This window comes from Leiobunum rupestre, chromosome 6 (genome assembly GCF_980474605.1).
Source record: "Leiobunum rupestre chromosome 6, qqLeiRupe1.1.hap1, whole genome shotgun sequence".
Taxonomy (NCBI): Eukaryota; Metazoa; Arthropoda; class Arachnida; order Opiliones; family Sclerosomatidae; genus Leiobunum; species Leiobunum rupestre.
In genome coordinates this window covers 66,635,007-66,707,095 of record NC_143389.1, presented here as the reverse complement: position 1 = coordinate 66,707,095, position 72,089 = coordinate 66,635,007, and the positions used below count along the sequence as shown (strand labels likewise).

At 36.8% G+C, this 72,089-nt stretch overlaps 3 protein-coding genes across 5 annotated transcripts; 2 read left to right on the top strand and 1 right to left on the bottom strand.

The window, feature by feature from the left end:
* Positions 1-8,115: 8,115 nt before the first annotated feature.
* LOC149943216 (uncharacterized) lies at positions 8,116-10,434 on the bottom strand. The gene has a single exon (XM_090179590.1). The coding sequence runs from the start codon at positions 10,432-10,434 to the stop codon at positions 8,116-8,118; it is 2,319 nt and encodes a 772-aa protein (XP_090035716.1).
* Positions 10,435-17,343: 6,909 nt separating this feature from the next.
* On the top strand, positions 17,344-42,632 carry LOC149943215 (small glutamine-rich tetratricopeptide repeat-containing protein beta-like). Of its 3 annotated transcripts, none has more exons than XM_090178581.1 (10): positions 17,345-17,506; positions 19,520-19,635; positions 20,673-20,782; positions 21,490-21,553; positions 32,819-32,918; positions 33,744-33,984; positions 34,888-34,977; positions 38,466-38,503; positions 39,690-39,764; positions 42,418-42,632. In XM_090178581.1, exons 2-10 carry the CDS (start codon positions 19,533-19,535, stop codon positions 42,554-42,556), a joined length of 960 nt encoding a protein of 319 aa, XP_090034707.1. In that variant the 5' UTR covers positions 17,345-17,506; positions 19,520-19,532; the 3' UTR covers positions 42,557-42,632. The 3 variants fall into 3 exon arrangements, with proteins under 3 accessions (XP_090034709.1, XP_090034707.1, XP_090034708.1); XM_090178582.1 differs by lacking the exon at positions 17,345-17,506 and adding an exon at positions 17,640-17,726; XM_090178583.1 differs by lacking the exon at positions 39,690-39,764 and having other exon boundaries at positions 17,344-17,506.
* A 15,509-nt stretch (positions 42,633-58,141) lies between these two features.
* LOC149943214 (uncharacterized) lies at positions 58,142-60,333 on the top strand. Its single transcript, XM_090179589.1, has 8 exons — positions 58,142-58,164; positions 58,233-58,268; positions 58,319-58,397; positions 58,934-59,041; positions 59,564-59,632; positions 59,768-59,847; positions 59,904-60,022; positions 60,202-60,333. The coding sequence occupies exons 1-7, from the start codon at positions 58,142-58,144 to the stop codon at positions 60,019-60,021; spliced, it is 513 nt and encodes a 170-aa protein (XP_090035715.1). The 3' UTR covers position 60,022; positions 60,202-60,333.
* Positions 60,334-72,089: the final 11,756 nt, after the last annotated feature.

Here is a 72,089-nt window from a genome sequence, read left to right as displayed (position 1 = left end):
TTGCCCGGTTTTTGGTTTTTTTGTTTGTTTTTTTGTGTTTCCATTTTGGTCCCACGAGAAAAGAGGAAAGTAAAAAGTCACCGCCTGGTGCCCCGAGGGGATCGTTCACGATACCGTATTTACGCTTCCCCGGTACCACTCAGCCCTCAGCACGATACCTCACACTTTAGCTTAAGGAAGAAGCAGAGCCTTAGTTGGCCAGCATGACGGGTTTCCTCTCCACCTGTTACTCCCTTCCACCACGAAGAGGTACAAGGTTGCAGTTTATGGAAGGGCAAAACTACGTAACTTTAATTATAATTAGTATAAAGTTACGTGGTTTTTGCATTCAGGCAACGATTTTATGTATAGCAGAGAGTGTAGATAGCGAAGCGACTTTATACTCTGTGTATAGTTAATAAAATTTGAGAAGTTGGCGAAATAGTTCCAAAGACAACTTATGAAGCTTTCCACTATTTTACACGTTTGGACTAGAAGTCAACAGCGTAATGGAATATTTTAGTAGTAGAAATATAAAAATAGTACCATTATAGTACAGCAAGTTGTAAATATGGTACATTTGGGTACTATATAGTACGCTCTCAAAATAATAGTACCATTTATAATATGATGCAAAATTATTAGAGGCTCATTGACATAATCTTTCACTCGCAAATCCGATCAATGTTGTTCAGGACTTTAGGCGGTGATACACTCTTTCAAATCTTGATTAGGTTGATATTGGTCTTAGCAGGTGATGTTGATCGTAGTAGGTTGTGGTTGTCATACTCATAATCAATGGTATTTTGCATTTAACTAAAGGTAAAAATTATTCCATAATTTCACTGATAATTAAGTGATAAATAATTTATAGAAATTTCTTACCATTTGAGAAGTCGATGCAATATGAACTACACCTTGTGGACCTTCCAGGAAAGAGGTTTGGTGATAAGTTGTTTCACTAGCTCAAATCTGGCTGATATAATTTTTGTGATGTTGGTGTACATTGGTGGTACGACTTTCTTGCAAATTATTTCTGCGATTTGATTACAGTGTTCATCATCCAAATCACATTCGATGTATGGACAAGCAATTCTTGGAAATAAATGAGCTTCAATGATTTGACATTTTCCGGGCGATTCGGGTGAAGTGAACTACAGCAGCCTCATTGAATTTTATATTAATTTTCATTGCGCCTGATAGACCTTGTCACTTAGATGCCGAGGGTATTTTTTATTTTGGCCGCAAAAGATTATTTAATTTTTTTATTTTAAAAATTTCTCATTTTCATTGCATTTTATATTAATTTTGGTTGCGTCTGATAGACCTAGTCACGTAGATGCCGAGGGTATTTTTTATTTTGGCCGCAAATGATTATTTAATTTTTTAATGTACTTTTAAAAAAATCTCATTTTTGGGGATTAGTAACGTTTTTCTAAAAAATAATTCCGTCGTATATCCGTCGACACCACTTTTTTGACGCGCCCCAGCCCCATTCCGAGCATTGACGGTGGGCCTTCTGTAATCGTACCTAGTGGCATCGTAATTAGTGAAATGGTATCAACTTAAATAGTAACAAAAATGAGAACAGGTTTGCTTCCAAAACACGTAAAAGACGTTACTAAATTCCCCGTATTGGCGCCTGACGCACTTTGAGATTCTCCGTATTGGCGCCTGACGGCGCCGCACACTCACTTCGCTCAAGCGCTGGGGGCGCGTGGCGCCTCCCCAACCCCATACTAAAAAAAAGCGATGAGCCATCTATAACGCGACCTAGAGGACAGTACCAAGCGTTTGTGGCCCAAAGATACAAAACACCCAGAAAATGAACAAAACCTGTAATTGATTTTATTAAGTACGGGAATATCACTTACAAGGAGACGACCCGAGGTGGTTCTCACCGATTTTGTTCAAAGTTGGGGGATTGCTAGACCTAGATGTAACATGAAACCCGTTAAAGGGAAAAGTTACGCTGGGCTTCCGTTTTGCCATGGCAACCAAAAATGTTTTTGACAATATAAAATGAGAAAATGTCTACGTAAAATAACATGCGAAAACTCAGATAGTTAAAAAAAAATTAAAAAAATTGTAAATTTTACATTTTTGGATTACTTTGGACAAATAGGGGGAATAAAAACCATTTTGGGTGAACTCGAGCTAATTTGAATAAAAAGGTCGAAATTTTAGATATAATACAAAATATTTGTAAAACTTATGCCGTGATAACTGCCATATATTTTCGCAGATAAATCTTAAAATTTCTACATTACATTATCTGAACGATGCAAACAGATTTTTAGATTTCGATAGAAAAACGACGTCATTTTATAAAATGGCGGATACAAATATAAATCATGGTGCAATAAGTTAGGTAATTTGTATCCGATTAACCTGAGATTTTCTACGTTACATTATCTGCCCGAATGAATTCGTACTATAGATTTGTATAGAAATCCGACACCATTTTGGAAAATGGCGGATATCAATAATACTTATCGTGCGATAAGTTCCGTAAATATTCGTCGATTAATCAGAAATTTTCTACGTTTCATTATATGCCCGAGTTAATTAGACCTATGGGTTTCCAATAATAATCCAACGCCATTTTGAAATATGGTGGATATAAATATAACTTATGCTGCGATAACTGCCGAAATTATTTGTCGATTTACGTGAAATTTTCTATCTATGGCTCGCTTCACATTCATTTTCTCAAAATTTGTTGGATAAATCGCCTTTCTTGTAAGGCAACGAACGGCTTTGATGTTTTCCTTCTTCTGTAGCTCGTAAAGCGGCCCTAAATGGGTTAGAGTGTGCAATAACTGGTGGTTTTACCGGGGAGTCGGGGTCCGGCTCTTGTAACCCATAAGGGCGGTGGCGCACTGGGAGATGTTAGCTCTGATCAAATGGTCCTATCTCCACCTCCGACTTCGGTCAGGTTTGGGCTGGATACTGAGCTTCGGTTCAGGCTAACGAAGAGGGTCCAGGAAAACTGGCCGCCTCGGCGGATTGGGTAGCCTGCTGTGGGGCGGCGGGCCTCCATATGCGGGCACGGCGGTACTGTTTCCCGGCCTTTTGGGGTCCACCGTGATCTCCGGTGCCAGCTGTGCCGGGTTACTTGGGCTGCTGTGTGCTCGTCGTTCCCCTTTAGGAGCTCTCTCCAAAGGGTTTGACTCCTTACCTACGTAGGTAGGGTGTCGGCTGGAGTTGCTATAGCATCCACTCTTAATCCCACTGCTGTGTGCGAAGTGGGGATTGGTCCACCCATTGCTGCACCTTCTGCTGGGTTGAGTGGCTTGCGTCTAAGGTGCGACCATCAGTAGTAGGGTTCTGCTACCCATGCTGGCTTTGTCACCTGTCCGGGCTTGGGGACGCTGGCTTAGGGCACTATGATGATAGGCCTCCGGTGGTATGGTTTTTGTTACTAGGTACACCGGGCTATAAATTCTGACACACTGTAGCTCGTAAAGCGCGATGACATACTTGCCTGACACATCTTCTGAACCGTCTTCACTGATAGTTTCGAGAAACTTTGTTTTGATGTTCTTGATGATCAAAACTGAGATGAAAAAGTCTTGATTCTCTGGCCTCAGGGTGTGGAACCATTGCACAATTGGTTTTGTGGTTATTTTTTGAATAACCGACAATGTTAACTTGTAAAGCTCTTCACCTGTGAGTTGTTTTGAGAAAAAGTACGCACCAGGGATGTTAAATGCGATGGAAATTCCACTGATCAAAAATCATAGAAGTTGATTGGCAACTACTGGATCCTGAGGTCTTGGAAGCTCAACTTGATCCGATGTCTCTGATATACTCGCTGTAGCTGAGGCACTTTTGATGTGTTTCGTAGTGTCTTTTAAGCCGAAGATTCGGTCTAACTTCTAATCGTAGATGGCTTGCGGTTTGATGGTCATTTCGTCAATAATTAGCGAGACTAACTATTTTTCTTATAGTTGCAAACTGTGTTCAACAAGGAAATAGCATCTTCATTTCCTTCGTGAGCGTCAGATCCAAGTTGTTGAACCTTTTTTACTGGAGGCGTATTGGTTTTGTTGAGTTGATCCCAGAGAGAGTCCTTTTCCTTTTGCAGATCCTGCAACTTCTGATTTTGTCTCCAAACTTTGCACCTTAAGTTGTTAATTGTTCTCTTCATTTGCTCGATGTTTTCGTGAGTTGGGTTATCAGGAAAAGTAAGAGGCATATGCAGCATATCAAGTTCATGTGTTGCAAATTGCTCTTCGATGCTAGAAGCGGGTTGATGAACTCTTGTTTCTTGAAAAGTTGAAGTTGATTCTCCTTTGGAAACTTTGGCAGGTGGACACTCTGGTAGAAACTGTTTCTTTTGGTTGTATGTCAGTTGGATACTGAGGGAACACAGATGGAATAGCTCCCTTTTTAAGTTGGCGTTTTTTGAGATCTTCACAGTAATCCGATCCTTTGAAATGTAAGCTACAAACCAGATTCCCTTTTGAACTGTAGGCTTCATTTACACCAAAATCCTTCCTTGAAATTTTTTCAATCCATAATTTTCAAAAATCTTTATTCAAGGGAAACTGATGAAATGCTACACTTTTGTCTTTAGGTGTTGATAAACAAAGTGGAACCTAGGAGCAACAAACACAAGGAGAACGCAGCTAGCCTTTAATCACGCTAACGAAGGGTTGTGTACGAATTTCATTGGACGAGCGCAGGAATTCATACCTCGAACTTGGAATGGTTATGCGGTCGTATTCCCTATGGTAAGATCTCGGGGACCGATTTCAGTGACGTGTATGAGGAAAAAAAATCGCCCCCTCGCACGCGTCTCCCCTCTTTAGGAGTTTTTACCCCGCGCAATCTCCCGGTTTTACAACTGAAGTTTTTTGTTGTTCGACTCCCCGGCCATTTCGAAATTTAGGGTTTGAAACCCCACCATTGATAGCGACGGGTCAGCTCGCTCTCCCGACCTCTCCATGTGGAAGGATTAAGTCCGGCATTGTTATAGCGCTGTCAAATTGGCAGCAGTTACAATGCCCTTGAGAACCGCGAAGTCCGAATGACGAGGTGACCGTCGCTATCAATAGAGCGATAGCGAAGGGAAAAGCAAAAAGATGTTTGAACCCTTTTTGGACACAGGGGGATGAAATCATCTGAAACTAGGATTTAATACCATTGAAAATCGTATGAGAAAACACGTATGCTCTGACGTCAAAATGATGAAACAAAAACGGTCCCCTAGATAGAGACGGAAATCGGGCGAGATAACCATTCCAAGTTCGATGTATGAATTCCTGACGAGCGTCACGAGCCTTTACGCTGAACGTTTTACGGGCGGGGGGACGACAATTTTCAAATTTTCCCCTTCCGCTTAAGCGTCTAGCCAATGAAAAACGTACACAAGAAAATCCACGACTTTTGACGGGACTTTCATATCAACCAGAACTTACGCCACCTTTACGTCGGATTGTGACGTACATGGGTCATGATGTACCAACTCTGGGAATGGCATACCTTTCATCTGCATCATCTATGACTTTGAAGTGTCTGCCGTTCTATATCACTCCTGCCTCCACCACACCTATCTTGGGAGCATATGCGTCGCAAGCTTTGGGCCTTATTACTCGGAACAGTCTGCCTGCTTTCCAACCTGTGATCCATTCTACTTGTGCCATTTCTACAGTACCAATAGTGGAGTCTGATCCTAAGGCAATTATTTGCAAATTTCCGGAGGTTATTGACAAGATCGGCAAGCTTTCCATTAAATATCACATCCAATTAAAACCAAATGCTACCCCATTTATTTCTACAGCTCATAAACTTCCGTATGCACTTCAACAACCTGTTTTTGATGAGCTACAACGTATGCTGAAAGACGGGATAATTACTACAGTACATGGCCCAACAGAGTGGGTCCATCCAATGGTCGTTGAGCGGAAACCTAAAGGGGGCCTGCGCATATGCCTAGACCCAAGGAAGCTAAATCCGGCTATCAAAAAACAACATTACCCTATGCCCACAGCGCAGCAAATATTTTCGGACCTCCACGGGAATACTGTTTTCACTGTTCTTGACGCAAAAAAAGTGCCTTCTGGCAAGTTGAGTTGACTACTGAGAGTTCGTATCTATGCACTTTTGCAACCCCTTTTGGAACATTTCGTTTCTTGCGCCTCCCGTCAGGGAATTTGTACGGCCTAGGAAGTCTTTCATCAAATTATGCATCAACTGTTTCCCCCGGGTAAATTTACAAACACTTATATCTCTACTGACGATTTCTTATTAACTGGTAGGACAATGGCCGACCACAATATACTACTTGCAAGAATTTTGTCCACAGCTTCGGAGAATCATCTGACTTTCAGTTCTGTGAAGACTCAGCTGGCCGTCTCACGTATAGTCTATCTTGGGCACATAATAACTCCGGAGCGCATCGAGATCGATCCAGACCGAGTAAAGGCCATAACAAACCTTCCACCTCCGGAAGACAAGCGAGCTTTGCAACGCTTTCTAGGGATGGTAAACTTCATAACATGATTCCTACCAGCACACTCCGAGATGGCTGCTCCTTTAAGGACACTACTGAAGAAAGATGCTGTCTTCGGATGGGACAAGAACATTCAGGTCGTATATGACTCCTTAAAACAACTAATAGCTTCAGCCCCAATACTAGCTGTCTTCAATCCCTCACGCTCCTGCCGCATTACCGTTGATGCTAGTTCCAAAGGGATTGGCGTGGCATTACTTCAAGATGATATGCCAGTTGAATACGCATCAACTACATTCAATACCAGCCAGAAGAACTATGCCCAGATAGAAAAGGAACTTTTGGGCATTCTATTCGCCTGCGAAAAGTTCCATTACTATATAGTGGGCACACATGTTCATATTGATACTGATCATAAACCATTAACTTCTATCGTACATAAACCGATGCATATGTTGTCACCACGACTCCAGCGAATGGTCCTTCGACTTTTACGCTATAACTTTACACTGACGTACGTACTGGTAATAAATTACAGATTCCTGACACTCTCTCCCGTTCACCACTAATCCAGACTGAACTTGACACAACCGAGATGGAAGGAAACCACGCTGCTATACATTCGATAACAGCACTTTCTGACTCTAAGCGTATAGAGGAGTTTCACGAGTCCGAGGGCCTCATCTATCGTGGAGACCGTCTAGTTGTCCCAGCAGCGCTGAGGGAAGAGGTAATAAAACAACTCCATGCAGTACATCAGGGCATCACAGCGTGTTTAGCGAAAGCCAAGATGCATGTTTACTGGCCGCAAATGACTCTTGATATAACCAATTTCATCAAAACCTGCCCAATATGCCGAAAAAGGGACAGAGCAAATAACATTATACCGATGCAACCTCATCCGGTGCCAGATCTCCCTTGGGAGGCAGTAGCAACTGATATATTCCAAGTAGAGAATAAGAAACTAATAATATTGGTTGACTACTTTTCAAAGTTATTAGAGGCTCAGGAGTTGAAATCAACTACGGCAGAAACAATCATTAATTTTTTTGGCACCACACTTTTCAAGGCATGGCGCACCGCAACGTTTGGTGTCCGATAACGGACCGCCATTTTTATCATACAAATTTAAGGAGTTCCTTCAGCAATGGGGAGTTTGTCATATAACAAGCAGCCCGCACTATCCTCGTTCTAACGGTATGGTAGAACGTTCTGTACAAACATTAAAAAACTTATTACTCAAAGCCAAGCAAGATGGCCACGATCTTAATTATATTCTACTAGAATATCGCACCACTCCAGTGGGCCAATTGCCAACTCCTGCACAGATGTTAATGGGGCGCCAGCTTAGGTCAGCCAATACTACATCAACTGCTTCGCTCCAGCCTCAGTACCCTACCCGACATATACAATAGATGCTGCACGATAGACAACATCAGATGAAGCAGACACAAACCGTATCACGATTCCCAAAAGTAGGAGGCCACCAACGGTCAATGTATAAGAATTAAACGACAAAACTGGTAAAAAAGACCGTATATTTAATAAAAATAAATCGCAGTACTTCGGCAAAATATGCCTTCAAGGCGGTACAAGATTTGAAAGAAGACTAAGATTTGAAAAATTAAAAGCACGCGCGGTGGAATGCCTAATGAACGCGAGCCGTAAAAAGAGAGCTAGAAATAACTACACAGAAAAACTAAAGGGGGAAAAATATTACAGAAATAGAAAATTTTACGGAACGAAAGCTTTTCGTTCAGTCCGGCTGGGAATTCCGTTCCGAATTTGAAAATCAGTCGGTTTTCTTCAGTAACTCTAAAAGGTCGGTCTCCGTTAAGAACCTTGAGAACGCGGATAGAAACGGCAGATATGGTGTGGACGTCGTTGAAGTGTCTAGTTACATGATTTTTGTCGCGGTTGCTTCTGATATCAAGTAAGTGTTCGCGGAAACGATCAGCGAGGCGTCGACCAGTCTCGCCGACGTAAACTTTGTCGCAAACTTTACAAGACAAAGAGTAAACGAGGTTGGATGTTATACAGGAAAAGGATCCTTTAATATGATAGTTCGATTTAGGGGTTGTAACCACCAAGTCGGAACTAACATAAGCGCATGTGTTGCAACGAGGGCGATTGCATCTCGTGGTGCCGGAATGAGTGCCGGATGGATCATCTTCGGGTAACGAACTAGAAACGAGAATCGACCGAAGATTCTGGTCGCGACGGTAACAGAACCTGGGCGGTTCAGTGAAAACATCCCTCGCGTCTTGGTCGATCTGTAGTAGGTGAAAGTTCTTACGAAGGATGTTTTCGACCTGTCGAACTTGTGGATGGTAAGTTAGAACCACCGCGGGACGATTTGTTGGTTCAGGACGAATTTTGTTTGCGAGAGCTTCGTTTCTAGTTGTCTTGGATGCACGATTGAGAGCCGATGTTAACACATTCTCGTTGTAGCCTCTTCTCATAAAACTATCGCGCATTTCCAAAGCTTGGCGTTGAAAATCGTCGTTGGAGGAGCAAATACGTCGAAGACGTAAAAACTGGGAGTACGGTATGGACCTAGTCGAGTGTCGTGGGTGACAAGAAGATGGTAAGAGGTAAGAGCGACTATCCGATGGTTTGCGATAAATGCTCGTGGAAACGCCGTCCCCATCGACAGAGATAGTCATGTCCAAAAACGATATTGAGACGTCTGATACGCTGATAGCGAATTCCAAAGAGGGGTGCATGTGGCAAAAGGCGTCTAGAAAAAGATCAAGCTCCTGGCGGCTACAAGAGGCGAGCTGGGCGATATCATCGATGAAGCGGGCGTGAAATTCAGGAATAGGTTCCAAGTAACTAGAGAAGAAAAGTTCTTCCGCCCAACCGACAAACAAGTTTGCGTAACTTGGGCCCATTTTCGTACCCATCGCGACACCTCTGACCTGCTTGTAGAACTTTCCATTGAAAGTGAAAGCGTTAAGAGTCAAGACAAGCTCAGCCAATCGTACCAACGTTTCTGTAGGAGGGTAACGGTCGGGACGACGGTCGAGGAAATGTTGAAGCGCTAGTAAACCATCGTTGTGCGGAATAACGGTATATAAAGATTTTATGTCCAAGGTAATGAGCCACCGGTGAGCCCCGATGAATGAAAATTCCGATAACTTACGAAGAGTGTCACTGATATCCTTTACGTAACTTGGCAAGGCAGCGACAATTGGCTGCATAATCTCGTCCAGGAAACTCGAAATTAGCTCTGTCGGGCAAGAGCAGGCCGATACAATTGGACGTCCGGGGTTCCCTGGTTTGTGAATTTTTGGAAGGAGGTAAAACCGTGACGTTCGGTAGTTTTCCACAATAAGTTTCTTAGCACCGGTAGGTAACTCATAACTCTCTATACACTCGTTAATATGACTTGTAACCTGATTTTGAAAATCGGGAGTAGGATCCGTCGGTACTTCCAGATAGAAATTCTCATCGGAAAGTTGATGAATGGCTTCAGCGATGTATAAATCTTTATTCCAAACGACGACAGCGCCACCCTTGTCAGCTGGTTTGATTACAATGTCCGATCTAGCACGAAGAGAACGGATAGCAGCTTGCTCTTCTCTTGTCACGTTCTGGCGATTCGAACCGGAAAGGTCTAAATTCTTGATTTCATTTTTGCAAGAAGCGATGTACAGGTCCAAGGATTTATGTTTCGTTGTTACAGGATTGAACACTGATCTTACAGGCTTAATCTTCTGAAAAACATTAGGAGGCGCTGGCGGAGGAGGATGGTGATCGTGAAAATGTGAACGAAGACGTAGACGTCTGTAAAAAGCTTCAAGGTCATGAAGTATCTGGAACTCATCAGGTTGACGTTTTTCTGGTACGAAAGAGAGGCCTTTCGAAAGGACGAGTCGCTCACTTTCTTGTAGAACGAGATCACTTGGTATAGTTACCACGAGTCTATTCAACTGGCCAGGATCGATATGCTCGGTTGCGAAGTCTGGAACTAGTCTGGCGGTTTTACTCATCTTGATTTCACGCAGATAATTGTAAATAACCCGATTGAAAGATCGGACAAAAACAATCACTGTGTGGTAAAGAGCCTCGTTAAAGCCACAAAACGTTTTTAAGTTAATTTTCTCAGCGACAAGATCCCGTCGAAGTTGAAGTTTCTTTCTGTCAAGATCACCAAGGAAAGATCGTACAAGTCGTTTCGATGTAGCATGAAGAACTTGAGAAGAACGTCGTTTAAACTGATTGAGGTTCGTACCGTGACAACGTAAACGGAAACCGTTGGGAACAACGTTTTTCATTAGGCAATTACGTAAAAACGAAATATGACTCGATGTCTTGGTAGAGGTAGTAGTTAGACGGTATATTTCAAGTGCTGAACGAAAGACATTCGGTGGAACTGGTGGAATTCCCGGTGGTGGTCCAAGATGGTGAAGACAGTAATCGGCTCTCAATCGTGCATCCAAGACAACTAGAAACGAAGCTCTCGCAAACAAAATTCGTCCTGAACCAACAAATCGTCCCGCGGTGGTTCTAACTTACCATCCACAAGTTCGACAGGTCGAAAACATCCTTCGTAAGAACTTTCACCTACTACAGATCGACCAAGACACGAGGGATGTTTTCACTGAACCGCCCAGGTTCTGTTACCGTCGCGACCAGAATCTTCGGTCGATTCTCGTTTCTAGTTCGTTACCCGAAGATGATCCATCCGGCACTCATTCCGGCACCACGAGATGCAATCGCCCTCGTTGCAACACATGCGCTTATGTTAGTTCCGACTTGGTGGTTACAACCCCTAAATCGAACTATCATATTAAAGGATCCTTTTCCTGTATAACATCCAACCTCGTTTACTCTTTGTCTTGTAAAGTTTGCGACAAAGTTTACGTCGGCGAGACTGGTCGACGCCTCGCTGATCGTTTCCGCGAACACTTACTTGATATCAGAAGCAACCGCGACAAAAATCATGTAACTAGACACTTCAACGACGTCCACACCATATCTGCCGTTTCTATCCGCGTTCTCAAGGTTCTTAACGGAGACCGACCTTTTAGAGTTACTGAAGAAAACCGACTGATTTTCAAATTCGGAACGGAATTCCCAGCCGGACTGAACGAAAAGCTTTCGTTCCGTTAAATTTTCTATTTCTGTAATATTTTTCCCCCTTTAGTTTTTCTGTGTAGTTATTTCTAGCTCTCTTTTTACGGCTCGCGTTCATTAGGCATTCCACCGCGCGTGCTTTTAATTTTTCAAATCTTAGTCTTCTTTCAAATCTTGTACCGCCTTGAAGGCATATTTTGCCGAAGTACTGCGATTTATTTTTATTAAATATACGGTCTTTTTTACCAGTTTTGTCGTTTAATTCACGATTCCCAAGCCCAGCATATCTATTATCACGATGCTCACCGAACCTGGTTACCAGCAGTAATAATATCTCGTGCAACGGAACCCCATTCCTACATCTTGAGGAGAAGCGATGGATCTGTCATTCGAAGGACACGGCAACATCTACGGAGACGATTTTGTGCGACTAACACGGACATGACTCAAAAACATTCAGATCCTGAAAACTTGACAATACAGAGAAGAGTTCAAGGCAGTTCAGCATTTATCAAAATCGATCATGCACCAAATACCACGCACCTAAGAGTGAATAAAAATACCACTGATGCTGCACTTCCAAATCCTAAAGTTCAACAACAGACTCCAAATTCACAACTACCACACCGTCAGGTTCCGGCACAGCTTTCTTCAGACGCAGCACCTAATAACCAACGTAATTTGGTACAAATAGCTTCCAGAACACCGATATCTAGACAAGATCAACCTGCTATGCCAATAAATACGAACGCAACGAGTACTACTCCTCATCATCTTCTCCAACACCCATACGTATTACCATCACCATTCCGAATTACGCGTCCACCATTCCCGACTGCACAACAAGATACAAGCACGCCAGAAGTGACGACACGCTCAGGAAGTCACGTTAAGTTTGGCAATTAAAAGAAAAAGTTGTAATAATATCTAGATGGCGCTTTATAGAACTTTGTATGAACTTTGTATTCTAGAAAGTTCTATCTGAAAGGTATATAAACTAATGTATATTGTGATATGATATCGCCGAATCTTAGACGAGTCATGTAAATAAACCTCTTTAACTTTGATTATAAACCGTCTCTTTATTAAGTATAACAAGGACAGGCGTACAAGAAATGATCTCATTGAGACATTCAAAATTATTCATGGTCTATACAATGTCCAATATAACGAGTTTTTTTAGGTGAAATGGTCTGGGCGCAAAGCCCTCACAATTGTCAAAAAGCGATGTAATAGTGCTCAACGTCGTGTGTTTTTCACTTAACGGGTAATAAATTATTGGAATCAGCTCCCGACAATTGTGAAGGTTAAATCCTCAGCCTCAGCGTTCAAGACCCGCCTTGACAGGTTTTGTGGCTGGTAAATAAATAAATAAATAAATAAAAAAATGAATATATCTATATGTTGTATACCCATATTGTATGTCACTTTCGTTCATATTGTTCTCTTTTGTTTGTATATTTCGTGATTCAGGGCTCAGTGTATTGCACTTTCTTTTCCTTACTAATAAATATTATTTTTTTACCTTGAAAACATTTAAATAAATTAGCGTGCACAGGGCCTGGCCTTCTAAAAATAGCTAAAAAATAACGTAGGCACCGTACGAACCATAATAAACTTAAAATGAAAGTGCACGGAAACGATGTTAAAATTACTTATGACGTTTTTCTTTGGGCTGCTCTCTCTGCTCCCGGAGTGCTCCGAAAGTCCTTGCGTGTCCCATTGGGCTTTCGAGAGCAGATCCCGCAGAGATTCGCGTTTACCATTGGGACGTTGCTCCGCGAGAGAGTGGCTGATTTCTTGCTCTCTGTTGATCCGAGATAAGTGACGGATCAACGGATTCGGACTTTTTCGCCATTTTCCACAAAACTTGCTCTTTAAATTAAGGAGCAAGTTTTGTGGAAAATGGCGGCGGTCAGGGAAGAAGATTTACGAATTATTTTGTTTTTATTAGAATCTTCATCATCAAGTTCAGAGGAGGAAGATTTTTTGGAACATATTTTTGAGGTTATAGCAGAACATCCGAAAATTGAGGGATTTATTAAAAATGTAGTGCATAGATTTTCAAATGAAGAAGTACATAAATTTATTACTACATCTACTATATTGTAATGTAAATGTACAAGGGCGTATTTAAGGGGTGTTTTGCTGATAACCGGGGGGGGGGGTGCCTAATAAAAATCAGTGAAACTTCCGTCAGCACCCCCCCCCCTTTAAATTTTCCCTCAAAACCCCCCCCCTGAAATAAAATCCTGGATACGCCCTTGTAAATGTAGACTGTAGACTAATAAGAAAAAATTATGGTTTAGGGAGTATTTTCGATTTCCAAACAATGAAGGACATGGTGGCCGTAGTGCTATTTCTGCCGAAAATCACCTTTTGACTCATTTTTACAGCGTTCTATACCTAATAACACGCGTCTGAATTCCATTCAAGAAAGTTTGAGAAACAATTGTTTATCATTGGGAAAAGCGCGCCAAAAATATTGATTCGAAAAAAGTAACGTTTATCATTGGAAAAGTACTCTCGTCCGCTCTCTTAAGGATCGATGACGTCACACGTCAATTTTTTTGATCCGAAAGGGAGTTGAGAGCGGTTTCGGAGCAACCCAAAGAAAAACGCCATAAGTCACGTATCTTGACTTAATTGATTTTTGCTCTTAGATAACGACTAATTGCCTGCCCAAGGCGGCCCTGAACTATAACACTAGTAACTTTTTACATGGAATCTCCGCAAAAAGTAAATTGTAAAACAAGTTGGCAAGCCAAAATATACCTCTCGGAAGAATTGTCCCTAGTGGTATTATTTTCTCGAGCTAACCCCTAAAGATATTTCCGCATTTCAGAGTTATTTACTTAAAACTTAATCCCGGTTCAATCCCGCCCGGTATAAAAATTTTATTTTAATTAAAATAATTGAGACGAAACAACCGAGTTTAATTTATTCAGACTAATAGAAATTAAGTAGATCCACCAGCGAGTTAGACGTACTAAAACAATGCACAATTGAATTTAACCCTATCTACAGAACAAGTTTATCAGTTAAATATAATACGAAGCAAATTTTAATGAAAGAAATATCTACAGAGGGTATTTGTATTTTTATCGCTTACGAAATACTTGCCGCATCTTTAACGCTCATTTTATTTCAACACTCGCCCTTGATTCGACATCTGGTAATGGACGACTCGTAGACTTCCAGTTGACGTTGTGACACATACCGCATGAAAAGGACCAATACCATTCAATTTCCAATATCATATAATGACTCGCACACCTAGGAAATCAATGAATGCATTAGGAATCGTAGATGTCCAAATATCCACACCATTAAAAAATGTATTTACAAGAAGCGAAAAACTTACCACTCACAAAGCACAGAAAGCCACTTGACTAAACGACAGCTCGTATATCAATAAATGACCGTAGACGGAATAGTTAGGGCTCTTTATAAATAAAAACAAACGAACCCAATTGATAAACTGCATTAAACATCTTAATCAGTCGAAAAAACGTTTAAAATAAATAACGAAGTAATGACGACCCAGTTAAAAACCAGACCAACATAAGTGTAAGCGCACGATGTATACAACTCGATATTTTCTTCATAAATGAACAATTACGCTAAACACACAATAGATAAAAATATACGACTGAAAAAACGAAATAAGTTACCCTTTAACCATCTTATCTGCTGACTGCGCTAAAACAAGATTTGAACTTTAAATTTTCATACGTATAAAATTTAGACTTTAAACACAATATAAACATCTATGTAAGGTGTTTATAATCTTCCCACCCAAACAAGTATTACATTTATTTTATCCCGGGTTTACTGGTATTTAAACTTTAGAGATGTAGCCGTCTATGGCTCATCGGTAAAACGTCCCCGTCATAAGAATGTGCTCCGGGTTCGATTCCTGATGACGATCGTATATAACTAAAAATTGATAAATTTTCACATTTTAAAATTTTACACAAAAAAAATTAAAATGGTTCAGGAAAAATTGACGTTAGTAACTTTAAAACTGCTTAAAACACTTTCGTCAAAGCGGTTTTAGAAAAAAAACACCGTAGCCTAGCAAGCTAAGTGGCTAAGTGGTTAGCAGCAGACCCGGGTTCGATTCCCAGCCGGCGGCAATTAATAACAAAGCGTATACCGTGGACATTTGGTGGGAACCCTGCCATCTGGATGTTAAGACGTTGAACGTAACCCTTAGCGCTCGGTCCGTCACGGAAAATTACAATACGCAGCCGAAGAAACTATTTTACGACAACCAATGACGAAGAGAGAGGTTTTTGTAAAAACCTTTTAACTCATTCCAAGCCACTGCGAACGCGGTGAATTAGGGACACTGCGTACGCAGTGATTACGCTTTGCACCGAAAATGCGAACGCGTTCGCAGGACAGACACACAGACAGACAGACACGGTGATTGTAAAACCCCTCCTAGGGGACAGAGTCCCCTCGGAGAGGTAATTAATGAAATATTTAAAAACAGTGTTACATAATTATTTTATACACTGATAAATTTGAAACTATAGTGGTACTCATAGAAATCGGATAACAAACTAGAACGATTTTTGAAATTTTGTCGTGGGTTCCGATTAGAACTTTTAAAAAAACCCTGCCTCTGGCCCATGCTTTTCGTTTGGCTGGCCACGAAAGTTACGCCATCGGTGCCAAACTGGTGAACTAACACTCTATTTCGCCTAAAATTAAATGGCCGACTTTAGCTCGACGCTAACCCGGTTTTTTTTTACATCTTTAAAGAAACTTATGTTTAATTAATCAAATAGTGTACGAGTACATACTCAAAAGAAAACATATCTTTTCACAGGTTAGTGTTAGAAATAGTTTTCTTTTTACCATAATTTCCAATCGCTAAGAACGCACTAGAAAACGCGTTTCTTTCAAATCACAGAAAGATAGTTTTTTAAATAAAAAATTAAGAATGGTTCAAAATTCCGTAATTAAATATTTAAGGAGTAATTACTCAAACAAAAACATATCTTTTCACAGGTTACTGTTAGAAATAGTTGTTTTACGAGCGATGGTTATGGAGAAAACCGGTGCACAGTAATGGTTTATCGCGAATATCTACGTTACTATTGTATGTACGGCTATAAACCCAAGTATGAGCATTAGGGTCCGGCTATTTCCTACAAAAAATGTTCTATGAACATTTTACCAAGGATTTACATACGAGCAATCGTTGTGTCGTAATCGCGGTTTTAACGTTGTACCTGAAACGCGTCTTACAATTTTGCGCCTTCGTTGACTTAAAACGCATCCGTCGCTCTTCATGTAACCGCGTTTAAAATTTACCACCCAGCTAATTCTTGTTATTTTTGCAATAAATCGCTTGAAAATGAAGCTATTGCGAAGGTTCTGTGAGACAAAATGATGGGAAAGTCGGAATAATGGGTCACTTCAATTTAAGTTCATATTGGCTGCCGTAAGGTATAAATCCAAAAGACCAGTATCAATGCTTTGAAAAGAAAACATGACACCGATGTGTGTGTAGAACGCGAGTGAATCAACCTACCAAATGATATAAGAAATATTCAACATACAAATTAATAAATTGTCTTCCCCCTTTCCGTAAAACGTGCAGCAAAAAGGGTCGTCCAATGAAATTTGTACACAACTCTGCGTTCACTTGTTTAAAGCCTAGCTGCGTACTCCTTGTGTTTGTTGCTCCTAGCTTTCACAACAGCAAAATAAAACATTTCAAATCTTAATGTTTTTTATAAACCTAAATTAAAATTTTAATAATGGTCTTTCGAAAAATTAAAAAAGCAAATACACGTAAATTGATTTACCTGGTTTTGTAGCTAAGGCAGCGTGTTTCCGGCGAATGTGAGATTGTGGTTTCACAGAGAAATCGCTCAAGGACGCTTCGGCTGCTTTTTATTCTAAAATTATTCTAAATACTAATTTGTATATTTTTCATGCCTTACCTGGTAAATTAAGTAAATTAAGGTAATTTTTTCAAAAATCATTTGTAATAAGTGTACTTTTAAATTATATCTTTTATGTTATGATTATTATCTATTCGTTTATGATGTAAGATAAAGTAAACGTTGACGTTTTCACTATTGATACTAGTTCCAACCATGCCTAGGCTTAATGTGATATCGTGTCATTTTGGCTAATACGTAACTTTACGCCTGAGTTGGTATTTACTTACTATTTGCTAAGGGTATGTTTTTATGGGTTTTATTTCACTAGAGAACAATACAATATTAGCCCAGAAGTACACAATAACCTTCTTTTGGGAAGTATTAAAGTTCCATTTTAAAAATTCCTTAGCACTCTCAAGAGACATAGAAGTAAAAGAGTCTGCCTCGTCGCTGTCTCCATGTGCCATGGAAATTTCCAACTTCTCCGTCATGTTCTTTTCCCCCTTGTGCATGATTACATTTGACGGGCAAGTGCTTTGAAAATGTGTTATTCATGAGTTCGCCCGAATTCCTACTAGCATCGCGGGTACTATTTTTAAAGAAAAACATTTTAGTTCGAACAATATGATTGGCTTACTTGTATAGGGGTACAAGGGAGGTTGGCGAAGTTCGAAGTTTGCAGGAAACCTTTGGTAGAAGCTCTCGAGGCAGATTTTTTTTCCTTCTATGTCTCTTGGCACTATGGATGTAAGGAACAAATACATTGTTCTTGTAAAAGTAGTGCCTTTCTTTCTTCACATTGTCAACATCTTGTGTTGTGCATTGTAGTTTTAGTGGAAGCTCTTGTCTAACGAATTGCAAAGATTCCATTTTATTTAAATACTAATTCCTTAGTTACCCTACCGATACTGCCAAAGATGTCATGTTATTTAAATATTAAAACCCTAGTTACCCTTCTGACCAGCCAGAAAAAGAGGCAAAAGAACTTGGTAGTTTAATATTATTAGATGTTGTGCTGCCCCGTACAATGCCTTTTTACTATTTTTTCAGAGGGGGCAAGGAGGTGGTTAGTTGTCATTTCAGGTTTTAGAGCATTAAGAAACAACTGCTTAGGTGTTTCACCATTCAACATGTATGTTCTACAATATTATATGTTATCTTATATATTTTAAATCGAACTCAGGAGTAAACGAAAACATCAACGCCCGCGTAAAGCAACATTAAACATTTCCATTGAGAGTACCAAGCTAGTGAAAATTTTAAATGCTCAATTTCTTGATGCGAGATTCACAAATTATTTTGAGTTGGTTTCTTTTTAACCTTTTAAATCAATTCATTATCTCTAGTGGATAATGATATTTCAGTGTAGCTTAAACGTAATGGTGTTTAATTGAATTTAGCGTCAATTGATATTTTGTAGCATCTTACACTTAATAACTAGGTTGTTACTGTAATATCTTTTGCCTGATATTGAGTAGCATCATAAGTAACATAATAACAATAAGTATGACACTTCCTATTGCTTTAATGCTAATTTTCTAACCGAACCTTTTTTCGGCACTGATACTCTCTTCAAGCTGTGACTCGCGAATTACCGTTTTGGATGAATACTTTTTGATAATAATTTAAGCCTAATATATCGGAGAGCACGTTCTGGAGTCGCGAGGGGCTTCGGCTTTGTTTTGAAGCCCACGTGCAAATCATGCGTGATAAAAAAACATGAGCTTGTGGCACTGATAAAAACTTTTATAATTTTTATCAATTTAGCCTAATATTCTGCCCATCTTTCGGAAACCAGATATTTCGGCTTAGCGGAAGTCTCGCATATTTTAGACACTAGAGGGCTCTGTGCTGAGAAAACATCTTGATTACACAATAACTATGAAAATCAGTTTGGTTGTAAATCTCGTTAATTGTCATACTTATTGTTATTATGTTACTGCATCCATATTTTAAGCTCTTTCCTTTTTTTCTGAGTAATTGACTCAAAGTTAGTGTATTTTTTGTTTAGGATTTTCAGAAATATTTTGTGCTTTTAGAGATATCTTTAAATTGTAAAATATATGTAAGTACTTAAAAAAATTTATTTTAGAAAATTTTCCATTATGTCGGATGTGACGAAGAAATTGGTTCTAGCAATAGTAAAGTTTCTTGGAAGCCAGCTCAAAAGAGAAGATTTATCTGCTGATGCCAAAGAGAGTTTAGAAGGTAAAAAAAGTCTTTCTATATTAAAAAATGATAGATCTCGTGTTTCACCAATGGTTGAACTGTAGAGCTCTACCGACTGAGCAATTGTACCATTTTCTAGATTTCATAAATTTTAGTACTCAGAAGGAGAAGTTATCTCAAATTCCCTATGTTGGAATTACACAAATTAAAGTTAAGTTCTTTCACAATTTCATAAGGCGAACTCATTCTCGACTTAAATATCATAATACTCACTGTTGAAGAAGAAATTTACCCGATTAATTTACCTTAAGTCATTGCTAGGACCAAAGAATTCATTTGAGACCTTAAATGAGGCCGCAACGTAACATATAAGACAAGTGTCTAATAGATGTTTCCATAAACTCAGTCATTTTCAAGTTTGGAGTTCGTGCTACCATGACTAGACTTTAAACCAGTTTTTAGTTTCACATTGAAATACACACGACTGAAATGTAGTTTAGTAGTTTCGTTTTGTTGGTAGCCATATTTGTACTTTGGAATGCGTTATTGTGTTTGTCTTTAATCATATATGATTCATTGGAGTATTACATACAGTAATTACTTTGCAATTTTTATGTTGATTCTAAAATAAATTAAGTCTCGCTAACAGAAATTACCCACTTCAGATTTTAAAAAAATGATATAAAAAATATTCCAAGGTCGTCAAACCATTATAAGCTTAGTGCTCGCTGGCTTTCAGTGGTCTAACACTAATTACACAAATTTGTTTTTTGACGTTTTAGTTTATGCAAGAAATAGTACCAGTGTAGTTTCATAGTGATAGATTTTTAATTTTTTTAAATTATTGCATAATATTCCTTTTGAAATATTTAAATCATTTTGTATGCAAAGCTGTTGAGATACAGTAAAACCAGTATTAATATGGTATATTAATATAGCACTTTAAGAGTAGATATGCGATTATTTAGCCGGTTTTGAACCATTGGAATAAAGTTAACATGATCACAATTAGTTTTGGCAGGTATCAATTTTGCCTCTTTTGTTTTTTAATATGTTAATGCATAATTTATTTTCAGTTGCCATTCAGTGCCTAGAAACTGCCTACTCTGTAAGCAGTGCTTCTCCAAGTGATGAGCCATCCCTTTTAGATATATACTGCTCAGCACCGAGTGGCTTAAACTATTCTGTAAGTCATGATTTATATTTGATTTATTGTTTGAAGATAGCAGCTAAAAGCAACAAACACAGCACCCCACACAAGGAGAACGCAGCTAGACTTTAAACACAGTAACTCAATGTTGTGTACAACCTTCATTGAACGTTTTACAGGAAGGGGGAAGACAATTTCAGAACTTCCCCTTCCAACGGCAGCAGGCACTAAAGCGTCTATGCACAACTTTTGACGGGTTGCGTTCTCCTTGTATGTTGTGCTGTGTTTGTTGCTCCTAGTTAGCAGTATCAAACAGTGTGTTAAAAATTTTACAATGAGTACCTTATTTTTCATCCTTTTCCTCATATCAGCTTAGAACTTCAAATTAGAGTATTTTTGAGACATGTTCAATTTGGTGATGTAAAGTTTTTGATAAATTGTGGTTAGGATATATTAAAATATTTAAACGACAAATATTATCGTCTAAAACCATTAAATTTAATAAATAATATTATTTTTTTGGTAATTATGAAATTCTGGTAAGAAGGCCAAATTCTTGTCCCAATAAATGTGGCCAGGTCCCAGTTGCGCTGCCAGAAAATGTAAATGATTTTGTGAAATCTGAACCAGTTAGGTTTAGTCCGAATCGTCTCTGATATGCAATATTTACTATTTTCTTGAATGAATAATCTTTTGTCCAATATTTTCCAAATTGCTCTGAACATAATTCATTTTTTTTTCAGGAACCATCTGTTGAACAAGCCTCTAAAGAATTTCATGAGCAAGCTGAATCATTAAAGAATCAAGGTAAGATTGCTATATATTTTCATATTAAATAATAATTTTGAAATTAATATAATTTGTTGGCCCTTTATAATTTTCAAATTACATCCTTGAGGTATAGCCCCAGATCTATTTGTGAGGCAGAAAGGAAAATTAAAAGTAGGCTGTGGCGCAGAACTGTTTTGTCAAAAACAAAATCTAAGAAACTCTTGAAATTTAAATAAAAAAATGATGATTATAATTAAAAAAGTTTGATTTCAATTACGGGGGATGTTGGTAAGTCCCTTACTAAAAAACTAAAAATTAACTGTTTGTTTAATACTATAACGGATACAGGGCTCTTTTTTGTTTATTCGAAGTAAAAGCCTAGCGCTACACCCTTCTGTTATAATTATCAGAGAACTAGCTTAGGTTAATTCGGAACAAAGACACCCGGATAGGCAGTGATAAACATTTACAATTTGGTCCATGTCCGTAATATCAATTAGAAGAAATCTTTCTTTTAAAGATTAATAAAACTATACAAATCAAAGCGCACTACTCGTCATTTTTTGAAAAGACAGTCAAAAAAAAAATCTTGTCACGTGGAGATCGTCTCTTTATATCTCCTCCGAAAAAACTAAAAATCATAAAAAATATAATTGTTCCTAATCTCGACGGAGATTACAGCGCCATCCAGGAGGGAGTCCTACATCGGGCGGCGGGATTTTTAAACTTCGAAAATCCCTTTGTCTGTTGTAATACAAATTGTAGTTTAAAAAGGTTGGTTTATTAGTGCAGTTGATTTAGAACAAATTGTAATAGAATTTTTTCTCTTTTGCAATGTGTCCCTAAAATTAGTTCCAAACGTCCCTTCAAACCCTCCATAATTCTCCTCATGGGAAATTGGCCAAAATTGAATTAAATTGGGAAACTTTAGAAGTGACAACTTGAAAATTGGGCCATGGTCTTATATTTTGAGATAGATGACTGAAAATTTGTTCAATATACTTTCTACTAAAAAAAAATATTGAAAATACAATAGCTAGAGATTTAATGACGGAGCAGATATGGTAAGCAAAATAGACCCTAAGGGGGGATGGAACTTGAACTTTCGCAACTCAAACTCTGGTACCGCAGCGAAATTAGTTTTGGGACACATTTAATCCCAAAAGAAGAAAGGAAACTTATAGAAGGTAAATAATTTATATTGAATAGTAAAAGTATTAATTTATAAAGTAATCAGATAATATTTTGATTAATTAATTTAAAGCATTATTTCTTACAATGAAAATGCAATATGAAGTGAAATCAGCTAAAGCCTTTTTTGCTATAGTAATGGATATTTTGGTATGGATGGATTTGTTTTCAAGAAAGAATTGTTGATGGGAGATGATTTCATAAATGAAATATTAATAATAATATTATACGGACACATCGTAGCATTTAATCAACTTTACTCTAAGGATCAAATGACTGTCGTCTATTCTTTCTTCATTGGATTTTTCAATGAGCTGTGATACAAATTCTGAAATTAACTTTCAACACAAGATAACCAAAAAAAGCTGAAGAATTGAAAGAAGAGTCCGAAAACTCTGAAGATTTTCAATTACATCAAATGTGGCAATATTGTACACAAAATTATAGCCAGATTTTGAAGATTTTAAGAAAAATGACTTCCAACAAAAACCATTTAAAGTTTCTACATACGATCGACACTTATTGTCGCTCAAACAAGATAGGTGTGGCCTGTTTTCTTGTCAGCAAAAGGTTTTAGTTATTTTCAAAATGAGTGTCAATATTATAAAACCTTTCTTCAAAGTAAATGGTAAAAAAATATTAAAAGATAATCGAAATCTTGGATTGGTTTATTTCGCAAATATTTACAAAATTTACAAAGAATAGAGGTAATCCTCTAGGGAAGCCCCTGGAGGAAAGGTGTCAAAATCTTATTTTGGAAATCGTCAACAATTGTGAAGATCTAAATGCAGCTTGGTTTGAGCAAGTAGAGGCACAAAAGTTAACATATAGGACATTGCTGGATGCTTATTTGAAGGCCTTCATTCCTAAATTGAAAAATGAAATTCAAAGGGAGAAGAAATGAAGCTTAAATACAAATGTTGTGAGAAGTCGCGATCAACTTAAATGTCATATAACCAACCGAAAACAATCATGGAATCAATTTATTATTTATCTAAATAAATTATAAACTTTCTAGCCCCTTTTTTTCTTGACATTCTTTCCCCTTTTTAATTTACAATTCCCACAAAGCAAGAGAGCCAATTAATCACTTTGTCTGTATTGTGAAATTGTTGAGTTAGAGCCAAGTTCAATTGCTGAACATCTCTTACCAAAGTACCTCTCTAAAGGATCTTGTTTAAATGGGAGGTGAGAATGTAGTCTGCTCCTTTTCTGAGGAGAAATTTGATGAATTCAGTGGTTGATTTCACTACAAAAAACTTGGAATTTTTATTTTTATTAGTGGATAATTAATTTTTATCTCTGTCATTTGCAACCCCAGAAGTGTCTCCTCTACTCATTAATATACTGCATTGGTCGTTATCCAATCCCTTTGGAATTATTTCAATTACCAGAGCTGAGATTTCTTCTTCCCAATCTGACAAATATTTCTAAAAAGTTTCATCAAGCCACTGAAATTATGAAATATCTAAATTTCATTAGCATAAATATTTGATAAGCTGCAAAAATAGAATACATACCTTGAAACGCTAACCATTCAGACTTCCAAAAGGATCTAGAGCTGGTTTACTTGTGTACGTGTTTTCCCTCCTTAAGGTTGGACACATTAAATACAAGACTATTTCCGAAGCTTCGTCTGTAAGCAACTCTTCCATTGCATTGGCAAAAGTTAAAGGGAGTACCTGCGTTGTTAATTTTAATCGCATAGTATCAAATGGCATAACTTTCACATTCAATATTAACATCACCAGGCGCCTATACAAATAGAACATTCCATGCCTGTCTTTACCTGGTGCGTAAGGCTTGGTACAATTTAAAAACCATCCTAATTCGATTTTGCTCACTTCCCCCGCAAGGTAGCTTTCCCACATAGTCCAGTGAGTAAAATCCAGTTTTCCATTGAAATGAGATTTTAACTTTGTTATCTAGTGAGAAAAATTCGATTTTGCTCTCTGAAATTCGTTTGCCCCTCTCGACGCACTTGTTTATTTCTATAGGAGTGAGCAAAGTGAGAAAATTAGGACCATTTTCACATGTGAACTTTGTTCTTTTTTAAAGCAATATAATGTACTGCTTCTTTTTTTATTTTAACTAGTCATTTTAGCACTATTGGCTAAATTGTCTCTCACCCTTTTAATAAGATGACAGACACTAAAATAAATAATATTGGTTCAGAAAGTTAAAAGTAGTTAACACCTCTGAAACCAACTTGATCTCCATTTTTCACCCATTCACATTCGGTAAACATTTAAATCATTTTTTGATTATCGATGTGCAGTTGCTGCTTCTATGTTAACCACTTTTTCCACTTAACCTAAATTTAGAGTAATTATGAAGTGTTGTTTGCAAAGTGATAACTAAATTTTCTTCTAATGCTTGATAGGTGGTAGGGGATATTGCTCTCATATATAAGCACCACTGTAAGATGGCGGGGTGCCATTTTCTTGGTCTTGAAATTTTTTTGTTGAAATTTTACTTGTTCCCTCACAAAAATCTTCTGGAAAATATTTATACACTCAAAAAAGGATTTTCTTTTAAAAGTTGATCAAAATCTTTGGACTATTCAGCGCTGAATTTCACACCATCTATAAATATTACGTTTCTAACCTTATCTTCAAGAGATTTAACGCTTTTTTGAAGCTTAATTCTTCAATCTTTATTTGACTGAAGTTTCAACTTTTCAATAGCTTTATCCTTTTTACCAGACTTGGAAATAGCAGGAGTTTTAGCTGTGGCCAATGGCTCTTTAAAAAAATCAGGGATCCCTTAAAATAAATCATTCGAAAGGGGGTTGTGGGCCACCGGGGCCCCCAAATTTAATAAAAATATCTATAAAAACAATTTCCGGAAAATATTTTTTCGCCGTCTCAGAAACGCTGTTTTCCTACCCTAGTCGAGAGTGAAATCTAGCATTCAAGTTAACGTTTTAAATTAAAGTCAATAAATGTAACGTAACCAATTTTTATTATCGTAGTTTCCCTCCCTATTTTAATTTTTTCCCCATTTCACCCCCTCAATAAAAAAACTGAAAGGCGGCTAGGAGACCGTAGGGCCCCCGTTAAAAATTCACTATTTCCAAGTCTGCTTTTTACTTAGTTTATGCAAGGATGTCTTTACTCGTCTACACTCTACACAAAGTTTGGTCTGTTGGCTTTTAAACAGAAGTTAACATTTTTTTTTATCTTGAAGCATTACTTAATTTGACATAAGCTGAATTGAGACGATTTGTTTCAAAGTGCTTTAACAAATCACCTCTCACTCCTTTCCAAACATTCCATTTTTAAGCTCCAGCATAATCTTAAGTAAATTACTGACTCTTGGTAGGTGCATTCCAAAACTTTAATTTTCTGATCTGAATACATAGCGATCATTACTTAGAATTTCATAATAAACAACCAAATTCAATTCTAGAGAGCGCTTGATTTGAATGCAAAAGAGGTCATTCTTTGTTTTCACAAATGTCAAATCGAGGTATTTTGTGAACAATTAAATTCCAAGATCAAGTGGCCAAATTATTAGCTTGATATGAGAAATAATTTTTGGAAAATTCAAAATCTAGAATGAAACTAGCACTGCCACAATTGTAGCGCACATCCCAATGATATAATGTTATGGGGTGAATCCGACTAAAGGTCGTGTTTGATTCGATAGTCATTATGTTAGTAGTTGTCCTACTACAAGAGGTAGTGGTATTTTCCTAGAGGTATATACAGAAGGACAATGGGTCAGGTATTCTGGCTAGATTGGTCTGACAATAAGGTGTGCTACGCCAGTTCCTTATCGGGACTTCATTCATAATTCCTATTGTGAGTTATTTATTATGTGTCTTTAATATAACTGTCCGCATCATACAATAACAATGGCATCTCTGCTGGGGAGTGGCGAGTTGAAGTTTTAGGCAATGTTAACCTGTTACAAGGCAAGGCTTCGAGTAGGGTTAACGGAAATTATGGGATTAGCGGCGATAAGCTGTGTTACCATGGCGGAAGGGACCAATTGGTTGCTGGGCAAAAATGACCAAATTAACTATGCATAATTTCAAGAATTGGAAATATGAAATGCAGATGTCTTTAAGAAATAAAGACTTATGGGAATTGGTTAATGGGACCGAGACTCCATCTGCTACAGCTAGTGAAGATACTAAACAGAAGTATCAGCTAAGGAAGTTCAAGGCTTATGATATGTTAGCATTAGCATTAAGTGAAGATTTAAGGTGTATTATTGTGGAGGATAACACTCCAGAAGCAATATGGGCAACATTGACCAAAACGTTTGAGCCAAAATCAAGGGCTCGAATTGCCATGTTACAAAAGGAATTATACGCACTAAAGTATCATGAAGTAGAATGCATGTCAGCCTTTATTGGTTTCATGTATAGCATCAAGAGACAACTTGAAAATGCTGGATGACCAGTAACCAACGATGATATATCAAATATTCTGATCAGAATGTTACCAGAATCATATGAAGCGTTATCATACCAAATATATCAGTTGGATGATGTGGACTTTACTCTGGAACAAATAAAGAAACTATTGATAGCTGAGCTAGGGAAACAAATGTGAAGAAACAAAATAACAAATCAGATAAGAATACAAAGTCAAGACAGTTAAATTGCGTATGTTATCAATGTGGTCGTAGGGGCCACCGGGCAAGTGACTGTCGAAATAAAGGCAAGGTTACGCATTTTGAAACAGAAAAAGCCAAAAAGAAAGTGGTATTTTTCGCATTGGCTATGAGCACATCAATCTCAACTGCAACTTGGATGTTAGATAGTGCTGCTACGCATCATTTCGGCAATCAGCGAAATTGATTCAGCACTTTTTCACCATTGGTTACGAAGGCGATCGTTGGTGAGGACAATTCGTGAATAGAAGGACAAGGGGACATTTGGCTACATAAGGTAGATGAGCCACAAAATGTTTTTCTCCTGAAGAATACCATTTCTGCACCAGCCATGGGACAAAACCTTCTTTCGGTACGAATAATGGTTGAAGCTGGTTATTCATTTCAAGATTCCTGATGGCGACTTTTCATTTGAAGCCAAGTTAACGCAAGATAATTTTTATAATATTAACATTGAAGTTTGACAAAGAGTCCCCAGAGGGAAGTCCTCAAATATCATCATATCATTCTACGAGCCCACATTATGTCAAATTAAGAGGTATTGAATTATGGCACATTAGGATGGGTCATGTGAAAGAAACAGACAGGCCACTCATGAAATGCTAATCGGATTGAGTCCATTTGATGCAAAGCTTGACACTTGCCTTCTGTGCAAGTTGTCCAAGAGTACTAGACAACCGTATAAGAAGACTGATGGAATTAGAAGTGCTGAACTACTTGATTTAGTACATTGAGATGTTTGAGGGCCATCACCAGTTACTACTCCAGTGGGAGCCAAGTACTTCATCACCTTTATTGATGACAAGAGTCGATTGACATCTGTATTTCCCATGGGCAAGAAAAGTGAAGCCATAGATTGCTTCATGAGGTACAAAGCATCTATAGAGAGACACAGGCAGAAAAATTAAATCTGTACACACAGACAACGGTCTTGAATATTTTTCTCAGATTTTTGAAAACATCTGTAAAAAAGGTATTAAGCATGAGAGAACAAATATTTATTCTCCCCTCATGAATGGGGTTGCTGAGAGAACAATCGTACACTGTTGAAAATTATTCGAACACTGATGGAAGATGTGAAATTACCTATCAATCTATGGGGTGAATTGATTCAAACGGCAGCTTAACTACGAAATCGATTACGAAAGGCACAAGTAGACAAAGGTACTACTTGAATATTAGATGCATCATAAACCAAGCACCAATCATCTCAAACGCATTGGTAGTCTAGCATTTGTTGATATTCTGGCTTCACACAGGAGAAACTAATTTCAGAATTGTGCCAAATTGGGGGTCCTATAGTAGGTTCATTGCAAATGAATCGGTCCAAGTATATCCAAACAGTCAGTAAGAGATTTCAATTTAAAATTAGAAATCCAGTCAGCTTGCATCTACCATCTAGAGCAAATTTAACCAAAAGACATCTTCCAGAGAGTGCAGAGGAAAAGGAGAAGATGAAGGATATACCCTACCGTTAATTAATTGGGTGTCTACTATTTATTGTGCAAAAGAGGAGACCCGATATTTTGTACTCTGTTGTAGTTTTATCGCAATTTAACAGTAACCCTGTGCATGGACATTGGATGTGGTTGTGCCAGTTGGTGGGATATGTGATTTAAACATCTGAATATGGACTACCATCGTAACAAGATTTCTGCCTTAACTGCATATAGTGATAGCGATTTGGCTGCGGACGTTGATAATCGCAGATCAATGTGTAATTATGTGGTATATTATGGTACATCTCCTATTTCATGGAGATCTGTTAAAAAAAATCAATTGCTCTTTCAACAATCGAAGTTGAATATTAGGGATGCACCGATATATCGGCTAATTTTTCAAATATCGGTATCGGCCAATATCGGCCGATACTTCTGGTATTAGAAAAATATTTTCAGGAAAAACTTTAAAAAAAGGCGATACTCAACTAACTAATTAATGGAAAACATTTATTGCCACAACCTTACATTTCCTTTTAAAAAGGTCAGTTGATCGCTGTTGTAGGAAATAATTATTCGCGTCCAAAACGGTCAGGAATCATAAGTGGTTTTTAGACTCCAAAAGCCATAGATCATATCATTTTTTAACAGGTGGTTACGAGAGTAAACAAAAAACCATAATATTGTGATAGGTAACTTTGTTAATATCGGCCGATATATCGGCTATCCTAGGCCGATAAAATCGGCCGATATATCGGCTGTACCCATATCGGTGCATCCCTATTGAATATGTAGCTATTGGAGAACCTGTCAAGGAACTGTTATGGTTAATTCCAATCGTAAATGAACTTAAGACATAACATAATTATTGAAACACCGGTGCTATATTGTGAATAATGTTGAGAACCAACGATTGAAACACATAGACATTAAATTATATTTCATCAGAGAAAAATTATCACAAGGTTTATTAATAATGAAGTATGTTAGATTGAATGAGAATGTCGCAGATATTTTTACGAAGGGGTTAGTGAAAACTACCTTTAAAAATTGTGTCAGAATATTACAACTAAAATGACTATCAAAGAGGGGAGTGTTGTTTAGGCTTCGTGTGTAGTTTAAATTTTGGTCATAAGTATCGCCGCCTACCGACAGTTTTAAATTGAATGTATGAAAGCTGTCTGCTCGTTCAAAATTATCTCAGCATAACAGCTGAAAGTTCAACCGGAAAAACTAGAAATTCAAAAGGTGTCTGCTAATTTTACACATTTAATTTACGAATATCAAGGCAGGTGGCCCTATATTTCCTAAGCTTGAAGCCTATATTCTATTTTTAGAACATAGGGGCGTGAAGATAAATATACCTCCATTTTTAGGGAAAAAACTCAACTTTCAAAAGTTGAGGTTGAGAAACCTAGATAAATTGCAAATTTATGCATCCACATTGAACGGGTAATTGTAGAAATAAAAAAAAATTGAATTCTTTAATAGGTTGTTCCCAACTCTATGCTTGATCAAATTAATAAAATTTGGATGATATGTGTTTATTTAGCAAATATAGTTAACGAACCACTGCTTGATAGGACACCACAAAAAAATGAAACTGATACAACACTTAAAGAACAAATAGCAGGCCCACCAATCATTTAAAATGCAGTCAACAATTAAATCTATAAATAATTTTGAAAAATATTTCTTTGTATTGTCTTTTTATTGCCTATATTTTTTGTAAAAAATGATTAAAATAGAAATCAGAGCTTAGGAACCATTATTTGACTAAAAAGGTTTTTATCAAACCTTATTCTTTGGCAGAAAAAGTCTTTTCCAGTGACAATGAAAAAATTACACCATTGGTAACAAGTAACTTTGTTGAATGAGGAAGATTATTCCAAGCATAGGAGCAGTTCGATTTAACACTTATGGATTTAAATTTTTTATAAATTGTCTCAATATAAAAATTTCCAGTCATCCCTCTAGTGTCAATACTATGGGGTGGATTCCCAAACCAGTCTTGCACATATTGAGGAGAGTTTTTATGTTTGACATTATACATAAATAATAGAAGACTGAATACAACATTTTTTGGCCTCTGTTAAGGAGGAATATTTAGGCAATTTTGCAATTAATTTTGAAGCAATATTTAAAACCTTTTGAACTCTATTTAAGTCAGCCTTTTTGGCTGCCCCGTAGAAAATAATCCCGTAGTCAAGTTTGGGCTGGATCATAGAATTGAAGATTAATCTTAACGAGTCAGAAGGTAAATAGTTTTGTATAGATCTAAGCGCCCATAGTCGGCTTTTGGCTTTGTTGACGATGTATTGGGTGTGCTTCTCCCAGGTCAAGCTTTCCTCTATCCACACCCCGAGGTACTTAAATGCTTAAGTTCGTTTTATGGTGCCTGAGCATATAGTTTGTTTATTATTTGTAGGAGCTGCAGCAGCCTTACTTGGGGAGAAAATCATGACTTCAGTTTTTATTTTTGTTAAGGAAGAGGCCCTTCGTTACTAGTTTTTTATTTAAGTTGTTTAGGTCGTATTCAACATTTTCTATTAATGTTGATAGGTTTAAGTTTGCAGTGACAGTAGCATTGTCGTCAGAATACTCGTTTGCAAGGGATCTCTCGAGGCTGTGATGTAAGTCGGATGTATAGATATTAAATAGTAGCTGGCCCAGCACACTGCCCTGAGGGACCCCATGATTAATTTGCAGGGGGACAGAGTAGTGTCCATTGTGATAGACCATTTGTTTTCGCCCAGAGAGGTAGGAATTTAGCCAGCTTAATACAACGCCTTCAATTCCTGCTTTTGAAAGTGTTTGAAGTAGGAGTTCATGATTGACTATAAGAGGACTCTCCCCCAACACATTTCTAATTTCCGGCGAATTTCCTTCATTTATTTGGTATGGTTTTTTCTTCCTGCTTGACAAATTTTCCTTTTCTTTATCATTAACTCCCAGTCCCAATGTAATCCTTGGCAAAGGCTTATCCTTACACCGTTTTGGTGTGTTGGTAACATCACCCATGTTAACTGTACAAGTGCTATGGAAATGAATATGTAAATAATTTTCTTTATAAAGTATTGCGTTTGATATAATTTTTTTTTACCCTTCCTTTCCGCAGAACTAGGCATAAAACGACGAATGAAGGCCCAAGATATAGATATTAAACTCCGGAGGTGACGCGGCCGTGGGCGGAGAGGAGTGGTGTCGCTCCTCGAAGTGTGTTTGTCTTTTCTCTCTCTCTCCGCTCGGGGGCATTGTAGTCCCCTGTCGGCAGGACGTCATCTCCCCCCCCCCCCTCTGTATGTGATATAAGGAGATTAGGATCTGTTGCTTAGGGGTAGTCGGTAGTCGAAAGGGGCTACGTAGCGGGATGTTTGTTTTTCCCACCAAGAGTTTTGGGCTCCTCGATACGGAGTTTTGGCTCCTGAAGTTTTTGTCAGTCGTTTGAACTTATTGAAGTGTTGGGTCCTGTGAGTATGATAAGTATTAATAAATCTGGTCATAGACATTAAAATGGGTAACTTATTTCTAAAAGGTATATACTTTAATATATAAGGTCGGATTTCCTAGGTTTTTATAACAATAGTGTTGGACACGCATCAGTATTGGCCATATTAACAGAAGCATCATGAGGTTAATGTTTCCAAATTTGTTGATAAAAAAGACACTTTTGTTGGCCATCTGGAATTCAAGATGGTAGAGGAAAACATTTTGGTCTTTTACTATACCCTATTAGTATATAATGTATTGAACAATTTTCAGTCATTTATCTCGAGATTTAAGACCATGGCTCAATTTTCAGGTTGTCATCTCCAAAGTTTCCCAAATTAATTCAATTGTTACCAATTTTGACCAATTTCCCATGAGGAACAGAAACACAATGTAAAAGAGGAAAGTTCTATTACTATTTGTTCTAGGTACAGCCTTTTATATTTTAAATCGACTGGACTATGTATTTAAAGTTTAATTTAGAAATAGGAAAATATTTGGCAGTATGTTTGTACTGGTGATAAGAGATTTGGTTTAACCATCTTTTTACTTGCAGGTAATAATTTGATGAAAAGTGACAAATTATTGGAAGCCATAGAATGCTATTCCAAAGCAATTGAACTGGACAAGAATAATGCTATTTACTACTGCAATAGGTTGGTTTTCATATTTTGTGTAACACTTTTTCGTTATTCCAAAACATATAGGATGTTACAAGATATTGTAACTTTGAATAAAGCAAATCGTTAAATTTTTATATGGCACATTTCAAAACATTTCCATTCTATTGATCAATAGTGTAGACGGAAGTTGTTCAGTGTATATTGTAACCCCTCCTTGACCCTCTGAAAATTTTCTTAATGTTATGTATCGACACAATTAACATACACAAACACTTACAAATAAATTACTAAATTGATTCTTACATTTCAATTAAATCCTTGACCTCTTTTTAAATCAGATTTATCTGACTGAATTAAATTAAATTAAAATCCTATTATTATTATGAGAGTTATTAAGCAAAGCACACTAGAAGTTGGAACAATAATGTAGTAATTTTTATCATTTACATTAGTATTTTTAGGTATAAATATTTTAAATCTAGTAGACATGCAATGCCATGTTTCTGTTGAGTTTGTTACATTTCATGTAATACTAAGTGTTTAAATAAAAATACTGAATATTATAATTTTCCTTCTTAACAAAGTTAGAGAAAATTATAGTAAGTTAGTTTTTTTTCTAGCAACATATCTGTTGAAAAGCTTGATTGCAGGTTTAAATAAAAAATGTTTGATGGCTGTAATTATGATCTACAACGTGCTCAAGTCTCAAATTTGAATATAACGAACTAATATAATCGTAAATTCACTAGTCAATTGCTTTGACAGACTATCATTAAAGAACTTAGTGTTGTGAGGATAGGAAGTGTCATACTTATGTTTGTTACATATGACATTACTAACTTTGATCTGTTTTTGCAGAGCAGCAGCATATAGTAAGCTTAATGATCATAGATCTGCTATTTCTGATTGTGAAGCAGCCGTACGTATTGATCCAACATATAGCAAAGCCTTTGGTAGAATGGGCTTAGCGTATGCCAGCCTAGGTGACCAGACAAATGCAAAGGAATGTTATGAAAGAGCTTTAAGATTAGATCCTACTAATGAATCCTACTCCAACAATTTAAAAGTTGCTGAAGAAAAACTCAATGAACAAAGTCAAGTATGTATGGCTTGATAATTACAAGTATTTAAACTTAAAGTAATTAGCCATTAAGAACCTTCTCAGTTTCTGTAAGTGCATGCTGCCTAGCTTCTATATGGAGTAAAAACTTGCGTAGAATTGCATTTGGAAGCATGGGAAAAAATTACGATGGTAACATTTCACATTTTGGTGTTATTAAATGTAATCATGGAGCTAAATATCAGCATACTGCACATAGTATGAATTATAAACCTTGGCCTTAGCCACATCTATAATGGCGTACATGTGCACTTAAGTTGTCAATAAATAAAAGAGAGTAAAATCAACTTAAAGTGGTTTTTATGAAAACTTATCGATTTTTCGGGTGTTTCATCAAATTTAAAATTAGAAAAGAAGAACATGAAAAGTGCATAATGAAAGGTGATAAATATATTGGTATTGCAAGCCACAAAATTATAATAAAACCATAAAGTATCAGTTGTGTTCTTCAATTTTAACATATGTCTAATTGTCTAATCAAAAAGCAAATTGGAAACGTTAACTGAATCTTGCAATCTACAAGTATTAGCAGGAAAAGCCACTGGCAGTAGACTTTTCTGTGCTTTCTGACGCGATTATAATTTGTTTCCATCTTCGACATTGTATATTTCTACACATTATATGAGACACATTTACGTCATATCCCTTAAATATGGTTTCATTGAAGAAAATACCTTTATTGCTTACTTCTGAGTGATTGTTAATGCACGTAAGGATTCTAGGCTATGCACGAGCTGTTAACCAGTATTTTTAACTAACTTTTAATTACTTCCTAATTCTGCCGAATTATTTCTTATTAAAATTTATGATCCTATTACCATTGTTTTACTTTACTTTTTAACTACGCTGTTTAACCTTTCCTTTTTAACTTTGAAATTTCAGGGTGGAGTTTATGGACAAGGATTGCCACGACCCGGTGGTGGTGCAATGGATCTGAATGCTTTATTTTCAAATCCAGCTCTTGTAAATATGGTATGTTGGCTTATGTAAATATCAGTAGCAAAATATCAGGTTGCCAAAGGAATAATCTCTTTCGTACACGTGATTTTAGAAAGTATTAGATAATTTCATGACTACTTTAACCATTGTATTATTTTAACAAATATGTCATTGACACTTGGTTACTTCATGGGTGTTACATATTTTTAGACGTTTTTAATAATAATAATAATAATAATCAGCTAGACTAATAACCAACCCTTACCAAAAAATAAGTTGGTTTTTAGTTGGTATTTAGTTGGTTTTCACATTTAAGTTGGTTTTAAGTTGGTTTTTAGTTGGTATTTAGTAGGTTTTCACATTTAAGTTGGTTTTAAGTAGGTTCAAGTTGCCAGCATATTTTAATAAACTATTTAAAGAGGTAATAAGTTGTTTTTAAGTTGGCTGGAAAATACTCATTTTTTTAAGTTGGTTTTAAGTTGGTTTTTAGTGGTCAGATAATTACTTATAATTTTTAAGTAGGTTATAAGTTGGCTTGAAGTGGTCTTTATTAAGAGGTCTTTTTAAGTAAGTTTTAAGTTGGTTTTAAGTGGTCTTTATTAAGAAAGCTTTTAGTTGGTTTTAAGTTGGTGTAAAGTGGTTTTTAAGTAGGTTTTTAGTTGGTATTTAGTTGGCATTTGTTCCAAATACCAACTTAAAACCAACTTAAAAAGTTACAAGACCACTTATTTTTTGGTAAGGGAAGGCAGCACCTTAGCCCAAGTCATCTAGCGACTTTTAAACAGGGGGCCGGGTTACAATGTGTAGGAGGGTGGTGGCAGGAAATTTTAACGAGACCGTCTTAATGAAACAAGCACGTGGGTATATAAAAGCAGATCCAAATCGTTACTGTCTGAGCCTATGTAAGTCATTTTATGTGTTGCCACAAAGTGGTAGGCAGTGGTTTGTGGAGTTGGTCAAAAGCATAACAGAGTTAGGTTTTATCAAATTACGATGTACCAATTGCATATACTATATCCCATTTAAAATAATATTATTGGTATATGTAGACGATCTTATTGTGTTGGCGAGAAATGATAACCTTATACAAGACACGTATAATATACTCTCATCCAAATACAAGAACAAATATATCGGACCCATCAAAAAGTTGCTGGGTGTTGGAGAAGGACGGGGCAAGCCAGCAGCCTATTCTCTCAGCGACTTCTCTCGTTCGAAGGTACAAAGGTCGCGTCACACTCGCTAGGCTCGCCTCTTGTTCGCCGTGGTTTTGATTTAGTTTTTGGTTTTAGCATAAGTCTATAATATTGTTTAATAAGTTTGTCACTTTGGAAAATATTGTACTGAGAGCTAGTAACGAAGTGATGTCATCACAAGAAGAAAATCTACCCCAAGCGAGGCGGTGTCAAAGGTTACGTGTGACGCGTGAGCAAGGGGAATATTTTACTGAGACCTAGTAACGGAGTGACGTCATCACAAGAAGAAAATCTCCCCCTAGCGAGGCGCTGTCTTGTGAGTTGCTCTCAGTAAAACTTTTGCATGTGAAGAATAGGAAGTGTCACACTTATGAAACAATATTATACAATTATGGTTTTACTTTTACTTTTAAAAAGTCTGCCGTTGAAGCGACTACTCTCGTCACATTTGTAATTAGAAAACTCTTAAAAATAAAAATTCAGAAAAAAACTGACCCTGACCTGGTTTTTCAGGGTTTTTTCTCTCCCAGGCTCCGACACAAATGTCACCCCGTACGATCACTATTACTCTGGAAGGGAATGTCTCACTGTCAATAGCTGCAAAGTTTTGACTATAATAATTCCCAATGTGCTTGATACCAATTGTTAACTACTGTAAATAATTGAACTTCAATTTGTTACATAATATCAAGCTTTTTAAAAGACCACTGCCATCTTAATTTTATTTCAAATATCACCTCGTTGGTTCATCTAGAATCTAATTAATATAAATAACAAACAAATACGTATAATAAATGCTCTCATACGGTTTTTCTGTTTCAGCAACAATCTTTTCCAATAAATATTTCCCAAAATTTTCTTTTACCTAACCCACCCATAAAACCACAACAGTAGACGCAAAAACAAACTTTGCAAATTAATACTGAGGCTAACGTGTGCTTTAGGTTGGCTTTCTAAGGCGACGGACAAGAATTAAAGATATGCAAGTTGTTGCAATGTGATTTCCCACCCACCTTGTCACGTAGATAGCGTGGGTATTTTTTAATTTGGCTGCAAATGATTATTTAATTTTTTAATTTAATTAAAAAAAATTAACATTTTTGGATATTTTCACATTTTTGTTGTTATTTTTGTCGTGTGATAGACCTTGTCACGTAGATAGCGAGGGCATTTATAATTTTGGCCGCGAATGATTATTTAATTTTTAAATTTAATTTAAAAAATTGAACTTCTTTGAGTATTTTAACTTTTTTTGTTGTTATTATTTTCGTCGTGTGTTCGCCGACACCACATGTTTTTCAGTCCTAATAATTTCCACGTGGTATTCTGGTAGTTTGGGGGGAAAAAATTTCCACGTGGTATTCCGGTAGTTTGTTAAATAAATTACAAGTTTCTTAATTTTGGGAAATTTCTAGGTGTTTTGTCTTTTTTTTTGGTCGCAAATGGTTTTTTAATTTTTTAATTTAATTTAAATTTTTTCACTTTTTTGGGCCTTTTCACGATTTTTGTTATTATTTTCGTCGTGTGTTCGCCGACACCTGTAGTTAAAGTAGCCCACAACACGTGTTGTTCACTCCGAATAATTTTCACGTGATATTGCGCTACTTTCGTGTTGATATTTGCGTTATTGATTCACATAATCTCCACGTGACATTCCGCGAGTTTCTAAGAATCTATTATGTTTCCCACGCCCGACAATACAATGCCTAGGTACTGTCCTCTAGGTTGCGTTATAGAAGGCCCATGGACTAATTAATTAGTCCCCAGCACGTTCGCTACACTCTCGTGCGGCGCCTTCAGGCGTCAATACTTATACTAACACGAAAAACTTTTTTTACCAATTTTTTAAAAAGTATGGCGCAGGCGAACACACAACAAAAGAATTTCAACCCAAAATCTAGGAACTTGCAAAAATTAATAATTACAATTAAATTAAAACATTAAATCTTCATTTGCGGCCCTAAAAAAAATACCATCGTAATCTCCGCGTCAAACTATTGTATCCGCCAAAAATAATTATGAAACAAGATGAGGTTGCTGTAGTTTACTTTTGCCCAATTGCTTTTTTGCAACTAGCACCACCTATTTAAATTCACGATTTGTTAAATAGTAAGAAATTTTTGAAAATTGAGGTAATAAGTTAGATTGAGTAAAAATTTAACTCTAGTTGATGAAATAGAATAGTCTTACGCAAACAGTCAGAAAACTACTCAAATGATCACAAAAAGCGTAATTGTAAAAAGTTTTCAAATTAGTCTGGTATTTTGGTAATTAAGTTAATATTTAAAAACTTTTGTCTGAAATGTTTAAATTTTAATATTTTAGGCAACCCAGCTGATTCAAGATTCCAGTATGAGGAATATGTAAGTACCTTTAATGCTTATAGTTAATAACTAAATACCACTGTTATTAGTACAGTTGCTATTACCATGGTCATAAGTGACACTAAATGATGACCTGCCTTTGTCAATGGCAAAACCAGTACTAAGTATTAGGGCAAATTTTATATTTACCTACAGTAGCCCAGCCCAAGGGTTGGGGTTGCCTATGTAAATTTGCAGAGGGAATTAAATTTTATTACAGTCAAAGCTACCAAAGGGGTTTTATCCAAAAACCCATCTGGCTACACCACTTTCTACTTAAGCAGATTGTACATTAAATTTTAGCAATTTGATAGGGGTAAGTGCAAAATCAGTTCAATTTCATCATCACATTAATTATGATCCAAATACAATTGGGAAAAAGTTACTATCGCAGAACAGTGCATATCATCCAAAAGAACCTATAACCATATAATAACAAAAAAAATCTGAATTTCAATGGTATCCATATACTCTATAATGGCCCTATGATAAATAAATCAAGGTATTGGAATGTTGTGATCTTGATACCAAATGTTTTAAACAAATAATCTACATGTCTTAATGGTGTAACGTAAAAAGTTACAGATGTAAGTTTACTGTCAAGTAGCACAGAAATAACTACCTCAATGTAGCTAGCTGCGACTCTAAACTGATCTGATTGTCCGTAGAAATATAAGGTACTATTAGTGTCTGTTAGTAGGCGAAAATTATTCTCTTACACCTGTAGGAAAAGTATACACCTTTTACTCTTATAAAATTTTTCGCCTCCCAGTTTTACACTAACTACACTTCACTGTAAACTATTGATAGAATTTTGGTGTATTTGGGACGTTTGTTGTTACTCTTTTCTCAATTGAAGTCTCCTATATAAATTTGTCTGCTGCTTCCAATTGGGTTGGCTAATGCACCAAAATTACACTTTTATAAATTATTCATCCGATCATTTAATTTAAACTCTGATGTCATCTTGGAAAATATCTTTATTGTATTTGCCCCACACTAAATGCCCCCAAGAAGCAAGGAATTTTCACCTATAGATTCAGTTCCTTTAGTTCACTACCTTAAAGCTTTTTTAATTATCCACAATTTAACTACTCTATTTACTAAATTACAGTTAAACTGACATTTTATATGACAGTTGAGGATTTAATTATTAATTCCTGAATACCTTTTGTTATTCATCTAGGATTTCTGGATTAATGTCCAATACAATGGGTCAAAGTACACCAGCTCCAGGTGGAATGGATGCACTTTTGCAAGCGTTAGTATTTAAGTATATGAAAATGCTGCCTTAAATTCAGAGATAAAATTAATCTTATTTCCCATTTCTCAAGAAATAGTTTTCTTTGTAGGAGGGGGTTTTAACAAGGCATAAGGAAGTATAGGCTTGTTGGTGTGTTAACCCTTGCAGAAATAAAGCCTACAGTAGTGAACATGTGGAGAGTTTGGACCGTTTTTGAAGTAAAGGTTATTTTCGCCTCACGCCTTCTGTAGCCAATGAAAACCACTAAGGCGAAATAAGAATATAGTTGCCTTAACCCAAATAGTGATGTCACTAGTTCAAATAAAATGGGTTCGGGGGCAGGTCTCCACTGACGAAGCCAAACTACACAATTGTTCACTATTCCAGTGGAGGCTTTATTTCTCCTAGGCAACCCCAGCTTCTTCTAATGTAAGAGTAGTTCATTAAAGCAAAAGTACATAATAGGAGGGAGGTATACATATCTCTTTACTGCTTAATGTTAAATCAAACATGTACCCACTCATGCTTACGCTGATTTTTCTATATAAGTACGTTTTGATAGAAAAAATTGTGCTTTTGAAATACAATGTCTATTGTAGATTATGTATGTTATAAAAAATATAATGATATAAAAAATAATTAAAGTGAAAAGAACTTCAAAAACTTTTTTAAATTATAATAGAATATTTTTAATTTATTATTCACACCCAAAACATTTCTCATTAAAGAGGAAGCAGCAAGCTTTTCTTATTAGCGTTTTAAAAGATAATTAAATGAGACCCAAATGATATAAAACACATTTAACTACCAAATACATCTAAATGTTCCAAAATAGTTATTTCTATTTCAGTTCCAATCTCAGTCTCTATCTCATTTTAATATGAATGTCATAGGCCTCAAAGCCACTAATGGCACTGCTGTAGGCATTTCACGTGTATACGTATATAATTTCTGGTGTATTGGTCTACTACACAATATAATTTGGGAGTGCATGAAATTACAGCAATTGATAAAAATCATGTCCTAGACACTATTTTATTTTTGTTAATATTTGTACAGTCAAATCATCAAACGGTCGTCTTTAATGGTAATTTTAATTATACTTGTTTTAAAATGTGATGTTTGAAATATGAATGGATGGCTAAAAGACTTAAATAGACTTAAAGATACATACTTTTTCGCAGGTAATTCCTTATAAGACCATTTCTACAAAATATATAAAACAATGTTTCTAAGTTATTGGTTTTCTTACCAACCTTAAAAAGTATTGCATAATACTATTTTTAAATATTTAAAGGGTTAGTGGAAAATTAAAAAAACCTACTTTCGGTTAATGTATTTGAAAATTAAGTAGAAAAATTGTCAAACATTTTTAATCCTAATTTTAAACTCATTTTTTAATTAATTCAAACTTTGCACAAAAGTTTAATTGTTTTCCACCACCCGGGCTTTGTTTCTATACCGTACATTGTTAGCAGGTTTTTACTCTGTTCTGAATACTAAAAAAAACGATGGGTTATCTATAACGCGACCTAGAGGACAGTACCAAGCCTTACGCATCAAGTATTTCATTTTAAATTATCAAAAACAACCAAAAACGTGAAAAGGCCCAAAAAAGTGTAAGCTTTTCATGAAAATTAAATTAAAACCTGAAATAAGCGTTTGTGGCCCAATAATACAAAACACCTAGAAAATGAACAAAAACTTAAATTGATTTTATAAACTACCGGAATATCACGTGGAAATTATTAGGACACCGAAACTGTGGTGTCGGCGAACACACGACGGAAATAAGTACAACGAAACACGTGAAAATGCCCAAAAATGTGAAATTTTTTAAGTTAAATTAAAAAATTAAATAATCATTTGCGGCCAAAATAAAAATTACCCTCGGCATCTACGTGACAAGGTCTATCAGGTGCAACCAAAATGTAGTTCACTTCACCCCATTTGTTTAATTAAATTTTGGGAAGGTATGTGGGATTCTTTTTACTGATTGGTTTTTGGTAAACTTTGCTGAAATTTGGACAAGTAGAAAGAATTGCAATGGGTTACTAAGCCTACTTTTATGAGAAGATTTTATGAAAATTTTTGTTAAATCTATTAAAATTTAGTTTGAATATTTTAAAAATCAGTAAAAAGTGTGCTATTTTTAGGGGTGCACCAATATATCGGCCTATTTTTCCAATATCGGTATCGGTCAATATCGGCTTGAGCTAAGCGAAGCCGATATTGGCCGATACCGGCATTAAAATAAGAAAAGTTTCGATTAACTAATGATAATATTTGATTTAATTGGCCGCACCACGTACGAAAAACGATATTGGATTTGTGGTACAAAAAATGTATCACGTAAAATGAAAATAAGCATTCGGAAATACTCTTGCAAACTTTTTTAATGAAGAATTATAATAAAACGATATGACGGGGTATTGTACAGTCTCTTACCATGATTTTATCATATCACTACTGTTATGATAGATAACTTGACGATATATCAGCCAAGATTAGCCGATATATCGGCTGTAACCATATCGGTGCATCCCTAGCTATTTTATTTATTATGTATGTCCCACAACAAGCTTTACAAAGTTGAATCTATAACATTACAATGGAAAACTAATAACCCTCAAAGTTTTGAAACACCTTAATTTGCAATGTTTATTTTCAGTGGCCAACAACTAGCTGCTCAGATGCAAGCATCAAACCCTGATTTAGTAGATCAACTAAGACGTCAAATGAACATCCAACAACCAGGCAGTGAAAATCCCAGTACTGACCAACAGCCACCATCGAGTGAGAATAATTAACTTACTTTCCAAATTTCTTTTATTAGTAAAGTTGTAAAAAATTCACTCATAGTTAAATAAAATCCCGCTAAATTGAGATTTGTTCATAATTAATATTTATACTATTCGTTTGGTTCATTTGAAAATTTAAACCCCTTTATGTATGGCAATTTTAAAATAAATGCAAGTATTCTGGTTTCTTTACTTCATATTTTCACAAGTAATAAAATACCAATAATTTTATATGCTAAATATGTTTGTAAGTATTTTAATCATTAGACTACTTCCACCTTAAAGGTCCATTGGTCCTTTTCTTTTGCATATTATGAAAATAAAAAAACAATCAAAATTGTTTCGTTTGTACATTTTTTGAATATGGTGGTTTGGTGTGGATAAGGGAAGAATTGCTTCACCAGAAGGGTCAATAAAGATGGTCTTTTGTGAACACTTCAGTGGTTTCTCATGAGCGAAAGGAAATTGCATATAAATACAAGTACTGTCCTAACTTGAATATCTGATATATCTGGTTTTTTCATATGGAGGGCTTGCTACTTAAAGTCAAGAAACAGAAATTAACTACAGTTACTAAAAGTTTGTAGAAAATTTATGTTGATTTACTGATTCATTAGAAAATGTAACTACCATTTTAGATACACCATCAATTTTAAAATTAAAACCTTTAAAATACTGCCTCGGAACTGTCATAATGATAATGAAGGTTCAAATATATTAAAAAAATTAATCACTTGTAGTTATTCTCTGTGAAATTTAGTTTTTTAATCAAACCTTGCTCCCCAATTTTATTGTTTTGTTATGAACCTTGGTAGAGTCTAAAGGACTTGTATTGCCCTTGGGTATATACCAAGCACCTGGAAGCTTTCTAATTTGATTTGTATCATGAAGCCTGGGAAATCTAGATATCTTAAGGCAAGGGCCTGAGGACCAATTAGTCAAGACTTCCTCTTTTCTAAAGATTTTGGAGAAATTTGTGGACAGTTATATAAGGGTGGAGCTTATTACTTTAATGCCTCTTTCCACAGCTTATTATGCCTATCAAAAAGGAAAATTAACGGGGACTGCCCTCCATGGCTTTATCATCCTTTATGTAATTGCATTGAAAGGGCTATCAATTTCAAGGAAATAGCTTTAGCGGTTTTCCTTGATAAAAATCAGCTAGGCTAATACCCAAGGCACCACCTTAGGCATAAGGTATCTAGTGCAGTCATATTGAAGGCTGCTAAGAGCTTTGGTATTAATGATACTCTAGCTAGCTGTGTCTCTGGATCAAAGCTATGCTGGCGAATCTTAAGAGTGGTATTCTCCCTGCTTGGTAAATTCCTCATGATCACCACCAGCTGTGGCTACCTGCAGGTAGGTGTTCTTTCACCCGTGAAGTGGCGCTTGAACTATTGAGGAGGCTGGACGGGGATGGATGCCGCTGGTTCACAAAACGGAGAATCCGCTTGGCCAGCATGTTAAAGAAATCAGAGGTTTCCAACTGATGCATACAAAGATGCCAGAGCCTTTGGGCTGCGTAATATTTGCACCTGCAAAGTTTCCTCCCCAACCTGACAAGCTCTACAGATTGGATCATCATTGATTCCAATCAAGTAAAGATTTCAACGACCAACCTGATACTGGACTTGGAGAGCGAGACCAACTATTTTGCTCTCTGCCTAGAGGGTCCTGAGATACTCTTCAGCCATCAATCTCAAGCCAAAGCTTGAGTTGACGGTCAGTAATAGAATTTGAGAAAAGGCCGCACACTATGCTAGAGGGGATCGGAACGGCAGGTTCGGGACCAAAGAACCCAGCCTCTGCCCCCTTCTTCGCCAAGACATTAGCCTTGTCATGGCCAAAGCTACGGAGTGCTACTACTCTATACATACTTTGTAATTTGATGGTTTTGAAAATTGTAAGCTGGAGAATTGACACACGCGGAAGAGAAACACTAGAACTTTAATTACGCGTTTTGAAATTGTAAAAAGGGGAACCGTTATTAGAATATAGAACTGAACGGATTAGTTTTATTTCGCTCCAATTAAACTTACTAAGCCTAACAATAGAAAACATGAAATTGGCGACGGAGAATGGGGAATTCTAGCAGCAAACATTCTTGAACCGTACTATAATTAACAATGGCGTTTCCACCACCTAATATACCACTATTTACCGTACAAGAATCGCGGGACGATGTCGGGTTTCGTTGGAGAAAATGGCTCCAACGGTTTGCGATCGTTGACCCTCATCGTAAAAAAATCAAATGTTATTATACTACGCTGGACAAGAAGTTCAGGACATCTACGACACACTCATCTAGTGGGACAAGTTCAGCTCCTCAACTCGATGAATACGCTACAGCTGCACTTGCACTCAATAACTACTTTTTACCGCGACGGAATACTGTGGTGGAGGAATTCAAATTCCAGCAAGCATCTCAACTACAATGTGAGTGCATTAATGAGTACACTGTTCGACTTCGAACACTTGGAGTTTCCTGTAACTTTCACGACTCGAATAAGGAGATTTTAGGACACCTTATCAACACATGCATGTCCGCGTCGCTCCGACGAAAGGCTTTACGAGAACCAACGCTCACATTGGACGAGTTCCTTACCATAGCACAATCGTACGAATTAGCCGAGGAACAAGCACATCTCATGGAAACTAAAGAAGACTTTACTGCGAATGCTATTAGTGCTCAACAGGGGCGGATCCATAGGGGGGCGATGGGGGCGATCACCCCCCTTTGAATACTTGAAAAAAAACATAACAATTTTTGAAGTTATTGATAACACTTGGTCGAAAATCTCGTGTGTCTGTGTACCTTACTTCACCCAAATCGACTGCCAACTATATACCAGGAAAGCAACCCACTCCACCAAAAAAATTAACCACCCTCAACTATATCAAACAACTCCACAATCAACTACATACCAGGAAACTCGCCCACTACAACAACCACATTAAAATCAACTCTTTTATCACTCACCAACAAACCCTTCCATGTGTTATCAACAAACGCTACGTCCACACCAAACCACGTTATCCCAACTCTATAACCATTCCTTCCAGCCTATCCAACAACACATACAACCGTTACCACGAAACCACCGATTGGTCTCAACAAAAGGTTTCCATTCATGTATATTTGTTACAACTGTGGCGGCACATTTCAGGGTAGAAACACATGCCCAGCACGAAATGACACTTGTACATGGTGTGGTAGATTCGGCCATATTGAACAGATGTGTCGGTCTAAGGCAAATGAAGGTTCTTTACAATTTACAGCAGCAGCCATTAACATCGACGAGTCACGGGATGACACTGAAGAATATGACGGCGTCCGAAACGACTACAACGAGTCATATATTTGTACACTGGTTACTACTGACGAAACAGCAGTCGACGCCTCTAACATGGATTAATTAAACACAGTGATATACCGCTTCAGCTTGGATTAATAATAGAAGCTAACGAAAACCGGAAAGGTAACATTTTAAAGGAAGTCGTCCAAACCCCCCTTTTTTCGTCCCCTTGTTTCACTGGCTTATGTGAGCCAAACCAAAATCCTCTACCAAAGGCTAGAGTGTCATATCCAGGAAGCGATAGCTTCTATTATTAATCCAAGGCTCCAGCTTAAACTCCACTATGTAGCAGAAAAGATTGTTATAAACCCTCTATCAGAGGAAATCGGAATGCACGAAATGTGTGTCAAACTAGTAGCGGCTCGCCACGTTATCATCTTCACATTTTGAGCCAAGGCTTAGTGACACCCCTTTCTTTTCAGCTAAATAATTTGGTAAAATCTTAATTACTGAAATTTGTACTCTAAGAGTATATTAATTAAGTTCTTACCATTGACTCGGTTGCTTATATTACTTGGTTCTGATGGTGTAATACATAGCAACTCAAATGTATGATCGCTAAACATGGTTTCAATTTATGCCTACCAAAGATAGTTTCTGATGCCTACATTTACCTCCCCCCCCCCCTACATCTCCCCTTGATCCACTTATCGCGCATGCGCTTAAGTCATTTCCGTTTTAGTCCAGATTTCACCAATAGAGGTTTCATGGCAATCGTTTCCGCGTTTTCGCTTCTGTGGGATATCCCTGTGTTTAATTAATCCAAGCCTCTAATGACTACCATCAATTATAACCTACGAAACGAAACAGTATGATGAAAACATTCGATATCGGCGGATTGAAGCGCTGCGTAAGACTCAGGTGCAAGCGTCATAGATTTTAAAACATACTCACGATTTAGCCTCAGTCACACTAGAGCTTAAAACCCAGTTTAGGTGGTTTGAATGCCAGTTTTGACCGCCGACGATAATTCTTGGTTGATTGGTTCACACGTGCGAAATCTCTTCACTCCGGTTCGCTTATAGCCACGGCTTAACGTCATTTCAAATTATGACCAGAATTTTGATAATACTAAGATGTAGGTCCAAAATAATTAGTTAATCATGTTTACTATGCATACAGTATTATTATTGGACATTATTTCGAATTTTATTCCCATTATTTTTGAAAATACGAGTAATTTTACTTCCTCGCCTTGTCGTTTTGAAAGCGATTCTAACAGAGGTGGGCAAAAATAGTGAGCACTCGTTTTTGAAAATCCTGCAGTAATGAGCGAGCGCTTCAAATTCGAATTCCAGCTGCTCTTGTTCAGCGAGAGGGCTAAATTGAGCAGCCTCTGGGCGAGCGCCGAATAGTTCGCTCTGGCGTTGATGGCTGACGGCACGCTGAGGGAGATTCCCCCCTCGACGGGTTAGTTCCCTCACTTTTAAGCGCTCACCGCGCGCTGAGCGAGATCTCCCGATCGTCGGAATAGCCCCCTCACTTTTAAGCGACGCGTTAGTACCCTCAGTAGAAAGCGCTGACGCAGCGTTGAGGGAAAATTACCGAGAGAAGGAATAGTTCGCTCAGATTTGAGCGCTAGCTACGAGCGGATTTTGATCACGGTGAGCGACGGTAAAGTTCGTTTACGCAAATCGCTCACAGCGCGGCGAGCAAAAATTTCAAAAATCAAACATTAAACTATTACTCGGCTATGGGTTTATTATTTACTTTTTTTATTAATAAAATGAAGGGTACTCTAAACGTCGGGAGTTAATGATATCTCCGATTGAATAAAATTCAAAGGTTCTTCCGAATTTATCCAACGATAAACTAGACTGCAAATATTCCGTTTAGTGTTAAAAGAGCTTTATTAAATATTAAAAGCCACAAATTATAACAATAGGCGCTAGTATACATTCTTTTGGTCTTGACAAACTTGGCAGGTGAAATGGGCAACGCGGTACGCGTTTCTTCATTTTTAGGGGATTGTGGCTCGCGCTACTTTAAAGGAAAATATTAGCGCGCTCTCAACTTAAATTAATGATCGGTACCATAAAAACAAGTGGACATTTACTAACCCCTAATCCAACTCATTTGTAAATCTCCAGAATTTAATAGACAGTTTTAGCAACTACCTACAGGGGCGGTGCCAGAAGATTCTTAGGTGTAGGCTAATAATGTTTATCATTTGTGGGCCCCCTGTTCCTCAATATTGGACTTATAATTCAATTTTGCAAATTCAGGTAATTTATTTATTATTTGATATTAGTGCGGTTTTTAAAATTTTACAGTATTAACTATCATCACATATTTTATTTGAATTTAAAAATCGACTTGATGTGGCCCCGTCAGATCGATTTGTGGGCCCCTATTTGAACACAAAAGTAGGCTATAGCTCGTGTTGCCTACCCCTAACGCCGCTCCTGACTACCTACACCGGGATTTTATTCACAGTGAACGACGACAGAGTTCGTTTACGGTAAATCGCGAAGAGCAAACATTTCAAAAATTAAACTTCACATTTGACGGTATGAACAAGTTAATAATACGATTATTTTTAATGTATATGTAAAATATAATACAATATCTTTGCATATGTCCATTGTTTATGACATCGACAAAAATAACCATATCATCAAATGATCAAGCTAATTGCGAAGATTCACGGTTTTTAAATAATAATTTTTTTCAGAAAAAAAGGGAGGGGTTGGAATTAATATAATGGCCAGCCTGTGCCAATATTAAAACTGTTTTAGTTCCAAATTGAGGTAACTCCATTTACGCGAATTTTCTTTTTTGCCGTTTTTCAAACTTCCTTTACACTAAAAATATAAATATTACAAATAGCGGCCAATGTATAGTTACAAAGTTATCGATTATTTTCCATTTTTAAAAAGCATTACGTTATAATTTTTTTTCCAATTTAAATAATATTTTTTAGATACCTGGTTTTGAAACTAATAGCGTTCTTTTCGTTTTTATTTCACACCGAATTTTAGAAATAATAAAAATGTTTGAATAATTCTAATGTCTAGTTTGTGCGGGTAACAAAAATCAACAGTGAAGAAGCTGTCAACGATCACCGTCAAGCTCAGCGTGTGGGGAGTGGGGACCCGCTGGCTGCCGGTGAGTACGAACAAGGAGGGAGGGGGGTGGCATTACCAAGGTAACCTATTTAAAGTTACTATAGACAGTAGGCTATAATCACTATGCTGTAAACATCTGTGTCGCGCGAAAGCGATCCAAATGTAACGACTGACGATTACGATAAAAATTACATCATTCTTCCGAACTTCAAAAGGGCGTTATTTTATTTCTGGGGGGGGGGGATTTCTATTTGAACTTGTAATAACTTACACACAAATATTTTCTTTACATTTTTCTGTTTTTATTGCTTACGATGTTACACTTTATATACAATATTGGAAGTATTTCAATATTTATTTAAATCTTCGCTCTTGCTTGATACCTACAAAGATTCTCAAAAAAAATTGTGTGGATCGTGTCATTTTCGCCTAATTTGGTTTGCACATGTTTCTTAACAATGAAACGAAACCAAAATTAGTTACAGACATACGCCAAACGAGGAGGCAATGAACACCGCTAATGCCCCACAATGGAAAATTTTGAAAAAAAAAAGGATCCACCGTGGAACTTCGTATGTCATTAGGAAGTGTTCATCTTGTAAAATACGGAACAATTAAAACAGCGAATATATTTTAGTTTCAATAGTTCAGCATTTTAGAATCACACAGTCTAATGGTCTTTAGACCAAACGAAGGTGGTCCTGAAAAGGACCGTTTTGGTTTTAGCCAATTATTTGGCTTCTTCTGGTTTTTGAATTTTTGAGACCTTTACGCAAGAACAACCAGCTACAGCCACTTAGGGGGCTTTGTTGGCATTGTCCAACTGCTCCTTATACAACTGGAGTTCAAATTCCATTGCCCCGTTCTTTAACTTGGCATTCATCAGCTCGTCTGGCCTTTGGGCGAGTTCTTGTTCGTTACAGAAAATATCAAAATATTTTTCTGTATATCGTCCTAAGAAATAAAAAAACAAAAATTATCAATAATTAGTAACAATAATAATAACTATATGTAAAACTAAGTTGCTGTATTTACGTTTTAGCGATCGGCTTTCAACTTGATGCTTGAAAAGAGGGGGGGAGGGTGGAACCTCAACCCCTTTCCAAACTATCCCAATCGTTTCAATTTTGGGACCCGCAGGTGGAGTCCAGACATGAAGGCGTCTCTTTCGGCATCTTAACGAAAAGGCAAAGGTTGACCACTCATAGGAAACGTCTCTTAGTCGCAGCGGGACATGACTAACCAAATATTTCCCCGAAATAGGCATTCACTCGCTAATTTAGGCTTGACTTATAATATACATATATAAATATACTTTTCGCTAAACTGAACTCCCCCTAAAAATGAGTCGTATAGCTTCATAGATAGACTAGATCAAAACTAGCCCTTCTGAAACCGAAATAAGTATATAGGAAAACGGAGAAAACCATGTATATTCGGGCCACGACTACGGAACGTTAGCTCCAAAGTATATTTTTCTGGACTACGGATAGACTAACATGAAAACGTTAATCAATAAAAATAAAAATACTACGTAATATCATAAATCCATAATTTAATGGAAATAATTCACTAAAAGCTATTTACAGAGTGACGTCATCACGGTAAAAAATCGCCCCTAGCGAGATGCTGATAAAGGGCACGTCATACACGAGAAGCCCTCTATAGAGAGTGTCTCTTGTGGCTAGTTATCAGTAAACGTTTTGCATATAAAGAATAAGACGTGTCATACTTATGTAACAATATTATTAACTAATGGTATTATTAGCTATTTTTACTACATTTATTTACAATATTTATTTATTCTGTGTTACTATTTACTAAGTTGCGACTAATCGGGCCGATTAGATATTATTGAACCTTGGAATCTATAGCCGACATATTCAGACATTAGAATAATATTAGTTAATTCAAAAGCATTGAATTGGCGGCTTGGCCCGATTCATAAAATCCTATTTGGCTCTGCAAACCTTTTTTCCCACTTTGGGCTTTTTTTTTTCCAACACTGCCCATTCCAGACAGCAAGGGCGCCACTTACTCGTTACTGCACCTGACAAAAATATTAAAATAGGGGAACAGTCGATGGAGGGTTTTTTCTATTTAGCATCGAACCCATTTTCTTCATTCTCGCAGTTTTCAATTTCAACAATAGCGTGTACTTCTTAACGTCATATGACGGGGGGTCAACGCCAGAATTCCGAACTGACGCCAATGAGTCGCCCCTCCCTTGGGTCTTAGCCAATGCTAGGGCAATTTCGAAGTTTCCTATACTTATACCTCGCTTCGTAATCCTTTCTACAATAATAGTATAAATAGTAGGTTCCTTTCTCATTTCGTTACAGTTCAGCGTTGCCAGACGTACGATAAGTATCGTACATGTCGATAATTTCGTGCTAATTTTTAGGACGTACGATATTTTCAATGGCGTACTAAATAGTACACAATTTTCGATAATTCAGCTTGCGCGTACGATAATGTACGAAATTTTTTAAATTGACTGAAAACCAGTTAAATATTATTTTTAAACATAAGTTTTCAATGGTTGTATACCATTGAACCGTATCCCGTTCGACCGAATCCCATTTAACCGAAAAGTATTTTCGTTTATAGCCCAACATGGCGGGATTCAGTTGAATGGGAATTTAAATCTGGTTCGTTTTCACTTCGGGTAGGTTAGTTCAGGTTGGGTTAGGTTAGGTTAGGTTAGTTCAGGTTGGGTTAGGTTAGGTTAGGTTAGTTCAGGTTGGGTTAGGTTAGGTTAGGTTAGGTTAGTTCAGGTTGGGTTGGGTTGGGTTAGGTTAGGTTAGGTTAGGTTGGGTTAGGTTAGATATGTTAGGCAACTATTTCACGTCGGGTCTTATCAAGATTATTTTCCAAAATTAAACCCGGAAAATATCAAATTTCAAGGGAAAAAGGTCTAAAAATACACGTCGGTACGAAATAATAAATATTTAAGACATAGTTTAGTCCAAATTAGATATACTATCGTCACGTAACCTACGATATATAAATATGTATCATTAACGGTATATTGAATGAAAACCGTGCAAAACGCGGTTTTCGGTTGAATGGTACATTCGGACGAATGGTCTACAATCGTTTTCAATCGGTCGAACTTTAAGGGTTATTAAATATTTTGATTTCACAAGTTTAACGTCAATGTTTAAAACAAAATTCAAATATACGGCCAGTTTTCAGGCGTACGATAATATTTTTCTGAAATCGATAATTTTTAGGCTCTGGTACGATAATTTGAGTTTCAGGAACTGGCAAGGCTGTTACAGTTTCTTGTCGACTTTTCTCAAGTCTGCGTCTTTCGATTCGTATTTCGGTCCTTCCTTATTTTAATTTTTTCGTGTTTTTTGCTTTAGCTGTTCATAATTTTTCTCGCCTTCGAAGTTTAATTTTTTCGAGTCCATAGTTTTGGAGTTATAGTACTTCGACTGTGGCTTGAGTTTTTTTATTCAGTTTCAGGCTTTAAGTTCGCTTCCGTATTTTACAAGATGAACACTTTCTAATGACATACGAAGTTCCACGGTGGATCCTTTTTTTTTTCAAAATGTTCCATTGTGGGGCATTAGCGGTGTTCATTGCCTCCTCGTTTGGCGTATGTCTGTAACTAATTTTGGTTTCGTTTCATTGTTAAGAAACATGTGCATACCAAATTAGGCGAAAATGACACGATCCACACAATTTTTTTTTAGAATCTTTGTAGGTATCAAGCAAGAGCGAAGATTTCAATAAATATTGAAATACTTCCAATATTGTATATAAAGTGTAACATCGTAAGCAATAAAAACAGAAAAATGTAAAGAAAATATTTGTGTGTAAGTTATTACAAGTTCAAATAGAAATCCCCCCCCCCCCAGAAATAAAATAACGCCCTTTTGAAGTTCGGAAGAATGATGTAATTTTTATCGTAATCGTCAGTCGTTACATTTGGATCGCTTTCGCGCGACACAGATGTTTACAGCATAGTGATTATAGCCTACTGTCTATAGTAACTTTAAATAGGTTACCTTGGTAATGCCACCCCCCTCCCTCCTTGTTCGTACTCACCGGCAGCCAGCGGGTCCCCACTCCCCACACGCTGAGCTTGACGGTGATCGTTGACAGCTTCTTCACTGTTGATTTTTGTTACCCGCACAAACTAGACATTAGAATTATTCAAACATTTTTATTATTTCTAAAATTCGGTGTGAAATAAAAACGAAAAGAACGCTATTAGTTTCAAAACCAGGTATCTAAAAAATATTATTTAAATTGGAAAAAAAATTATAACGTAATGCTTTTTAAAAATGGAAAATAATCGATAACTTTGTAACTATACATTGGCCGCTATTTGTAATATTTATATTTTTAGTGTAAAGGAAGTTTGAAAAACGGCAAAAAAGAAAATTCGCGTAAATCGAGTTACCTCAATTTGGAACTAAAACAGTTTTAATATTGGCACAGGCTGGCCATTATATTAATTCCAACCCCTCCCTTTTTTTCTGAAAAAAATTATTATTTAAAAACCGTGAATCTTCGCAATTAGCTTGATCATTTGATGATATGGTTATTTTTGTCGATGTCATAAACAATGGACAAAATCGAAGATGGTTATATGCAAAGATATTGTATTATATTTTATATATACATTAAAAATAATCTTATTATTAACTTGTTCATACCGTCAAATGTGAAGTTTAATTTTTGAAATGTTTGCTCTTCGCGATTTACCGTAAACGAACTCTGTCGTCGTTCACTGTGAATAAAATCCCGGTGTAGGTAGTCAGGAGCGGCGTTAGGGGTAGGCAACACGAGCTATAGCCTACTTTTGTGTTCAAATAGGGGCCCACAAATCGATCTGATGGGGCCACATCAAGTCGATTTTTAAATTCAAATAAAATATGTGATGATAGTTAATACTGTAAAATTTTAAAAACCGCACTAATATCAAATAATAAATAAATTACCTGAATTTGCAAAATTTAATTTTAAGTCCAATATTGAGGAACAGGGGGCCCACAAATGATAAACATTATTAGCCTACACCTAAGAATCTTCTGGCACCGCCCCTGTAGGTAGTTGCTAAAACTGTCTATTAAATTCTGGAGATTTACAAATGAGTTGGATTAGGGGTTAGTAAATGTCCACTTGTTTTTATGGTACCGATCATTAATTTAAGTTGAGAGCGCGCTAATATTTTCCTTTAAAGTAGCGCGAGCCACAATCCCCTAAAAATGAAGAAACGCGTACCGCGTTGCCCATTTCACCTGCCAAGTTTGTCAAGACCAAAAGAATGTATACTAGCGCCTATTGTTATAATTTGTGGCTTTTAATATTTAATAAAGCTCTTTTAACACTAAACGGAATATTTGCAGTCTAGTTTATCGTTGGATAAATTCGGAAGAACCTTTGAATTTTATTCAATCGGAGATATCATTAACTCCCGACGTTTAGAGTACCCTTCATTTTATTAATAAAAAAAGTAAATAATAAACCCATAGCCGAGTAATAGTTTAATGTTTGATTTTTGAAATTTTTGCTCGCCGCGCTGTGAGCGATTTGCGTAAACGAACTTTACCGTCGCTCACCGTGATCAAAATCCGCTCGTAGCTAGCGCTCAAATCTGAGCGAACTATTCCTTCTCTCGGTAATTTTCCCTCAACGCTGCGTCAGCGCTTTCTACTGAGGGTACTAACGCGTCGCTTAAAAGTGAGGGGGCTATTCCGACGATCGGGAGATCTCGCTCAGCGCGCGGTGAGCGCTTAAAAGTGAGGGAACTAACCCGTCGAGGGGGGAATCTCCCTCAGCGCGCCGTCAGCCATCAACGCCGGAGCGAACTATTCGGCGCTCGCCCAGAGGCTTCTCAATTAGAGATAGAGAAAATAAACTCGTTTGCCTTGAGTACTCGCTTACTTGAGCAAGCCGTGTTTAAAACTCTATATGCTCATTTTTCCGAACGCTCGCAACTTTTTGCCCACCTCTGGATTCTAAGCGAACCGACTTGGACGAGTTGCTTCCCGAACCAACACGAAGCGATTTCTCACGTTGGTTTTCAAAACTAGTTATCTAAAACGAAGCGATTTTAGGGGTAAGTGTGAACCTGGCTATAAAGTCGATAGAATTTAATAGTGGGATTTTCATGAGAGGAGCTGGGGTGAGGGGAAAACTTCCTTAGGTAATAGAACACGAAAACAATTTTGAAATCTTTGGTGTTATACTTTTTGGTGCTTTACTCATAGAAGAACTATCCCCAGGAGAGAGAATGTTAATATGTTATAGAAACGAGTTAACGCTTGAGGCAGACGTGTTCCAACCCCCCCCCCCTTTTTTTTTGACGTCATCTCCGTCTCTCGTCCGAGTGAGATTGTTACTAAAGAATTTCTTTGAGAGACGGGGCAAAAATTTCAACTGCGCAGAAGCTAATCTTGTCTCGTTTTCGTGCTTCGTCTGATTCAAAATAATAAGCCTTAAAAATAGAAGTATTTCGTAGCTTATGAAATTTGATTTGTGTTTTTAACGATAAAATAATGCCGAAAAAAAATTGCTGCTCTAAAGGCACACGATCAAGGGCATTTTTTTGAAAAGTCGATGTTGAGCTTCCTTTTTTAATCTTGTTGGCACCACCGTCGCGATGCGACGAACTAGAACTAACTAAACTTTCTCCTAAGCGGAATTTTTGATCCAACCCCTCATTTTAATCCCCTCAGATCACAAAGCTCGCTTGACAACAAAATGGCTCTCTATCGCGCGGTAAAAAGGGTTCGCTTGTCTACTCTTCTATTCCCCCAGGCTCCGAAGGTCCCCTGAGATTGTCAAATATAAAGCGGAAAATAAGTTTTAGGCCGTTCACAGATAACGGTAGAGGAGGGGGGGCGGAGCTTTATTAAGCACTACTAAAGTTATAGTTGAAAAGAGGGGGGAGGGGAATGGTAAAAGCATTACTAAAGTTTATAACGGGGAAGAGCCGCTCTAATGTTACAAACCATAGAAGTTTCTATCGGAACCTAAATTATTAAATATTTAAACTTTCAGTCCCGATTTTGTACTTGTTTCTCATTTATAATAGTATTACTAATTTTATGTCATTGAATGAATACTTTTCAATTCTAGTGGTGAAACCTTAATAAATAATTGGGATGAAAAATGAAGGTTATTGATGATATTATAATTGATGGGGTTCGAGTGTTTTGTTACAAAATTTAGGGGCTGGGATTTTTTTTAAAATTGCTACACTGCGTGTCTAAACAGTAGCTGTATTAACATACAAATTTGAATTGAATTAATTAACTGTTAAATGTTATTTTAAGAGTAAGTGGTAAACCGTAAATGTATGAAATAAATAATATTTTAATAAATATTAATTTAAAAATAATCTATGGATTAGGAGTAAATTCATTTCGAATTTGAATGTAGTACGTAATGTTAGAAGTAACCGCAAAAATAAAAATGATGTTTTTTCGCACTCAATCTAGAAATATTAGTTTTTCCATGAATTCCAAAAACAGCACGTGCAAAGAAGGTACACGCTTTTTACTCCCTGCGGAGAGGAAAATTTTCCTACGTTAGGGTCGTGCATTCTTTGGCACTGAATAATGTCAACTGCAAAACCTTATCATTCGAACTGGATCTCTGCCTCCTATTTACTTCAGAACCCTTATTCGAATTTGTCTGTCTCACTGTTACATTCGCGTAGTCGCGAACTGCACGACTCAAAATGCAGCGGAAGGAATATAGAGTTAATTTGGGGATAGAAGCGTACAATCGATGGACTAATGAAAGAGATCAATTAGAAATCACCAATGAAAAATTTGAAATATTGTTATTTCAAAAATGGTAAGAATTTCCTTGTTTTCCACTGAAATTATATACCGTGTAATCTAACATTAGTTACGTACATGTTTTACAATGGTATAATTTTATAAAGGGATGAACTTAAATTACTTTCGTCAAAAACAATTTACCAGACACAAATTGGTAAGTGTATATTTTAGGTAAATATCTGACATAATGACGTCAAGCACTATAAAAAACTGTTTATTTCAGACGCTACTACACAAACTGAGCCAAAAACGTACAGTAGTGTAAATAAATCAGCTGGTATAGATATTACACCAAAATCAAGATCTTTCAAACGGAAATCTTCTACTCCAATTTAGTTAGTTAAAATTGTTATAATTAAATTAATTTAATTATAATTTTGTAAATGTAAAATCAATTTCAAATTTACAGTAGTAGCTTCAGAAGTAAAGTGGCCGCATTAGGCAACACAAATTCGCCACAAAGACGTAATGTTCGGTTAGTAAATTTATTTTTAAATTTTAATTTTTTTTATTATAACTCAATTGCAAAGAACGAATGATTTCACAGTTCTCCGTGCATTTCGTCAGATGCTACCACTCCGAATAAAGATTATAATTTAATGGGGTTTGAGACGGTACAGCAAAATGATCTTGAAACCGTAAGTAAAACATTTATATATATATATATCAAAAAATCATTTATTAGGTCGATTTATTTTTAATGCATAATATGAATATATGAAGAAAAACACATTTATCAGTCCTGGTGGTGAAATACCATCAACGTTCAATTCCCCATTGTTAATTGGCGATTGTAAAACTATTTTCGATATGGTACGACAAATTATAAATATTTGCATCATTAAATTACGTTTATATAAAGCATTTTGAAGCTAAAATGATATACTGTAATTTTTGTACATAGAAATAATAGATATTTTGGAAATGTTTTGTAGCCTAAATCTAAAAGTGGGTGCACGTCGAAAGAAGCCATGAACGAAGAACTGGTTATTTATTGTGTTTTGCACAAGTTTGGAAAAGCTTATTGAGAGAGCTTTCGGTGTGTCCTGTTTTTGCGGAAAGCCTCTGAAATATATTCAAAGAATGAGTGGCACTGCTACAATTTTTAAATGGAATTGCGAATACGGAAAGGGGTGAAACCACAAAAAGGTAGTAAACTTTGATTTGAAATCTCGATACGTGTGAACTTTGATTTAGTTCACTAAAAATTACGTCTTAAATTATTAGGGACAATGGCATAGCCAAAACGAAATAAATGGTGTATATGCCGGAGATTTGAAATTTGCAAGTGCAATATTGTTGGAAAGAAACGAGTTTGCCAAAGTTTTAAAGTTAGCTAAGCACTGCAATTTGCAAATAATGTCAGAAGTGTCATTTTATAGGTATAACAAATAGATTATTTTAAAAGAAAATATCATATAAATATATAAAAAAATTGCACTATTTGTAGGTATCAGAAAATATTCATGCAACCAGCCATTCTAAAGTATTGGCAAACGATGCAAAAAAAAACATTTTTTATAACTTATCGAATAGTGAGATTTCCTTAGCTGCAGACGGAAGGAAGGATTCCCCCGGACACAGTGCCCAATATTACACTTATGTGTACTCGGATGTAAATACACGAAAAATTATTTCTATAAATTTTATTGATGTGCGAGAGGCCACTGGGAAAAGGTCCGGAATGGAAATCATCGGATTTAGAAAAGGAGCGAAAGAAATAGTTACTTTAACTAAAAAACGCAACATAAAGGTGGTGGAACTGATCACCAATGCCCTTTCCCAAATAATCAAAGAAATGATTATGTTATTCTTTTCTGACGGATTGTTATACCTTATATAAAATAGTATACACCTAACAGAGATTTCAAAGATGCCATACATCAGCTGGATGTTTGGCATATGGGAAAAAATATATTTAAAAAATGTTTGGAGGTAATTTTCAAATATTCAATTTAAGACAAATAGTGCGTGCATTGAAAAATTCTTACAATTTTTGTAAATTAATTAGTTTTGCTATTGAAGGGAGGCGTATTTATACCTCGACATATACGAAGTCGAGTCAGTTAGCCCGTGCCTCAACCAACCCGCCATATTTAACCAATTGTCTAATGATTTATTTAAGATAAATCTTATCTAATTATCTTTTAGGCATCAAAATTGAGAGGTTGCAGAGACCTAGCTCTTTGGGCTTCCGCTATAAGGAACCATTTTTGGTTTTGTTCAAAATCTTGCGATGGTGATTTAGACAGACTTGAGGTTTAAAATTTGTCTAGTAATTTCTATTATTATCGTTATTTATATACTTTTTAAATTTTTATAACAAGGGATTATGGCAAAGTTGTCTAAACCACGTTAAAGATTACCATGAGTGGGCAACGGATTTTGGTGCAGGGCTCTGTTGTAAGCACGAGCTTCTGGTACCAGAGGAATATATTAGGGGGGAAAATGGCTAGATCCGGATTGTCCGCCTTATAGAGTGTTGTCGTCTGAAACCCTGCAACGTCACCATTGTAATTTGCCTATTGATAAAAAACGGTAACTGCCATGGCGGCCACTATTAACACTACAGATGTGTCGTTACAAGTTTTCAAAATCGTATCAGACGACAACACTCTTTAAGGCATTGGAAAAAATTGTAACGTCACCATATTTATTTAGAAATTTGCCATTTTATTTAAACTTCAGGTAAGCAGCGGCTAATCACATGCTTCCTGTGTCCACATTTGAAACGCCAATGATTTCAACATTTTTATATAATTATAATTTCAACTCTTACAGGCATACCGGTTGGGTTTAGTCATTCAACAACTTAATTTTAGCATATGCTCCAAAACGAAATGCTTATACGTACGTTTTTAGTTACTATTCTTATGCTAATTTATTTCCAAAACAACGTAAATATCTACAAAAATCTTAAAAGAGATACGTGCTTTTGGAAATAAGGTTGTTGTTTTCTTAAATTTCTTCTTTTTTTTCAAACAGTTACGCTGCTTGTTAGCAGCCATAGATCACAATGCGCATGCTGGTCGAAAACCAGCTTTGAAACCCAACGGCGAACGGAGGTAAAATTATAAAAATCAAAATAATAGTAACCATTCATTTATTAATTTTGTTGTAGATTTAGGTTCTTTCATTCTAAAAAAAACATGGAGTGTTGGTACCATTTATGGACCCAAGACGTATCACTATATTCCTATTCTAATGGAAGAAATATTGAATACAAGGCAAACGTTTGAGGTATATATCTTAACCGTTTAGACCCGTTTAATAATTATCTTAAAGCAATATTTCGGCCTATAAATACAGGTTTTCACAAAATAAATCTGCCCTGGAATGACCCAATAATTTTTATTTATTTAATTATAATTTTATAAATTGTATAGATCAATAAAGGTTATTTGATTTTATTTTTGTAGGGAAATATGCTACAACCCACAACATTCTCAAGCGACGATCCACGCAATATAAGCAAAACAATCTCGTTGAAAGAGATGCCATCCAAAGGGACGTTATTGAATAATCATATATCAGGATTCAATGACATTAAACCAATGTAAAGGTTGTTTGTAACCAAGATCAAAATGCAAATAAATTTGTAAACAACATACGATGCTTTAATACACATTATTTAGAATTATTACAAATTTTAAAATTTCAATTCGAGATCATTGGCTAATGTGAAGTTCCCCCAAGACAAAACCCTTATATTCTTCACCTTCCGGTTTTGGATATATTTCTCGAATTTTCAACACGCAACATGATGGGATTACAATTTTATTTCCTCTTCCCATCACACCAAACTCCATAAGCGTATAGTTTATGTACGCATGATGCCTTAGAAAAATTAATTTTACAAATATCATTTTCTTTTAGCCAGTCATAGAAATTTATCTGAATATTTTATAGTATGGGCTTCCCTGAAATTTTTATTCGATGGTTCGGCACCATTTCTAGTGGCGGCTTCTTTTCTCAGTCTCATACCCATACGAATTGCAAATGCATTTAGACAATGAAGCCTAAACATAGCTCGTGTCGTAGCACACGGAACTTGCCAATAACATACATTTTCAATTGCAGTTTGCATTGGCCTGCAGTTCGAGCAAACGCACCATTGTTCCGGATTTGCTGTTTCGTCGGGTTCTCCCAGAACACCGGCCTCTTTTGGTTCACCACCAAAATTCGTACTCTCCTTGTTTTCTGAAATTTCAATGAATTTTTTTCAATTTAAATAAACTCCCATTCAGAAAGAAAAAATCTTTAATTTACCCAAATCTCGTAGTAAAGAAAACATTTCTGGAATTCTTTTTGATAGTTCTACTATCCATCTGACCATGGTTTCTTTGGATTGCGAGTTTGTATATTCCTGTGGTATCAAACGTTTAATAAATCATTATAAATATAGCATACGTATTTATGTAGCGGCTGTTCAAATATTGTTATTTCTTTAAACCCCGGCCCCTTGCACCACATAGGTGTAGCTAGAGGGGGACACGGTGCATTCGACCCCCACACGTATGCTTGGATGAACATTTTATTTATTTTTAAAATAGTGTCCCCCTGCCCCGAAATAAAAGTTTGGCTACGTTACTGGTAATACAGAGTAACAATTGTAAAGACCCCACCCTGATAAATTACGTAACAATTTGGAACTACCTCTATTATAATGTATACCATTAAGCTTCTTATATTTCTAACGTAATTTGTGAACAGCCCCATATTATTTCTACATCGTACTTCTATTTCCATGTCATGTTCGGCCATTAGTTTTGACACCATTTGCTCTTGTGGATCAACGGGCCCAGTGCTCTTGGCCACTGGACGACGCTTTCGTGGCGGTAGTTCTCGTGAGCCACCAGAAGTTTCCTTTCTTTTATAACTTGTACCAACATTCCCTTCCTTCGGGTTTTTGTTTTTCAAAGAATTTTTATTGGATTTTATACGTATTTTTTCTAATTCTTTAAAAATGTCTATTTCGTCTTCCGAAATGTTCGAATCTTCAGATAGTCCATTCAAATCCTTAAAAATTACATTGCGTTAGTAAAATTTCAAATATTTATTATAAATATAACCATAAGTAAAACAATAAAAATTAGTATGGTAATTAGACAAAATTATCGCCTATATTATTTTCAGAATTATCGCGCAATCATGGCACGGAGCTGCCGAGTGTAAGTCCCACGAGTCCACATGATAATTGTCCCCGTAGGACGGTCTCGTCTCGGGCTCGCGGTTCTATACGTTTTTTGGACAAAGACTCATCAGTCCATGCAACTCTGTCAAGGGCAAATATAAACTAATAAGTTCGATTGTGAGTAAAATTAAAAGCTGGGCGAGAGTGCCAGTGTCGAAAAAGATCCGGTGATAATATTACCTTTAAAACAATAGGAAGTGTCATACTTATTTTTTATTGCTACATATGACACTACCAGAAAGGTTTCGTTATGCATAAAGTAGTATCGCACCGTAGCTTTGGGATATGGTTGCCGGTTTGAAGGGGTTTTTGTCTATAGAGTAGTCTCAGTGCTACGTCACTCAACATCAGCCATACTTTTTCCTATAGAGAAAAAACGCGCCTAAAGCTACGAGGTGATATTAGTCTATAGGAAAAAGCATGGGTGACATCAGCACACGTCACGCCGATATTAATTTATTGTATTACAAAAAACATTTAATAGTTAATCGCGGAAAAAGTTCAGTTCCTTACTTATTTTACAAATTCTGGTGAAGTGTTATAATTTACCCTGTACAAAGATACATAACGAGAGCTTTTAATTAAAAGTAAATAATAAAAATAAATAATAATAAGGCACCACCATAGGCCTAAGTTATCGAGCGACTTTTAAAGTCATTAATTCAGGTGGCCGGGTATTCTTTTAATTTTTCCAATATCTTAAGATATATTTACCTCTTCAGTATCTATTTCCGTTTCCGGATCCGATGTATCGTCGTTATTAGTTGGTCCTTTGTTAGCACAGGCGGCTTTTTTTGTTCCACACGTACAATCGGACGTACACAATTCTTTTCTGGCTTTGCATGGGCATCCACGTTGGCCTTTTCTTTTCACATTTAATCCCTCAACTAATTCTAAATTTGCAGCGATTGAGGAAGCGCTTTTACACTTGCAAGGGAACTTGTTTTTTCCGATTGAGAAACTAGCATAGTCTATTGGAACTATATCCTCCATATTGATTTCCTTATTTTCACTCCTAGCAAAAGTTATGGCTTTTAGTCCGAAGAAGAAGGTGAAACTAAATGTCCAATTTTTGGAACGAGTGCTACCCAGCACGCTATCTACATTGCACCGCCAGGTGCTGGTGGCGAATTTGTTGTGAAATACAGGGTCTGTTTGTTGGGCGTTTTTCCGTATAATCCTGTCTCAAAATAGTTAAAGTTCAACGCGCCAAGTAAAGTTTAGAGAAATAATTACTAAACATCTCACACAGGCTGTTTTAATTAAATTGTGTTACAAATTAAACGAAATTAAAAATTATTAAATAATAGTAAATTATAATTACATTGATATACTTCCTTCGTACTTCTATTAGAAACTAAAAAGTAGTATCGTAATAATATTGCAGGATCTGATATTTCTTTGAAATAAATCCGTAAGTAACTTCTGCTGTATCTTTAATTTATTGCACAACTATAAGTATAAAAAATAAATAATATATTTTACGTGTATGTGTATATTATATATTCATTTTAAAAAGTGCTCCTTTTCATTTTCAACGCATTTATTAAAACTAATTTAATTATTATAATATCGAATTTTCGCAATTGATTTTGTCTGGAGGTACGTAAATGAAACATCACGGACAAATTCGGCTAGAGTCCTCCAAAAAAACTCGAGTTCTTCTAAGGGAATTCCTTATTGTGACAGGCGATGAGGATTAGCGGAGTGGGGATGCCGTTCTTACTACAGACCGACCCCTGGTCAGTTCGTAGTATTTGGGAATAGCTCTGGAGGGGTGGAAGAGTGGGGGATTGGATTTTTCTGCGGTGGCGCCACTCTACAGTTGTAAAATATTTACTCCCTGGAACTACCTTTTTGTAAAAATATTTTCATTTAAAAGAAGCTGGTTTCGGGGCCACGTACCTTGATAGTGTGCCTTTAAAGACTGTCGAAATGATTCAAGATTTGCGCAACGTGTTTATATGAAAGATATTATGTTTCATCGATGGTGTCGCGCTCAAGGTTGTCTCTTCTAAGAAAAGTTTTTTGCGTCACCATCACCGACACCCTGGAGTGGGCTACCCACGTTGCACGGGTCATCTTCTAAGGGAATTCCTTATTGTGACAGGCGATGAGGATTAGCGGAGTGGGGATGCCGTTCTTACTACAGACCGACCCCTGGTCAGTTCGTAGTATTTGGGAATAGCTCTGGAGGGGTGGAAGAGTGGGGGATTGGATTTTTCTGCGGTGGCGCCACTCTACAGTTGTAAAATATTTACTCCCTGGAACTACCTTTTTGTAAAAATATTTTCATTTAAAAGAAGCTGGTTTCGGGGCCACGTACCTTGATAGTGTGCCTTTAAAGACTGCCGAAATGATTCAAGATTGGCGCAACGTGTTTATATGAAAGATATTAAGTTTCATCGATGGTGTCGCGCTCAAGGTTGTCTCTTCTAAGAAAAGTTTTTTGCGTCACCATCACCGACACCCTGGAGTGGGCTACCCACGTTGCACGGGTCATCTCCCAAGCCGCTCGCGCGCTGGGCTTCGTTAAGCGCCATCTGGCCCATTGCTCTTTGGCCACTAAGACTCTGGGTACAAAAACTTATGTCCTTCCTATCCTGGAGTACTGGTCGGCGGTCTGGGCCCCCAACTCGGCAAGCGGGATCCATTCTATTGAGTCTATCCAGCGTCGTGCTCTTCGTTTCGCGGCGAGCGTTGGCTTTTCGTGGGACACTTGTATGACAAACGTTCTAACTAATTTCAAATGGAACACGCTCGCTTCGCACCGCCGTTTTAGGCGCCTAGTTCTGGTAAACTCTGTCGTTCACCGCCACGGAGGTGCCCTTGCGCCTCTTTCCGCGGTGGCCTCTCAGTGGTTTCGTAAACCCCGCGGTCTCCGCACGGTGTCTGTGGTGCCTCCGGGATTCCGTATTGCGTGCCGCAAGCACTCATTCCTTCCCTCGTCCATTCGGGACTGAAATTCCTTGCCAGATCATCTTAAGGGCTTTCCCGTGCAAACTCATAATCTCTCAAGCTATTTTATTTCACAATTTTATTACCCTTTTTCGTTGTATGTTTTTGCTTATTGACTGTACATATCTCATTTCTCACTGTCTTGACGTGATTGGTCTCTGACCTTTTGTTGAGCAAATAAAGAACTAAAGAACATGTTTCAATGAAAGGTCAAGTGGAACTTCGTTTTCCTAAAGATAAACTAAAAATAGTAGGGTAAATATTTGTGCAATGAATAAAAACTAATTAGCTCATGTTTAACTTACCTCAAATTGGTTTTTTTTTCTAAAATTTTTAATTGGGTCAGATCCATTGATAAAATGTAAATAGCAAACGTAATGCCTTTTATTTGTATTGTCAGGGGACAAATCGCTTCTTAAACCAGCTTCTAGCCATTGTTTGCAACGGACGGTTTAATTGTGTTTTTGGGTTTGGAAATGGGTAGAATTTTAAATCTGAACTAACATTACTTTTTAAATTACCAGTACAATTACTATAACAACCTTTTTTACTACAGCATGAGGAACAGTGCCTAAATTTAAAGAAGGCGCTGGGAAAATTCCACCCTGGTCAATGAGTATGCGCAGTGCTAGAAGAAAAGACCTTGAAATGCTCTCCCCACTCTTAGAGGGGCTTAAAAAAGGAGAAAAGCACTTCGTTGGGGACGGACCAAGTGCTGAGGGTTACGGTAAACGTCTCAACGTCCAAATGGCAGGGTTTCCACCAAATGTTCACGGTATACGCCTTATTATCAATTTGTGATAGTAACGGGCGGGAATTGAATCGGAGCCCTCCTGCATGGCAGGCGAGTGTTCTACCACATAACCACCGATACATGTTACGCTTCATTGAAAATTATAAACTCAGCTTAGTGGAAGAGTATATTAATACTTTTTAAAGTCTACATTTTTCACGTATGAAATTTTAAAGGTCAAATCTTGTTTTAGCACAGTCAGCAGAGATAAGATGGTTAAAGGGTAGAACCCGTGGGTGCTCCACTTAGTTAAGTTTTTTGTAATTTATTTACGGGTTTTCTTTTGTAAATAAGCGAAAGCTTAAAAGATGTTCCAAATAAAGCCTGATTTTATTTATTTATTTAGATATAGTTGTATTAATGTGGTGGCGTTGGTTTAACGTTTATTGATATACGAGCTGCCGTTTAGTCAAGTGGCTTTCTGTGCTTTGTTAATGGTAAGGTTTTTGCATCTTGTTAATACATTTGGTGTGGATATTTGGATATCTACAATTCCTAATGCAGTCATTATATGATATTGGAAATTGGACGGTATATGTCACAACGTCAACAGGAAGTCTACGAGTCGTCCACTACCAGATGTCGAATATAGCTATTCTACGGTATCTTCATCAAGGGCGAGTGTTGAAATAACATGAGCGTTAAACATGCGGCCAGTATTTCGTAAGCGAGAAAAATACAAATACCCTCTGTAGATATTTCTTTCATTAAAATTTGCTTCGTATTATATTTAACTGATAAACGTGTACTGTAAATAGGGTTAAATTCAATTGTGCATTGTGTTAGTACGTCTAAATAACTGTTCTAACTACTTAATTTATAATATTCTGATTAAATTAAATTCGGTTGTTTCGTCTCAATTATTTTAATAATAATTAAAATTTTATACCGGGCGGGATTGAACCGGGATTACGTTTTTAGTAAATAACTCTGAATTGCGGAGATATAACTTTAAAGATCATCTCGGAAAATTAATACCACTAGGGACGATTATTCCGAGGAGAGGTATATTTTGGCTTGCCAACTTGTTATTTTGGTAGTGCAATTAAAAGACAGTTTATTTTCTAGGGGTTTACGCGAACGTCTTAAACTCATAGAAAAGGGATGCTAAAACGTCCTATTATGAAAACGATATTTCATATACACGCCGTTAAATGTGGTTCAACGCCCCCTCCGACAAAAAATTCGGCGCACGCCGATTGCGCTGATGGAAAATCACCGGATCGCCGCCGCCGGTCAAAATTTCGCGGCGTTGGGGTCTAGTCCAGGCTTGGGTCTAGTCCAGGCTTGGGTCTTTGGGCTGTGGGTATGGAGAATGGGGGTCGAAGGGGGAAACTAAAGATGGACGCGCCCGGTGAAATTCCGCGAAAAAAGAGTGTATACTAGAGATGAGTCGGGCCGGCTATTTCTAAAACCCGACCCAACCCGGCCCGCCAAAATTCATTAAAACTGAAACCCGACCCGACCCGACCCGCCAAAATTATATATTTCGAAAACCCGACCCGACCCGACCCGCCAAAATTCTTTAAGACTGAAACCCGACCCGACCCGGCCCGCCAAAATTGAAACCCGACCCGGCCCGGCCCGATAAAAGTTGTAAAATTTTAAACCCGACCCGCCAAAATTGGAACCCGACCCGACCCGATAAACTTGCACTTTTTATGGTTATAGTATAAGCTTGTACTATATGCTAGAGCGAGCTCCCGAATTCAAAATTTCAATTGCTATGACTAGTTGAAAAGATAGAGTCACGTGGGAGACTCGAGAGAGGGGGGAATCATAGGTAAACCAAATTAAAATTTTGGTCCACTTCAGCGTAGCCAAGTGAGGCGTTTTAGAACGTATGTCTCTCTACGGGCGACCGGGGCTAGTAAATCTAAGAGTGAAAAGGCGACAGGGTATATAGACCAAATTTTAAGTATTTTTCCAATTAGTAGGCTATGTAGTCTGTACTCTGTTGTGAAACTAGCTCTCAGTAAAAAAATTGTGATGGCAAAGCTAGCGTTTAAACGTTTTTGAGTCTTATCATGTCGCTTTTGTTAACAAGCAATAATGAAATAATTCGCTTTCTGCATGAAGAGATTAACGGTTGCGAATAGAATAGAAACTCGGAAGGCCCGATCATTAATATATAAAAGCCCGACCCGACCTACTCAGTTTCATGTAAAAAGCCCGACCCGACCAGACCCGTTAAAAAAAAGACCGACCCGGCCCGGCCCGAAAAAAAATATAAAATGAAACCCGACCCGACCCGACCCGCCAAAACTTCAATATCCAAAACCCGGTCGGGTCGGGTCGGGTAAGCCCGCCTTTAGCGGGCCCAAGACTCATCTCTAGTGTATACCCCGTATTCTTAAGTTATTTTTACCACTAAATGGGGCTGCGTTCAATCACGATAAACGGTTGGGCCGCTAATGTTCGACTTTTGTCATTTCCGGTTTTGCCGTTACGTTTATCAAGAAGGATTAGACTAGGAGTGGTTATTTAAGAGGTTAAAAAATCTTCTCCGACGGCCAACACTCCCGCTGTGGGGAGAAAGGGGGTGATACTTTAAAGGGGGAAACACTTTGCAAGTTATTAGCACGTGACCAAATTGAAACACTGTACGGCTCCCTCTACAGGCAGGCGAAGAAAGGTATCTCAAAAATAATAACGAAATGGTCTCCTCTTGTAAATATTAGTTTCAATTGTTCATTTTTCACTGAAATTAAAGCGTAACTGTGATTATGGATCAAAATGATCATACCTAATTCTAATCTTTTCAATAGGATGCATTGCAAGAAATAAGGAAATCTAAATGTATTAAGATAACAGATAAAGCTGTTGACTTTCTGTCTGCCTTTGCTGATGAAAAAACAGGATTGCTGGACAAAGTGAAATTTACCACCAAAAGGCACAAACTAATTAACTGCTGATTTTCGTACAGAATTAAAGAAATCTTTCTCAAATATGCCACCATTTAAGGCTCTAGAAGAGAAGGATCAGCACCTTGTAACATCAATATTTTCTAACCGTTTATTTAATGAAATTCATGTGAACTATCTTGAAAAAGAAGCAGATTTAGTTGTGCCTAACGAGAAAAAAGAACACCCTAAGACGATAAAACTAAGCCCGAAGGATGAAAGAACTAAAGAGCTACAAGTTATACATCAAATGACGGGATACACCGTTAATCAATAAATTGGCCTCTATAATTGTAAGACATTTTGGGAAAAAAAAAGCAACGAAAGATTTTCACGAATGGAGTGGTAAACAAGATAGGGGAGGACTTCTTTTTCTTTCAACCGAAGCTATAAAAAATTTTAAGCATATTTGGAAGATGTCATCAGGAATTTTATTAATGCAGATGATCCCTTCAATTTAAATGAAGAAAGAAAAGCCAAATAATTTTGGCTTTAGGAAATGATTTATATGTTAACCAAACTTGGGATAAACTGTGGGGTGAGGATAGGGAAAATTTAAATGCTGCAAAGAGGAAGTGTTTTACGATTCTCATTAATTGTCACTTAAAGGGGTTAACCAGAAGTGTGAAGAATAAATTTCAGGCATTAAAAAGAGATTCCTTAAATAGCAGTGGCATACGCCAAGAACTCAAAGTTTTAACACAAAAAACTACCAAAAATAAGGATGCTTTAAAGAGATGTTTAATGTAAAAAAATTGCAGGAAGCTGGCATATTTTAAATGATTTTAATATTTTGAGGACGATCTTGAAAAGCATCACGTTCAGCTTTTTTTCTCTCGAGTCTTTTTGTTTTTGTGGCAGTGCAGTTACCATTACATGTAGTTACTTTTTTCAATAAAGATTTCATAAGTTTTATCATTTTAGTTCCTTGGCCATACTGATCGACTGTTGGGTTGGCACCAGAACCACAAGCCCCACGCTGGGTGCCAAAGTAGTTTTCGAGGCAATCTTGATTCAATCTGACTGTTAAAACAAAAGGCGCTCCCTTTTCCAATAAAAACTTAATAATTTCAATAGTTGAGAAAACTGAAAAATAACAGATTATGAATGCATTCATTGCAGTTAAATTATTAGGGACATGCAGGGGGCAGCCCCCCCCCCCAGAAGATCCCATTTTACACAAGCCTTTGCCCTCCCCCAGGCAAAATGTCTGGGTGCGCCACTGAGGACATGTAACGTACCAGTTATTCGGATACCTTCTCTGGTTTCCTTGCTAAGAAGCATTTGAGATTTATCTTCTTCCGTATCTAGTTGATTGACTTCTTCTTCCCACTCGTCCAAATAGGCAAGGAAGTCATCTACCAACCACTAGGGAGAAAGAAAATTGTTATACTGCAAAACATTATTCATCAATTTATTTATTTTATACCTTTAATCGCCAATCATCTTTGCTTGTAAAAGGTGTCAAGGCTGGTTTTCTTTTGTGAATACATGCTGAAACATTTGATACATTCAAAATATCGAAAAATGTATCGAAGTAACGCAGAAATTTTACAGTCTCAGAGGCTTCATCACCGACTAGCACTTCCATTGCATTAGCAACACTGGAGCTCATTACTTGTGTGGCAAATTTCACTCTCATGCAGCTGAATGCGTTAGGATAGACATGATTATATGTTAACTTTGGTGCAAGCCGCAACAGAGAACTGGTATCCTTTTCGTAAGTTTCAACTACATGCTTCCACAAAATACATTTTCCACCTTTTTTTAGTAGCCTAATTTGTTTTAAAGTACCATCTTTTTGTTTTTTCATCTTACCACTGTTACTTAAGCCATTTTTAGCAGTTTTTACATTGTGGCAAATGTCGGATACAAAATAAAGAGGGTCTCCATTATTATATGGGTTTTCAGTTTGAAAACCTACTTGGTGATTGTTTCGTTCACTTTCAGTACATATTTTGATCAATTTTTGGTTTGAGGTAGCCTTATCACATACAATTGCAAGAATAATAAATCCAATTGCTTGCAAATGTTCAACTGCATCCCAAATTATAGAAAATAAATCTTCGGCGTTGTTGTTTCCAGATGGGAAGTAGGCAAATGGATATTTGAAATTGGTGGTTATCCCTCGAACCATTAACTGAAGAATATGCGAAGCTAGGTTTATTTTATTGCTTAAATCCTCAGAAGTTCCTTTAATTCGCCTCTACATGTCGTTGACCTTATTCCTGAAGGTATTCAAATTCGTTGCTCCTATCAATTCCCCAGTACTACTATTAAACACCAAATCTTGTGTTACTTGAATTTCATCTATAATCAGTGTGAAATATTTTTGGTGCTCTTCCAAGTTGTTGATATCAATTTTTTGGCTCATTTCTTTTAATACAGCTTCATTGAATCCACTTTTGGTATTTAATTCAACTGAATAATTAAAGATAGTTCTTTGAGAAAGTAAAGGAATGGCTTGTCTTAGAGCTTCGTAAGTACTAGCAGATTTCGCTTTGATTGAAAGACACCATTGAACTATTGCCGGATGCCATTTTTTGGGTCTGGATTTTTTCGAGGTTAATATCTTTAATTGCTCTCGCATTAATAGCTTTTGAAAAATAGTTCTGCTCTCAAAGGGATTTCTTGCAATAATGTTTTCAAAATCTTTACTTTCTTCTTTCGACATAAAAATGGCTTCACTTCTAAAGGTCTTTTTAAGTTTGATTTCCATTAGTTTAGCCTTTCTTTTTAAAGCAACATTTTTCTTATTCAAAATAGAAAACTTTCCTTTAATTTGATCTTGAGACATGTAACGGATGTTGGTATTTTTATTGGTGCCTAATCTAACTTGCTTTTCCCTTTTTTTCGACATTCCAAAATCTTTTTAGATATTTGACAAGCCTGACAAATGTTAGCCGTGATGCCCATGAATAATTGTTTACATTTTCCTGATCTGAGTGTCTGGCTTGGTAAGCAGACATTGGTCGATTTTAAATACTTGTTTCTAAAATGGGTGTATAACTCCCCTTGTATACCACCACAGGCTCTCCAGTTTTCAATTTCGTAGAGAATACTAAGTAAATCTTCAAGAGAAACAATTGGTTTGTAAAAATCAACAGAACTTGTAGAAAATAACATATGGTCGAAAGAAACTGGTTCGTTGCAAAATTTATTAGTAGCATATAATGATTTTAGTATTTCAACCATTACTAAACAACTATTTGATACTTTCCTTAACCTCAAGGATTTTGTAACAGATTGATTATTTTGGAGTTCTTTCAAAATTTCAATTGACCAATCACATTTCTCAATATTATTTGCCTGATAAACCAAAAAATCACGGGCTACTTTTTTGAGAGGGTGTACCTCAATATTTGACCTTTCTAGGACTTCCACAACCAATTGAGGATTGGAAGCCAGGACTGTATCGGGGTTGGAAGCCAGGACTGTATCCGGGTTGGAAGCCACGAC

What these genes read in the sequence shown, in the direction of transcription:
- LOC149943216 (XM_090179590.1), bottom strand. Translation starts at nt 10,434, where the DNA reads ATGAGTAAAACCGCCAGACTAGTTCCAGACTTCGCAACCGAGCATATC.
- LOC149943215 (XM_090178581.1), top strand. Translation starts at nt 19,533, where the DNA reads ATGTCGGATGTGACGAAGAAATTGGTTCTAGCAATAGTAAAGTTTCTT. An exon ending in GATTCCAGTATGAGGAATAT is followed by an intron (nt 38,504 to 39,689) that starts GTAAGTACCTTT and finishes TTATTCATCTAG; the next exon opens with GATTTCTGGATTAATGTCCA. An exon ending in ATGGATGCACTTTTGCAAGC is followed by an intron (nt 39,765 to 42,417) that starts GTTAGTATTTAA and finishes GTTTATTTTCAG; the next exon opens with TGGCCAACAACTAGCTGCTC.
- LOC149943214 (XM_090179589.1), top strand. Translation starts at nt 58,142, where the DNA reads ATGTCAGAAGTGTCATTTTATAG. An exon ending in ATGCAACCAGCCATTCTAAA is followed by an intron (nt 58,269 to 58,318) that starts GTATTGGCAAAC and finishes CTTATCGAATAG; the next exon opens with TGAGATTTCCTTAGCTGCAG. An exon ending in CCAAAACGAAATGCTTATAC is followed by an intron (nt 59,633 to 59,767) that starts GTACGTTTTTAG and finishes TTTTTCAAACAG; the next exon opens with TTACGCTGCTTGTTAGCAGC.